The 72,089-nt window shown below is 35.8% G+C and overlaps 5 protein-coding genes and 1 non-coding gene across 6 annotated transcripts in view; 5 read left to right on the top strand and 1 right to left on the bottom strand.

The window, feature by feature from the left end:
* Positions 1-9,673: 9,673 nt before the first annotated feature.
* On the top strand, positions 9,674-10,888 carry LOC133793528 (uncharacterized). Its single transcript, XM_062230857.1, has 3 exons — positions 9,674-10,025; positions 10,113-10,190; positions 10,885-10,888. The coding sequence occupies exons 1-3, from the start codon at positions 9,697-9,699 to the stop codon at positions 10,886-10,888; spliced, it is 411 nt and encodes a 136-aa protein (XP_062086841.1). The 5' UTR covers positions 9,674-9,696.
* A 12,759-nt stretch (positions 10,889-23,647) lies between these two features.
* On the bottom strand, positions 23,648-24,016 carry LOC133795041 (uncharacterized). The gene has a single exon (XM_062232495.1). The coding sequence runs from the start codon at positions 24,014-24,016 to the stop codon at positions 23,648-23,650; it is 369 nt and encodes a 122-aa protein (XP_062088479.1).
* Positions 24,017-28,417: 4,401 nt separating this feature from the next.
* On the top strand, positions 28,418-28,524 carry LOC133799004 (small nucleolar RNA R71). Its single transcript, XR_009876214.1, has one exon. It is a non-coding gene; the product is annotated as a small nucleolar RNA R71 (small nucleolar RNA).
* Positions 28,525-35,622: 7,098 nt separating this feature from the next.
* LOC133793497 (4-hydroxyphenylpyruvate dioxygenase-like) lies at positions 35,623-36,930 on the top strand (the record flags this gene model as incomplete). Its single annotated transcript, XM_062230833.1, has 2 exons — positions 35,623-36,458; positions 36,756-36,930. Coding segments are annotated over 2 exons (1,011 nt in total), but the record flags the coding sequence as incomplete, so codon positions are not given.
* Positions 36,931-49,377: 12,447 nt separating this feature from the next.
* Positions 49,378-49,836, top strand: LOC133795040 (protein argonaute 18-like). Its single transcript, XM_062232493.1, has one exon. It carries the CDS (start codon positions 49,378-49,380, stop codon positions 49,834-49,836), a length of 459 nt encoding a protein of 152 aa, XP_062088477.1.
* A 20,290-nt stretch (positions 49,837-70,126) lies between these two features.
* Positions 70,127-72,089, top strand: part of LOC133794618 (subtilisin-like protease SBT1.5) — a 3,003-nt gene continuing 1,040 nt past the window's right edge. The window contains exon 1 of the mRNA XM_062231947.1: positions 70,127-72,089. This exon is cut by the window's right edge and continues 1,040 nt beyond it. Within this exon, the coding sequence (XP_062087931.1) occupies positions 70,481-72,089 (1,609 nt within the window). The 5' untranslated portion in view covers positions 70,127-70,480.

The raw sequence follows: 72,089 nt of genomic DNA, 5'->3' as shown, positions 1-72,089 counted from the left end.
CTGGCCGATCCGGGACATGACATCCGAAATCAGCGTAGATCCATGAGGTCCGGCAGCGTTATCCACCACATATGAGTCCATATGGGTTGAGATGGTTAGCTTCTGAGCTCGAGAATCAGAAGGTCTCTTGGCGAGCTGAGCAGAAGACGTTTGACCTGCCAGAGGAGGTTGGGATTTGACCACGACAGGGATACCAGCCTGCGAGGCCGGTGCAACCGCAGAGACGACGGCCTGCGAGGAAGGCATCGTCGAGGGGCGCTGATCTGGCCAGTCGACGTAGTAGCAGAGCTCGAAGCCGGCGGGGGAGGAGGAGGCGTTTTCTTAGATCTCTTGGAGCCTTTCCCCGGCAGGCTGGTCTTCAGCGACCCTGCCCTGGGGCGTTTGCTCCTCTTGGCGCCTGCATTGTCGATAAGGGCGTCGAGGTCGGAGTCCATCTCGCCTGCACAAGTCACAACACTGAGTCAGTAAAAGAGAAATGCACAACAAGTAATTTCGGTATCAGACACATAGAGTGATGATGGAGGAAACCTAACTAGAACTCTCCTCCGAGCTCGAGCTTGGGGACCATGAAATTCCCCCGTCTTCAGAGGAGGCGGGGGGAGTGCCTTCCCTATAAGTAGGGGATAACCTCGAGAGGTCCCTATAGTCATTGGTCCCGTACTGCACCGCTATCCCATTCCACACCTCGTCCGTGGTGTACATGGTATCATATTTCCCGAGCCCACTATCGAACCTATGGACACAGTCGTCTACCGAACTCCATATGTAGAAGTGGTATCTATCCTGTGGGCACGAGACTAACCTATTGGGCCTGTGTTCTAGTAGTGTGGGGGACCACATCCTCAAGGTAGGGAGGACTTTACCTTCATCTGAGTCCGAGCTCGAGGCTTCATCATTGGCCTCATTCCCGGACCGCGGACTCCTCAGACGAACTGGGAGTGTTGGCCTCCTCTCTCTCCTCGGAGGAAGGGCGCCTGTAGGCAGGGGCACCTCCTCCCAACGTTCATATTTTTTATTAGACCAGTCAGAGGTTGACTGGACTTCTCCCAACAACCCACAGGCTTGGAGCTTGCCCTCTTGAAGAAGATACGAAAGAGACCTCCTGCCATAAGGAAGTCGGAGCAAGGCCTCTCTGTGCTCCCTCATTGCCTTGGTGGGGGAGGGACGCTTAAAATTAGCTGAAAATCAAAACACATTTCAGCTAAGTACGGTCTTAAGGGCTAAAATTCCGAGCTCAAAAAAAATATAATAATAAAAGTAACAAGAGTAGTTACGAATCCGGCTGAACGAACGATGTCGAGATAGGGACAAACCGTCTGTCCAGAAAAAAGCCTTTTTGGAGTCAGGAGGGTGGTTTGGAAGATCTTCAAAAATCTTCGTCTCTTTGGGGTAGCTCGAAAGATAATAAAAACCATCTCCTCCCCGAGCTTGGGAGGGGTTACTTTTCAAACAAAAGAGATATAAGATCTCTTGAGGTGAAGGTCCTTCCCACCCCAGCTCGTGGAACAAGGACCACAGGGCAGACAGCACCCTGTACGAATTGGTGTTGAGTTGGAATGGAGCCAACCCAACGAAATCAGTGAAGTCTCTGAAAAAGGACTTCAAGGGCAGCAGAGCACCTGCCTTTATATGTTCCTGGCTCCAGGCCGAATATTTCACACTGACGTCGCGGCCCCCAGGGGCGAAACAGCTCCGTTCATGACTAGCCAGAGCTCGACACTTCAGGGTGTCCAACGAACTAAGGCCATGGAGGGCCAAAATGTCAGTTATTTGGTCGGTGGTGGTAACCGAGCTCTGGTAGAGCTCGGCTTCGAACATCTCTCTCCGAGGCTGCGAGGACGAAGGTTCCGCCATTAAAGAAAATTGGAGTTCCCCTGGATGATATGCAACCGTGACTTTTAGCGCAGGGTCGAGGGGAATTGACCTAGGTCCTAGGTTGGGCTCCGGATAGATGGCCTCCCGAAGAACTCTTCTCTTCTTTTCAATGACCTCGTCTATCTGACGGCGATAGTGGGCTCGAGTGTCCTCTTGCTCGCGCGCAAGCTCGTATTCTTGTATCCGACGCTGATTCCGGACGAACAGCGATTCTGGGCTCGGAGATTTAGGCTCGTAAGGGATGGCTCGCAATGACCCCCACTGTCTTTCCAGATTCTGTGACATCTAACGAGAAAGAAAAAATGGTGAGGGCCATGCATGCAAGAATCACGAGCTCGATGGTATGAGCTCGGGGATTTAGGAACAAGAAATTAAATATTGAGACCCTTACTAAAGAGTCAGAGCGTGTGTTCCACGGGAGAGAAAAGGAGCGTGGAAGATTTTTTGAAAATCCCGAGATTCAAGGGAAAGAAAGGTGGCGGTTAACCAGAAAAGGTATTCTTGGGTTTCGTGCATTTGTCAAGGACAAGGGTTTTTACCCGAAAACTTGTTAGACAAGAAACATGGCCTAAAATTTTAAAAAACCCAGAAAATTGAAACTTTGCTCAAACGTTAAAACTGGATATAAACCAGTGATGCGAAATCCAGCAGGGGAAGTCTAAGAAACTTGAAAGCCTATCGAAATGAAACCCCCTATCTTATTATGCTAAGAACGTAAACTAGCATACACAATAAGAACAGTATGGATAAAAAACTGAAAATAAAAATGGCATACTTACACAGTGATGGTGATTGCAGAGAAATCGTCGACTGAAGAAGAGGTTGCAAGAAAGAACTCACTGACTCGAACAGACCAGGATTCCTGCGTTTCTTTGGCCGAGAGAACATGCACAGAGTAGAAATTGTGGCAAGGGGTTTCTGGGGATGTTTTTCTTCTTCTCTTGCAGACGAGGAACAAAAGAAAAGGAGAAGATGAAGCGGGGTCTTGTATAATAAAATCCTCACTAGATCGAACGGATGAGGATCAATGACAAGAAGGCGCCGAAAAGTTGTCAGACGGACGATCGTGGGCGTGTTTCCAAGGTACTCAATTACCTAAAATGAGCAATACCCAGCTGACGCGTGTCCATTTTCAAAGGTGTGATGGTACAGTTCTCAGAGAAAGTAGTTCAAAAGTTTCCTTCTCTTAGGATTCGAACAAACACTTTTGAGGGGGCAAGATGTTATACCCAGATTTCGAGCCATGATAAATATGACCTCGAAAGATGGATTCGCAACAAATGGTCTCGTAAGGATTGAAGTATGCCCCAGGATTGTATGTCGAGCCTGAAAAGTACGATATATGACCTCGAATATATGAGCTCGAAACGATCTCGATCTCGAAAGGTAGCTCCGAGAACACACTCATCTTCGGGGACGACTTCGGACCGGGGGTCTCGAGCTAGATGTATGTACGATCTCGAAAGACACGTGATCTCTGGGAGATTCCATTAGCTCGAACAATGACGTGAGACCTGAGATGCTAAAGCCTTAGAGATACGCGATAATCACCTTGAATATTTACAAGTGTTATAAATATGAGATGTAATCCTCATTTATTAATGTAAATCCCCAAGAATCGTGGGATATGATTTGGTCAGTTATGCGTTTCCTGGTCTTCAGGGACGTTTCCTTTTATATCTGATTATAGACATTTAAAGCCATTTATTTTATTCACAAAAGAGTAACTACCCAAAATATGTGGGATAGTATTCTGCATCCTTCTCTATAAATAGAGAAGGCATGCACCATTGTAAATGACCAAAATTCTGATCCTTGAGAGAAAACTCTGGGGAATTCATACTAAAGAATTTTTCAGAGATAATCTTGAGATTAATAACAGAGACTCGTGGACTAGGCAGATTTAACTGCTGAACCACGTAAAAAATCGTGTGTTTGATTTGTTTGTTTCGTTTGGCCATTGTCATTCATTGTTTTTGTGCTCTTCTTTTATCTGTTGACGAAAAACGGCGTCAACAAGGCCGTTTTATCTGTTGACGAAAAACGGCGTCAACAAGGTCGTTCCTAGAAAATCCATTGACACTTTCGGACAAAGAACATCTATATACCGTGGTGTAACTAGGTCATTTTCTCATCTATATACACACACATATGTATATATATATATGCACACTTTTTTTTTCTGTTGTATTATTTCTTAGATATTTGGTTTTGAAATTTTTACAGGCATAGATGGTCAGGTAGATACGAGGCTCATCTATGGGATAATAGTTGCAGAAGAGAAGGACAAACTCGCAAGGGAAGACAAGGTGGAGTTCTATATAATAAATATATATATATATTAATTAATGTATATATAAACTCATCACATTTTTTATTAACAAAACAATTTATTTTATGTTTTATAGATAAACTATTTGTGCTTTTTTCTGTTGTGGGTCTTATTCTCCTCGATTTATATCTGCAAGATCTTCTTGGTTTGATGGGGCTTTTGTTATCATCATCACTACTCGATCTCCTTTGCAGTTTACTTGGGTAAGCAAAACTAGCTCTTTCTTTATGAAGATATATATATCAATATGTATCAATTTATATATATTATTGTTGATTTCATCATGTAATTAATATATGGTAATTGGTTAACCAGATAAATTAATCTCTCAAACTAGCTCAATCATTTGACATTGAAATTTTCATTTTGTATAAGCACGTACAGCATCATAAAGAGACCATATAAAACATATATAAGACATAATTAGTTTTGATTAATTAGTCAAAACTATAGACAAAATCATCATATTGATTGATGATGTGAATGGGAAAACAAAGTTACAAAGAGTAAAACTATCAAAATTATAGCTCAGAAAATAGATTAAAAAAATTGTGGGGCAAAATATATAAATGATAGTATTGAATAGATAAAAGAAATGAATATTTGCATAGAAAATTCTTATTGTTTTCAATTTGTTGTACTTATTTAACATTATATTTTGGTATCACAGTTAGTTCTTGATTATTGTCTTCTTAACATTATATTAAATTATAAGAGTTTGATATATTATTATTTAATTAAATAATTTAATTTAATTTGTTTATTGAATAATATTGTTTAATATAAATTACATGAATATAAAAATTGATAATTATATTTAATAAAATTTTAAAAAATTATGAATAAATAATAATTTATTTTTAATTATTTTTTATTAATTTATTGAATAACATTATCCAATATTAAATAGTTATAAATTACATGAATATAGAAATTGATAATTATATTTAGTAAAAGTATAAAAAATTATGAATAAATAGTTATATAAATAATAACTTATTTTTTGACTAATTTTTAATAATTTAATAAATTAAATAATAAAAGTTTAATATAATATTATCTAAATAAATAATTTAATTTAATTTGTCTATTGAATAATATTGTTTAATATAAATTATATGAATATAGAAATTGATAATAATATTTAATAAAAGTATAAAAAATTAAGAATAAATAATAATTTATTTTTAATTATTTTTTATTAATTTAATTAATTAAATAATAAAAGTTTGATATAATATTATCTAATTAAATTATATAATTTAATTTGTTTATTGAATAATATTATCTAATATTAAATATTTATAAATTACATGAATATAGAAATTGATAATAATATTTAATAAAAGTATAAAAAATTAAGAATAAATAATTATATAAATAATAATTTAATTTTTGATTAATTTTTAATAATTTAATGAATTAAATAATAAAAGTTTGATATAATATTATCTAAATAAATAATTTAATTTAATTTGTTTATTGAATAATATTGTTTAATATAAATTACATGAATATAGAGATTGATAATAATATTTAATAAAAGTATAAAAAATTAAGAATAAATAATAATTTATTTTTTATTAATTTAATTAATTAAATAATAAAAGTTTGATATAATATTATCTAATTAAATTATGTAATTTAATTTGTTTATTGAATAATATTATCTAATAAAACATCATAAAATAGCATAAGATATTATAATATTGCATAAGATTTCAAAAATGATAACAAATCTCCTTTGTTATCAATTTCTATTCTTGTTGAGTTTTTATTTCATATATTTGGTTTGAATTTTTTTCGTGTATCTTTTGGTATTAATTTTTTTTTATCAGGACAGCGACACACCCACGACCCCGACACACACACGACCTTGGCACACCCTCAACAGGTGTGGATATATTTTTTGTAATTAATATCTTTTGTATTTTTTGAATAATTTATTTTGTATTTGTTTAGTGTATAATATTTGAGTTTTGAGTCCTTTAGTTAGTATCCTTGGTATGTAAATCTTGACATCTATTGTTAAGATATATGTTTGTTCTTACTTTATTTTTTAATCTTGGTATGTAAATAATTATAGGACTGTTTTGGTTAAAAAAAAAATTTAAGTGATAATTTAAATTAATTTATAAAATATAATAATAGATGATTTAGTATTAAGTAAAATATAGTGTTTTTGTTAATATTGAATAAAGAGGATTTAAACTTGATCAATCAGATTATTAGCACCCATATTTTCTTTATCACCATTTTCTTAATTATATAATATTAATTAAACTAAGTGCTAGAAAAATATACAAATTCAATTAAAATTAATTTAAATTTTAAAATATTTTTTTTAATGTTTGAATCATTTTTAAATTTTAGTAATAAATTTTGAATTATTTTTTATTTTAAAAAAATTTGTAATTATTTTTTAAATTAAAATTGAAACAAACTAATTATATCACGTCTGTGTTACTCCATTGTCATTATTAGCGGCCATACCAAATTTTTTGAACTACTTATTAATTTTTGTAAAAAAAAAAAGTATTTAGTCAAATAAGTGAAAGCTTTTATACTACTAACTAACTTTCACCGCAACTTGATATTTTTAATAGGGAAACTAATTTTGTTTAGATTGTGAAATTTTTTGAAACAAATTTAAGATAGTTTATTTAATAAAAAAAGTGAGTATAGAAAAAAAAAAAAAACAACAACAATAAGTGCATATTATCATGTTATTTTGTTCTTTTATCTCCTTTTTGCTTGAACATATGTTATTATTATTATTATAATTTGTAAAAATAGAACAAAAAAATTAATTAGTAGTTAATTAATTTCTTAGTCTCTGTATGTTTGTGATTGATGGTTGTTGACTACAACCATCAATTACATGGATATCGGCACATAAATGATTAGTTTAAAATATTATTAATAAAATTTATCTAATTATTTAAAAATATAAATTAGTCTTAAAGTCAAATAATAATTCATTTATAAAATTATTATTATTATTAGAAATTAAAAAATTATGAATAAATAATAATTTATAAATTACATGAATATAGAAATTGATAATTATATTTAATAAAAGTTTAAAAAATTAAGAATAAATAATAATTTATTTTTTAATTAATTTATAATAATTTAATTAATTAAATAATAAAAGTTAGATATAATATTTAATAAAATTTTAATAAATAATAAATTAGTTTAGGAAAAAAAATTAATTTGTTTATAAATAACATGATCAAATAAAACATCATAAAATAGCATAAGATATTATAATATTGCATAAGATTTCAAAAATGATTACAAATCTCCTTTGTTATCCATTTCTATTCACATTACTAAAACTCACACTCTTATAACACTTTAGATGGCGATTGACAAGACTTGGACAACATTGAGAAATCGTGGTTGTCAAGAATATTGGAATGGTCTGCAAGCTTTTTTGAGGATGGCGTCGGAACATAAAGATTCTGATGGAAGAATTAGGTGCCCGTGTGCGAGATGCAATAATAATAGATTTGAATCTTTGGATGTAGTTCGGGCACACGTATTCGATAGGGGTTTTCATCAAGCTTATGATAAGTGGATTTTTCATGGTGAGGTGGAAGAAATTGTTGCTGATGAGGTGGTTGATGAGAATGAAGACGATGAGATGATTCAAGTTGTGGAAGACTTCCTTTTACCGACAACTGAGGAAGTAGAAAGGGATCCCGATGGGAGTCAGTATTATGACGAGTTATTTGAAGAGATTGAAGCGGAGTTGTATCCTGGCTGTGATTGGATTTCATCCCTGAACTTTTTAGCAAAGTTATTGCATCTAAAAGTTAGAGGGAAGATGCCTAACAACATATTTGATGAATTGCTGAAGTTGTTAAAGCTTGCATTTCCTAAGGAGAACAAAATCCTTGGATCGTACTTCGAGGCGAAAAAGAGATTGAAAAAATTAGGGTTGGGATACGAGTCCATTCATGTGTGTCAGTATGATTGCTGCTTATTTTACAATGAGCATGCATCTAAAGAGACATGTCTAGTATGCGGAAGTAGTAGATGGATTACTTCCGAAATGACGAAAGGAAAAAAAGTGCCACACAAGGTGATGCGTTACTTTCCGTTGACCCCTCGGTTGAAAAGATTATACAGTTCAAGGATTACAGCAAAACACATGATATGGCATCACGCCGGGAAATCAAAAGATGAAGGGGTGATGCGACACCCGGTGGACGGCTCTGCGTGGAAGGACTTTGATGCCAAGCATCCTGATTTTTCAAGGAATCCCAGAAATGTTCGTCTGGGCTTAGCTGCTGATGGATTTAATCCATTTGGCAACATGAATCTTGCATACAACATGTGGCCTGTGGTGTTGGCAAACTATAATCTGCCACCTTGGTTGTGCATGAAAGACAATTATTTCATGTTGACCCTCCTTATTCCTGGGCCAAAATCACCCGGTAAGGACATGGATGTATTTCTGAGACCATTGGTGGATGAGTTGAAGGATCTGTGGGTTAACGGAGTTGATACAAGAGATAGTACGACCAACAAGATGTTCAAGATGCGGGCAGCCCTTTTGTGGACAGTGAACGATTTTCCAGCTCGCACTAGTTTGTCTGGATGGAGTGGTCAGGGATACAAAGCTTGTCCTACGTGTAATGAGGACACAACTTCCATCCGAGTGATCGGTAAGACATCTTACGTTGGTCACAGAAGATTCTTGCCAAGTACTCATCGAATGAGAAGAGACAAAGAGTTCGATGGAGAAGTTCAGAGAAGACGTCCTCCGAGACGGTTTACTTGTGAGGATATACTAGAACAAGTTAATGCTCTTGCAGTGCAAGTTCCAGGAAAACATGTCCAGTTTGGGGGTGTGAAACGTAAAAGAGGAGTAGATGAAGGTAATTGGAGGAAAAAAAAGTATTTTTTACGAGCTTGAGTATTGGTGTACAAACAAATTAAAACACAATATAGATGTCTTGCATGTTGAGAAGAATGTGTGTGATAGTCTCCTTGGCACCATCTTAGACAGTGAGAGAATCATTGTGGATTTATGAAGATGAGAATGGGAAGCTGATGAAGCCGCACGCTCCTTATGTGTTAACTCCAGCGCAGAGACAACAGTTTTGTCAGTTTATAAAAGGAGTTAGATTTCCAGATGGCTTTTGTTCAAATTTGAAGAAGAAAGTGTCCGAGAATGATACAAATATCTTGGGTTGAAGTCACACGATTGTCATGTGATAATGCAACGATTACTTTCTCTCGGTGTTCGCAAGTTTCTTCCAAAATCTATATCGACCACTATTGCAGAATTGTGCAATTTCTTTAGGCAAATATGTTCAAGGACTTTAAATGTTAAAGATATGGAGGAAGCACAAAATGATCTTATTCAGATATTGTGCAAGATGGAGTTGATTTTTCCTCCAGCTTTTTTTGACATAATGATTCATTTGGTATTACATTTTCCAGAAGAAGCAATATTGGGTGGTCCGGTATTTATGAGGTGGATGTATCCTTTTGAAAGGTACATGAAAAAATTAAAGAATTATGTGGGAAATAAAGCTCGCCCTGAAGGGTCGATCGCCGAAGGCTATGTTGCAGACGAGGCTTTGACCTTTTGTTCAATGTATTTCAAAGGCATTGAAACAAGATTTAACCGTCTTGATCGAAATGAAGATGCAACTTATATCCCACGAAATCTTGCAGTTTTCCAATCTCAATGTCGTCCACTCACAAAGGGAACTTTGAAGACTCTCGATCATAAGACTCGTGAAATAGCTGAGTGGTTCATACTTGAGAATTCTCCTGAAATTGAGCCTTATTTAGAGTAAGTTTATTCTCTTATAAATTAGAACATGTGTGGTTATTATCAGTTTTTTGTTGTCAAGAATCGTAACACTATTCTAATTAACAGCGAACACCTACAAGAGATTAAACAAAAATACCCAGATGGTGATCATGATCGTTTGCATAGGAAAAATTTCCGTTTGTGGTTTCATAAAAAGGTAGCTTTGAACTTTGAACTTTGAACAATGATTTTATTAATGATATATTTTGTGAATCTAATATCATTCTATGTATTTAGATATATGACCTGCACAAGCTTGGGTCTTTGGATAACGGTGATGAACTGTTAGCTTTAGCATCTGGGTCAGATCATTTGTCAACCTTTTACCAAGGTTGTATAGTCAATGGTGTTCGATTTATTGCACACGATCGAGACAAAAAGCGCACCACACAGAATAGTGGAGTGTCTGCTTCCGGAACAGAAGGTTTTAATTTTTACGGCACGCTTGAAGAAGTGGTTATACTTTCTTTCACTGGTGCATATTCAGTGGCATTATTTCGGTGCAAATGGTTTAACATAAATCCAAGAATGAAGAAAACAGTCATTGAAAATAATGTCACCAGTATAAACGTCAATGGTGAATGGTACAAAGATGAGCCGTACATACTTGCTACTCAAGCTAAGCAAGTTTTCTATCTCGATGATTTACTTAGAGGTCGTGATTGGAAAGTTGTAGAACATGTGAATCATCGACAAATTTGGGACATTAAGGACAATTCTGATGAGGTTAATGATGTTATTGATGTTGTACATGAAACAAGTTCATCAAATTTTTTGTTGACTGTGGACCTCGGAGAGTTGATTATGCAATCTGATCAACCTGCTGCTTATGTTGGAGCTGATAAAGATGGTGACGACGAAGCTGATATGTCAGAACATGAGGACGTTGCAGATGCAGAAGATGAATTGGTTGTTGAACTTTGTGAAGATGAAAATGTGTCTCCGATTACTGATGGAAATGATAGTGATTACTCTGTTTAGTTTTTTTCTATTTGTGTAACAGAACTATGTATTTAAATATAATGAAGTGTTTTTTTTTGTAATTATAATATAAGATATTTGAGTTTTGTGAAGATGAAAATGTATCTCCGATTACTGATGGAAATGATAGTGATTACTCTCTTTAGTTTTTTCTATTTGTGTAACAGAACTATATATTTAAATATAATGAAGTTTTTTTTTTGTAATTATTATTATTATGAATTCAATGTGATATACTTCTATTTAATGCTAATTACTAACTAATAAATTTTAAACTGAAGTATAATGTCAGCTGATATAGCTACTTATCATGGCGGAGATGGTGGGGGTCAAGACCCGCCAGATCCTTCTAGGGTACCAACATCTTGCGAGTCAGGTTAAATATTGCATATCAAAATTATTATTTAGAAATTATATTGTTAGATAAATATAACATCAATACTAATACTGATTATTGTTAATAAATTTTAAAGCCCCGTCGACGAGAAGAAAAGGTCGTGGCCCTGCTAGTAATAATGTTCTTGAAGAACGAAGGAAAAAAGCTGGGAAACCATTGGATCTAGAGCTTGATCCTGTGACCAACAAAGTGGTTGGGCAGGAGGATCAAGCTTTATTCGCATGTTGGGAACTCTAGTTTCCATGTTGTGTCCGGGGCATTATTTGGATTTTGCTGATGTACCTCAACAGTTTAAGGATCAAGTGCTTGATTGTATGAGGGTAAAAAAATTACAAATCTTGTACTTTTCATTATTTAATTCCATTATTTACAAGTTATCTAATATTTTTTTTCCTAATGCAGTATTACTATAATATAGATGGTCATCCACAACGTGAGTCAGTTCTGGCAACTCTCAACAAGGAGATGGGGGAAAGATATCGCGAGAGAAAGAACTATAGACATAGATACTTCAAAAATCATTATGCTGGACCAGAAGATTTGGAGAATGTCCTCTCTAAGCCACCTAACCATTGCACTAAGGAGGCTTGGCAACTTATTTGTGAAATGTTTTTGAGCGAAATATTTTTGGCTCGTTCCGCTAAAAATCAAGCAAACAGAAGACAAATGAAGTATGTAACAACACAAGGCACAAAGTCGTTGGCAGCTAAGTGTCACAAATATGTAAGTGAAGATGTTAATTTAATTTTATAAAATAACACATTCTGAAACATTTTGTTTACATTTGTATAGGAGAACCCGGATGCGCATGTTGTTGATACTTGGAGGGATGCTCATATGAGAAAATCGACAAAATCTTTTGTCAATGAGGTAGCTCAACAAGATTATGTAAGTGAATAGTATTGTTTTCTTGTTTCTAATGTTTATAATGTTTCTAATTTTTGTTTATAATGTTATCTTTATACAGGAAAAAATGGCGGCTGAGGTTGAGAGGTCACAGAATGAGAGGCAAAGTCAACAGCAGAGTGAGGCATCTCTAAATGTATCTGGTGTTGATTCGTCCCCGGTCGATCAATACGAGATACTAAGTAAAGTACTCGGGGAGAGATTTGACTACCAAAGAGGAGTGGGTTATAGGGCGAAAGGGAAGGCAAAAAAGACATCCTCTAGCTCTACAGATCAAAGTCAGTCCCAAGCAAATACTGCTGCTTCGCCTAATGAAGATATGAGAGTTATGGCTTTGCTGGTGAAGGCAATTCGTGAGACGTTTGAGACTTCGACAACTGTGCATCCCAGTAAACTGTATAACCCAATGTTTGACAGTTTTCTGCAGAGGCATTTGCCACCACAATCCGAAGGTGGTTCGTCTTCTCAGTCTCCGTCACAGCAGTATCAGCCTCCTTCACATTAGCAGTATCAACCTCCTTCACAGCAGCAGTTCCAGCCTCCTTCACAGTATCCGCCGCAGCAGCTGTACCAGCCTCATCCAATGTATCCGCCACATATGTCGTCGCAACAACCTCCTCAGTATCAAAACCAATACATTTTTTGACCCCATTCTCAGTCTCCTCCACAATATTTTAGTTTTACCGATTTTTCCAGGAGGATCGATGCAACCTCCGCCACAGCCATAGCCTCGAGATCTGTTTGGGGACCTCACGCTCGGACGATCATCACAACCACCATATATTCCTTCACCGCCACCGCCACGGCCGCCACAGCCACCGCCACCGCCACCGCCATCGTCACAGCCATCGTCCTCACAGCCAGACCAAAATGTTGAAGACGAGGACGATTTCAATATTAATCTTAATGACTTTCTTTAGTTACTAGTTTATATATTTGGACTGAATTAATACTTTATTTATTTTTAATGACTATAGTGATATTTACTAGGTTGATAAATATTAAAACTATTTATATTAATTTTAATGTTAGTTATGTTTAAATTAATTAAATGTTTATTTTTATTAAATTATTTTTAAAAATAATTAAATTTAATAAATATTAATTTATTTAAAATTTAATTTAAAAAAAATTATAAATACAATAATAGCGGTGGACCCCGCGGCTAATATTAATGCATCGGACATAGTTTATAGCGGCGGAACCCGCCGCTAATGTCCGCTGCTAATAATTGCTTATTAGCGGCGGGTGTGTCAGTCCGCCGCTAATAATCATTATTAGCGGCACTTTTTTAGGTGCGGGGTATTAGCGGCGGAGGCCCGCCGCTAAATCCTATTAGCAGCGGACGTGGCATTTATTAGCGGCGGAGTCCCCTGCCGCTAATAATTAAATTTGTTGTAGTGATCATTAAGTAGAGTGAAGATACGAGCACACATAAATTAGAGACAGCTAGAAGGACAAACATAAATTAGAAGGATACATAAATTAGAAGGACAAACAACAAATATCTAAAATATTCCTCACTATAAAATTGAAAATACCGCCAATAGTCACTACTGTACTGATGATGCCTACAAAAATAAGATAGGTATTAGGGCAATCCCAACGTGACATTAATATCTAAAATTTATTGAGATTTGATACTAAATTATATTCCAACCCAATACTATAATCTGCCGCTGCCATTTATAGTAGCCCCTCAAATTTGAGGTGGCACCGTAGATAACGACAAAAATTTGTTTAATATATTTGTTTACTTTTGAATATAATAATAATAATAAAACTTATTAAATATATATACATAATATAATTATGTTTTAAAAAATAATATAGTAATAAATATATTATATTTTATTAGAGAATATATACTTTTAGTGTAAATTTTGGTGTTAGATAGGAATGAAAAAAAATATAACTTTAAAATTTTAAGATTTTTGTGTTAGTTCAACATCAAATATAACATTTATGGTTGGAGTTGGCCATATATATACGCCATTCCTTGGGACCTTTATAATTTTATATATCCCCACTACTCTCACACGGTCACACTATAAATATATGAATGAAAGTGAGGAAAATGAGTGAGTGAATAAGTACGTAGGCAGAAATTATAAATGGCGAAGAAAAATTATTGGAAGAGAAGCAAAAGAGTAGTGTGTGGAATATATATGCTTCGACAGGAAAAAAGAAGAGAAGGGATGTTTAGAAGCATGGATGGGCATTATTAACTATTGTGATTAGTCCATCTTTTTGTAAAGTTTGTATTGGAAAATATGTATATGAAAAGATAAGCCAAAATATGTTGAATCATATATAGTAGTGCCCGGAAACAGGATGCTAAACCCGGAGAATTGTCGGTCAGGCAGCCTCTCCGAAAGGATTCTCTACTTCAAACCATCATATATATATATATATATAAATCCGTTCATATTGGTTACTGTTGGATATTTTTTAATGAAAAAAACCAATTGGGATTTGTCCCACATTGGTAATAAGAGGTTAAACCTCTCCTTTGTTGCCTATATATAGAGTCTTGGGTCTCTTAGTTTTATTTACACCAAAAACTTATACTTATATATATTTTGTCTTTATTTGAGGATTAAAGATATATATATTTTCGATATTGTTCTTCCTTTCTACTCTTTAGACTTTTTAGATTTGTTCTACTTTTTAGATTTGTTCTAGTGTGAGTGTGATAGAGTTTGGGCATACTCTTTAGACTTTTTAGATTTGTTCTACTTTTTAGATTTGTTCTAGTGTGAGTGTGATAGAGTTTGGGCATATTTGATTTGGCGGCGAAGTAATTGCGTTACTTGTCGTTCACCGTTGTCGAAACCTCGTAGAGGCGCTTTTATTTTGTTATTTATAATTATTTATATTATGTTATTTATAATTATAATATTGTCATTTATATTATAGTTATTTATAATTATAATATTGTTATATATATTATAAGTTATTTATATTGTATTATTTATAATTATAATATTTATGTATCTTTAATTTAGTAGATATAAATATTGTATTTATCATATTGCGTTTATTCAAGTATTATATAAGTTATGTTTTTCTTGCAATCTTAAAACAGATTATTGTTTAAATATAATATTTGAATATATCTAAATATAATATTTGAATATATCTATTAGTGATATTTCTATATCTATATATTGAAAGATATTATTATTGCGAAAAGTTCGTTTGAACTTAATTCTCACTAGAGAAGTTCTGGGAACTGAATATTTTCTAAGAAACTAGACTGCTGAGGCAGGGGCTAGACCCTTCTTCTAGTGTTCTTTGGAAATTATCTAGTAGAGATATTTGAGACTGGATAAATACTCAAAGAAATATTCTACGAGAGGCTAGACCACGAATGGTTGGGGTTTTAACCCTTCCAGGCTAACCTAAGAATTTTATTTAAGTTTGATTTAATAAATCTATCAGTCATGGTGTCTGAGATAAACCTAGTCAATTCCAACCCAATGGAGTGGTGGATTGATACTGGTGCCACTCGGCATGTATGCTCAGACGAGAGTCTGTTCAAATCTTTTGAACAGGTAGATAATGGCGAGAAGATTTTCATGGGAAATTCTGCCACATCTAAAATTGCGGGTCAAGGAAGTGTGATCCTAAAAATGACTTCTGGAAAGGAGTTGACTCTGAACAACGTACTGTACGTACCAGAGATCCGGAAAAACCTAGTGTCTGGTTCACTGTTGAACAAACACGGATTCCGAATTGTATTTGAGTCAGACAAAGTTGTTCTGTCCAAAAGTGGAATGTATGTTGGAAGTGGTTATGTAACTGATGGTAAACTCAGTGTAATGGTTGTTAAACCAATTATCAATAAAGTTAATAACTCTTCTACTTACTTGCTTGAGTCTTCCAATGTTTGGCATGGTAGACTAGGGCATGTTAATTATGATACTCTGCGGAGATTAATTAACTTGAATCACATACCAAAATTCCACATTGATTCAAATTATAAGTGTGAAACCTGTGTTGAGACAAAACTAACAAGGTCTTCCTTCAAAACGATTGAAAGGAATAATGAACCCCTAAATTTAATCCATAGCGATGTATGTGATTTAAAATTTGTTCAAACAAGGGGAGGCAATAAGTATTTTATTACTTTTTTCGATGATAGCACGAAATATTGCTATGTGTATTTGCTAAAAAGCAAAGACGAGGCTATAGAGAAATTTGTTCTCTATAAGACCGAAGTTGAGAATCAACTTAACAAAAAGATTAAGGTGTTGAGAAGTGATTGAGGTGGTGAGTATGAATCACCATTTCGTGAATTTTGTGCAAAAAATGGAATCATCCATGAAACCACTGCACCTTATTCACCTCAGCAAAATGGTGTTGCTGAACGGAAAAATCGTACATTGAAAGAGATGATGAATGCGATGTTGATTAGTTCTGGATTGCCGCAGAACATGCGGGGAGAAGCTATCTTATCAGCTAATTATCTTTTAAATAAGATACCCAAAAAGAAAGAAGATAAGACCCCTTATGAGTTATGGAAAGGAACGAAACCTTCCTTCAAATACTTAAGAGTGTGGGGGTGTCTTGCCAAAGTGGTTGTACCTTTACCAAAAATGGTAAAAATAGGTCCAAAAACTATTGATTGCATTTTCATTGGTTATGCACATAATAGTAGTGCGTATCGGTTTTTGGTGTATGAGTCTAAAGTATCTGACATACACAAAAACATGATAATGGAATCCAGAAATGCGTCGTTCTTTGAACACGTATTTCCTCTTAGATCAAAAGAGGATTCAAGTTCGTTGAAACGAATACATGAGACTATTGCTGAAAATAGTCATGATCAAAGTCAAGAATGTGAGGATGAACCTAGACGTAGCAAAAGAATTAGAACAGAAAAATCTTTTGGTCCAGATTTTTTGACCTATTTGCTAGAAGGTGAACCTCAAAGCTTTGATGAAGCTGTGAACTCCACTGAAGGCTCTTTATGGAAAGATGCTATTAATAGTGAGATTGAATCCATACTTCAAAATCACACCTGGGAGTTATTAGATCTTCCTCCAGGATGTAAGCCTTTAGGGGCTAAATGGATTTTCAAAAGGAAAATGAAATCTGATGGTTCAATTGATAAGTATAAGGCACGACTTGTAATTAAAGGTTATAAGCAGCGTGAAGGCCTTGATTACTTTGTGATAACCAACACACTAATTAGTTAGTTAGTTGGTAATTAGTTAGGCATTAGTTGTTCACTTGCTGTAAGTTGTAACAGAATTGTAATATCAACTATTGTCTATATATAGTGAAATCAAATAAAGAAAACAGATGATTCCTTTCAAGCATTATTTCTCAAGAACGTTCTTTCTCTCTTTCTCTCCTTTGTTCAAATTCTACATGGTATCAGAGTACATTTGACTAACGTCCATGGATTTTTCCGGCGACCACTCGTCTCAAGCTGGAGCTACCGATCCAACTCCTGTGCCGGCTCCGCTCTTCTCGACGGCTCCGACATGGAATTCTTTTTTGAATTCTCTTACTGCTTCTCTGACTTTGAAACTTGATCGTACTAATTTTGTTTCTTGGAAGTCTCAGGTCATACCTACTGTTATAGGTCATGATCTTGATGAATTCTTGTTCAGTGACACTACCCCACCCTTGAAGCTCGATAATGGCACTGATAACCCGATGTTTCTTCAGTGGCGGCGCAAGGATTAACTTCTCCTCTCTTGGCTTCGCTCTTCGATGACTGAAGGCATTCTTGCCACCGTAGCTTCTTATTTGACATCGCACTCGGTTTGGAAGGCCTTGGAACAGAAATTTGCTTGTCAATCTAAAGCTCGGCTTCTGCAACTTAAAGGTCAGCTCACCAGTCTTCAAAAAGGTACCCTGTCCATCTCTGATTATGTTGATAAAATCAAGTCTTTATGCGATTCTTTGGCCATTACTGGGCATCCTGTGAATGATCTTGATATGGTTATGCATTTGCTTCATGGCCTCGGTCCCGAGTTCGATCCTGTTGTGTCTGGAATTATGTCCAGGAGTGATGTTCTCTCTCTTGAAGAAGTTCAGGCTCTCTTGATGTCCCATGAATCTCGTCTTGAGCGACATGCCACTATGATGGATCTCCCTACAAAAATGGCTGCCAACCTTGCTGATGCGTGTCGTATGGCGTACCAAATTTAATAAAGATTTTGATTACACTATCACCAATTAATTTAGTACAATGGCAAATAGAGGTCGAACCCAATGGTACTATATTCAATTTATTATTCACAAAGTTTAACAAAGTTAATAGGAAAAGGGGATTTTGAAATTTAAAACTAATAAGACGATTAACAAATAAGGATTTATAACGATTTTTAAAGAACAGTTAAGAATTATTCTCCACCTCAAACAATCATGCATGAATATCAATATTGAATATTATTCCGATTCCCAATTAAACTATTAACCCCGCAGATAAAGCTTAAGCAGTCAATTATCCCAATCTCCCTATTACAATCAATCACGGCGAAGCGCTCAATAATTAACTCTTTTTTACCAAATAACAAACCTATGAAGCATATGATTCATTTAATTTAGTAAAAGCATTAAGAACAATGGAGATAAGTTAATCTAGGCAATAAATCAATTTAGCATATAATTCATTTAACCTAGGTTATATCCTTCATCACAATCAACAACATATTTGACCATATCATCAATTGCAATTTATCACCAATACTTAGATACCTAAACTATTAGGTGAATAGAAATTCTAAGATGATAATGAAATAATGTAAACCCTAATTAGTTGTACACCCTAACAAGGAATCACAAAATTCATAAGATAAGCATAGAAGAATAGAATCAATTTAATATGAAGGAAATCCAGAAATAATACTCATAACTGAAGTCAAACAATCATGTCTGGGTTTTGAATAACCCTTAACCTAAAAGAAACTAGCCAATAATCTTCATCATGATTAAAAACATAAACATAGATAAAGAATAATAGAGTAGGGGAAGAAGAAAACTATTGAGATGTTGATTGCGATCTTCCTTCTCCTCCCAAGCTCTCTCTAAAAACGTAAAATCAAAACCCTCTCTCGATTCTAACCCTAATCCCCTTTTTTTTTATCTCCCCTCAAATAATCAGAAAGATTGAATTTAAGTTCAAATTTAAACGCGTGCCGCGGCAGGTACTTTCCCTTGCCGCGGCAAGGAACTTCGAAAAAGCTTTGCTGGACTGTCGTGCCGCGGCATGGATTTTCCTTTTCCGCGGCAAGGAACTCTCTGACTTGCCTCGTAGCGGCAGGGACTTTTCCTTGTAGCGGCGAGCTCTCTGCTTGATCACACTTTCATTCTTTTTCGATTTTTTTCTTCTTCTTTGACTTCACTCCACTGGTTAGAATCCTACAACATTATCATTTAACCAAAAACTCATCAAAAATATAGACATTATCCTCAAAAATGACGATTTAGTTTAAATGAAACAAATTAGCAAAACAATTCTAACCATCCCCAAACACACTACTTATGAACATAAAACTTTGATGAATACGAAGTAAACTTTATACAAAAATGGACTTATCAAATTCCCCCACACTTGAACTTTGCTAGTCCCTTAGCAAACAACTAAACTCTAAAAAAAATTAAAAACTAACACAACAGGCGGTCTCATTGAATACGATGATTGTCTCAGAGAATTACACTAAAACATTATGCTATAATGACTTTGAATTTCATAACCATCAGATTTTCAACTCCTAAATTGATGAACTACTTGAAATTTATCTTAAACCACGAGTTATAACAATCATACTTACCAGCTCACTTGAATCAAGATTAATCCATACATGTCGTTTTATTAATGTTCTTTTTTCATAAAAGCAAACTAGCCCCTCATCAAAAAAAATGTATATATAAGTATCAACCACTCCATAGACATTAACTAATTACTCTCCACTAATATAAACACACAGAATCAAGAATCAAAAGGTCTTTATAAGCTTATAATGTATGGCTAAGGTGCAGGGTAGATGAGAAGGATACATTTAGGCTCATATTGCACCATAGCATACCCAATATATACTTTTTCTCTATTTCTACTTTGGATCTTCCTCAACAATTCCCTCATACTTTTTATACATTATTGATCTCTCTATTTTCCCCCACACTTATTTTCATGCAAGAAATTTTTTTTTCTTTCTTTTTCTCTTTTTTTTTTCACATATTTCTTAGGAATAAATAGGAGATCTTTACACTTATAACCACATCATATACAGAAACTCTTACTATACTTCTCTTTTTTCTTTCTTTCTTCTCTTTTTTTTTCACATATAACCTCTCATCCCATAGTAGAAATTTAACTAGCTAGGCCATGGTGCAATGGGTTATCAACACAGATAAAGAAAAATAAAGAAGTTTAGGATTAAGTAATGAGTTCTCAAAAAAAAAAAAAAATATGGTCAATAAGGCTCAAAAACAAGGAACTAAGGATACATTATTAATATGGTAGGCTTGAACGGCTCAAACGATCCAAAGAAAATTGCCTTTATCATTTCCCTAATTCTGTGCACTTATGATTTCGGCTCAAGCAATCAACCAATGTGTTCTAGAGTGGCGGGGACTAAGTTTGTATATATCTATTTTTATTTTTTTTCGACATGCATAAATCATTCCTAAAACAAGTAAGTAGCCAATCTAACTGTAATAAATCGCTATTTAAATCACAAATTCAAGTAATCATCAAAACAAGAGTCAAGCACACGAATCATAATCTATCCATCATCTTCTAGCATTCAAGTTTAGTGTCACTCATAAACTCATCATCGACCATTGCATTCAATAAGACCAGCACAAGACACAAGACCAAACACAAGACCAAACACACAATTATAAACAAACACAGACCAAACAAACAATTTGTTACCCATCGCCCACACTTGAATTAAACATTGTCCTCAATGGTGATAAGTACAAATTGACACAAGAAAATAAAATAAAAATAATAAAAAGAAAGAAAAAGAAAATAAAAAAAACAAATGACAAGAAAAATAGGAAAATAAGAAAACTCCCTCATTAATTGCGACTAAAGGTGTCATCCGCATCATATTGGAACTTTTCTGTGTTACCCGCTCCATCATCATTATCATAGTCATTGGTATGGCTAGGCGGCACCGGAACAGATGGAGGGTTAGGTGGCAACCACATTGGGGCCGGTGGATATCCAGACATATCCGCCCCTAAATTGGTTTGCTGCATCCTGAAGCACAAGTCTTGATAGCTAGCAAACTCCATCATTCTTTGATTTTGGGCCACCATCTCTTCATGATATGTTCGAATGTCAAGACGAGCATGATAGAGTTCATTCTCCATAGTGGCAACCCGATCAGTAAGTGTCCTGTTACGGCCAGTGTGAGGCTGAACAGGTGCATGTGAAGAAGATGCAGGTTGCGCAGAAGATGTGGCTGTGGGTTTGTCAAACTGCTGAATAGTATTCCTGTCAATGATATGCATTGGGCTTATTACTTCCTCATTATCATTCCATCGTACACCGGCCTTCTTGCCGAGGTCTGTGATTAATGAAGGATGGTAGAACCCATTCTGTGTACTGGACATACTCTTCAGGATTGATGCATGAATGATCTTGCCAACGTCTATAGACTTGTTTGTTACAATGGCGTACAACAAGTTCCCACAAGCCAAGTCCACTGTTCCAAAATGTTTTGTGGGGAACATTTTTGCCCCAACAAAACGGTGCCACGCCTTGAGTTCATAGTCCATATATTTGGACTCCAGTTTATGAGCAGTGTCATTCTCAGTCGTCCTCCACCGCGCCCCTCTAATGCCAATGGCTTGAATAATGGCATTAGGATCCAGATTTGATTCAGAAGCATTGAACTCGTCATTTGGAATATCTGGCAGTCCGTAGTAACGGTTAATGGCAGAGGCAGAATAGGTAACGGGAACACCCCTAACCATTACCTGTAAATTCTTGCGGTCGATTGCATTAGCATAGAACTCACGAACAATCGATACAACCGCGGGTTGTGGTTGGGCACACAGTCTTTGCCAACCCCTCTGCTCGATGATACTCATCAACCTTGGATACGGATGATGCATGTCTAGATCAAAGCCCTGTTCTGCCACCCATGCCTTCTTCTTATCAATGGCATCCTTGTAGCTTTCAAACGCTTCTTTTGAAGTGAATTTCTTTGCATTATACTTGACTTTGGCTGTGGTAGACGGGCCTGCATGGTCAGTGCATGATCTCTTGCTCGACATTATATCACAGGCAATAATTGAGGATTAACGCCTTCAAAGTGGTAATGATTAATAATTAATGGCACAGCACAGAGCAGAAGATTTAACACGCTCAAATCTGACTATTCAACTCACTGTGGCATTTCATCGAACATGTAGAGTGCACAGTTTAAAATTCAGAGATCACAAGGTTATGGCTTGATCAACTACCCCCAAGATGTAGATACACTCAATATACAAGCATTTTCACCACAGAAATCAAAATCAAAGAAAGAGATCCAACAAAACCCGTCCACTCTCAGAGGAATTAGAAGTTGATAAACCTCAATCAAAGCTTGCAAATAGAGAAAAATACCTTGAATCCAACCCAAAGATGATGCAAATGTGCTTGATGATGCTTGATCCCGAGCAAAGCCTACCCAATGAGCATTAGTCGATAATGAAAGTAATGGGTGGCTAATGATGGTGATTTTGAGGAATGGGTATAATGGAGGATGGGTAGATGGGTATGATTGATAGTGAGCAAGAAGAGTGGGTATGGAATAGGCAAGATGATTGAGGATGCTGAGGGAGAATGGGAGAATGATGAGGGGCAAGTTTGATAATGGTGTTTAGGGCTTAAGAGAAGAAGAAGAAGAATGGAGAATGAGAGATTCGGTTTGTATTTAGGAGAAGGGTGAATGAATGGTGAAAAGGGAAAGAAAAAGGAAAAGAAAAAGTGCATTTAGGCAGTTTCTGGAAGTCGTGCCGCGGCAGGGCTTTTTAGTTGCCGCGGCACATGAGTCTTGGCTTGGGGGATTTCTTCACGTGCCGCGGCAGGAACTTTTCCTTGCCGCGGCGAGAGGCTCTCGGATCGAATTCTAGGGGCGTAGGCCGCGGCAGGAACTTTTCTTTGCCGCGGCAAGATGCATTTTCCTGCATTATTTTTTTTTTTTTAATTTTTTTTCACGGTTCAAAGAGAGAATCAGAATACAAAAAAAATTGAAATAACTAAATGTTCAACTTAAAAAAAAATAAAGAAAATAACTAAAACTGAAAACAATAAAGATGGCTACGTTTAACGTCGCTAACTCGACTTAGAACTTCAATCTTCATCGACATAAACTGGGTCTTCAAGGTACATCACATGAACTTGCTCATCCTCCGCCATTGACTCATAGTAGGGCTTCAGTCTCTGGCCATTCACCTTGAATGACTTTCCGGTACTTGGACTCACAACTTCGACCGCTCCATGAGGAAAAACCTTGGTAACAATGAACAGACCTAACCAGCGAGACTTCAACTTCCCAGGAAAGAGTTTAAGGCGAGAGTGATACATGAGAACTTTCTGACCTTCCACAAAGCTCTTCCGAAGAATATGTTTGTCATGAAAAGCTTTGGTTTTCTCCTTGTAGATTTTCGAACTCTCATATGCTTCATTGCGTATTTCTTCTAACTCATGCAATTGAAGCATTCTTTATTTTCCTACAGCAACCATGTCCATGTTACACTTCTTTACAGCCCACTACGCCTTATGCTCTAGCTCAACCGGTAGATGGCAAGGTTTCCCATACACCAACCGATAAGGTGACATACCGATAGGTATTTTATATGTCGTTCGATACGCCCACAAGGCATCATCAAGCCTTGTACTCCAATCTTTCCGGTTTGGATTTACAGTTTTCTCAAGGATCAATTTGATTTCACGATTAGAAACCTCCGCTTGCCCATTGGCTTGAGGATGGTACGCAACTGTCACCTTGTGAGTTACACTATAGCGTCGAAACAGTGCTTCTATACTCTTGTTACAAAAATGAGTGCCTCGATCACTAAGTATTGCCTTAGGTGTACCAAAACGCACAAAAATGTTGGAGCGAATGAAATCCACTACTGTTTTTTAATTGTCCGTTCTAGTTGCAATCGCTTCCACCCATTTAGACACGTAGTCTACCGCCAATAAAATATATTCATAGCCGAAAGAGGATGGGAATGGTCCCATGAAATCCATACCCCAAACATCAAAGATCTCAAGAATTAAAATAGGGGTTTGGGGCATTTGATCCTTGGCCGTTATGTTACCAACTCGTTGACAACGATCACATGCCTTACAATAAGCATAAGCATCTTTGAAAATTGTGGGCCAATAGAAACCGCTGTCAAATATCTTACGAGCTGTCCTCTTAGGTCCAAAGTGTCCACCACAAGCATAAGCATGACAAAAAGCAAGGATGGAACAAAATTTAGATTCAGGTACACACCTTCGAATGATTTGATCAGTACAATGCTTCCAAAGAAAAGGTTCATCCCATATGTAGTGGCAATCATCATGCTTGATCTTGTTCCGTTGTGCTTGTGTGAGATCACTTGGTAACTCCTTTGAAGCAAGGTAGTTTACAATGTCGGCATACCAAGGAATAACTTCTTGCATGGTGAGGAGTTGCTCATCCAGAAATTTTTCTTCTATGGGCAAATTATCTTCATCCCGAATAAAATGACTCAAGTGATCTGCCACCCTATTCTCAGTTATCTTTTATCTCCAAATCAAACTCTTGAAGAAGTAGAATCCACCGGATCAGCCGAGGCTTGGCTTCTTTCTTTGCCAATAAATAGCGAAGGGAAGCATGGTCGGTATACACAATCACTTTAGTTCCAATCAAGTATGACCGAAACTTTTCCAATGCAAAAATGACTGCCAATAGCTCTTTTTCAGTGGTGGAATAATTAAGTTGAGCATCATTAAGAGTGCAAGAAGCATAATATATAACATGAGGAAGCTTGTCAACTCGCTGCCCAAGAACAGCGCCCACGGCATAGTCACTTGCATCACACATGAGTTCAAATGGTAACTCCCAATTCGGTGGCTGAATTATAGGAGCTGTAGTTAGAGACTCTTTTAATAGGTTGAAAGCCACGAAACACTTGTCATTAAATTCGAACTTTACATCTTTTTGGAGAAGGTTGCATAGAGGTGTGGAAATTCTAGAGAAATCCTTTATAAATCTCCGATAAAACCCTGCATGCCCAAGGAATGATCTTACTTCTTTCACACTAGTCGGAGATGGTAGAGAACGAATTAAATCAATCTTTGCCTTATCAACCTCTATTCCCTTGACTGAAATCACATGACCCAAAACTATACCTTGGCTTACCATAAAATGGCATTTTTCCCAGTTGAGCACAAGGTTAGTTTCAATACACCGCTGGAGTACCAAAGTGAGATTATGAAGGCAGCGATCAAATGAGTCACCATAAACACTAAAATCATCCATAAAAACCTCGATGATGTTTTCAATATATTCTGAAAAAAATGCTCATCATACATCGCTGAAATGTGGCCGGAGCATTACATAACCCAAACGACATTCGTCGGAAAGCGAATGTACCAAAAGGGCATGTAAAGGTTGTCTTCTCTTGATCTTCAGGAGCTATAACAATCTGATTATATCCCGAATAACCGTCAAGAAAACAATAATAAGGATGACCCGCTAACCTCTCAAGCATCTGATCAATGAACGGTAATGGAAAGTGATCCTTACGGGTTGCCGCATTCAACTTTCGGTAATCTATACAAACTTGCCACCCGGTTTGCATTCTTTTTTGTACCAGCTCGTTTTCATCATTCTTTACCACTGTGATTCCAGACTTCTTTGGTACTACCTGAACAGGACTCACCCATTGACTGTCTGAAATTGGGTAAATAGTACCCACACTAAGGAGCTTCAGTATCTCCTTTTTCACAACCTCCATCATAGGTGGATTCAATCTCCGTTGCGCCTCACATGTTGGTTTAGACCCTTCTTCAAGTAACATTCGGTGCATGCACATGGAAGGGCTAATCCCCTTAATATCCGCAATAGACCAACCAATGGCTGTTTTATACTCTCGGAGTACTCTCATTAATTTTTCTTCTTGACCTTGGTTAAGATTTCTTGCAATTATAACAGGAAGTGTCTGGTTTTTCCCCAAGTAAACATATTTGAGATGCTCCGGAAGAGGCTTCAATTAAAGTGTAGGAGCTTGAATAATTGATGGCTGCAATTTCTCATTAGAAATCGGCAAATTAAGGAATGCAACCTTCTTAAAAGTCTTGTCAAAACCACTATTGAGTGTGGTTATGACATCCATGATCTCATGAGACAAATCTTCATCAGTCAATACAAGATGCTCTCTCAACGCAACCTCCAAATCATCTTCACTATGCAAATCTAAAACTCGTTGAGAAAGAATATCCAACACATCAAGAGAGTAAACAACATGTACATCACTTGGATACCTCATAGCCTCAAAAATATTAATTCGAATTGTCTCCCCATCAAATTCCATGGTCAACGTACCGTCATGCACATCAATCTTAGTTCTCGCAATCTTCATGAATGGTCTCCCCAACAAAATTGGAGTAGAGCATGGAATAGATTCATCTTCCATATCGAGAACATAAAAATCAGTCGGAAACACCAATTCATTTACTTGAACTAAAACATCTTCTATTACACCCCTGGGATAAGCATTCGACCGATCAGCAAGTTGAATAATCACTCCTGTCTCTTCAAGTGGACCGAGATTCAATGAAGCATAAATGGAGAATGGCATGACATTAATAGAGGCTCCCAAATCCAACATACACCGCTCAATTCTTTTATTACCAATAGTGCAAGGGATAGTAAAAGTACCACGATCCTTACACTTTGGTGGAAGCTTTTTTTGTAGAACTGCGGAAACATTCTCCCCCACACTAACTTTTTCATTACCCCTCAACTTACGCTTATTAGTGCACAACTCTTTCAGAAACTTGGCATAGCGTGACACTTGTTTAATAGCGTCAAGAAGAGGGATATTCACTTCTACCTTTCGGAATGTATCAAGAATTTCCTTGTCAACCTCTTCCTTTTTAGTCTTTTTCAGTCTGCTTGGGAATGGAGGTGGAATGACAATAGTAGGCTTAGGGCTGAGTTGTGTAGGGGTGGTTGGCTTTGGAGAAACATCTTCATTAACTGAGCAATCAACTTGTGGCTTGGATGACAATTTACTGGGAATTGGAGGACTCGGTGGATCATATTGCGTCCCACTGCGCAAAGTTACTGCACTAGCATTCTCCTTGGGATTCATCTCAGGTTGTGAAGGCAATTTATTTGACAGATGAGCTTCCAACCGGTTATATGATGCCGCTAATTGTCCCACCTGATTCTCCAAACTTTTGATAGAAGCTTGGGTGGTTTGCTGAAATTGAAGAGTATTTGTAGCAAGTGCATTGATTAAATCCTCAGTAGAAGTTTTGGCACTTGGTTGTGGAGCAGCCTGCGGTGGTTGTGATGGTCTAGGTACATAATTATTTTGAGACCTCTGTTGTGTAGTGAAACCAGGTGGTCTTGCTGTTGTTGGTTGTTGAGCTATTTGTTGATGATTCCCATATCGAAGGTTTGGATGATCACGCTAGCCAGGATTATAAGTTTGTGAAAATGGTTCATAATACATCTGACGTAATTTACCAGGAAAATTTCCCACAGCATTAACACCCTCATTTTTTCCCTCTACTAGAGTGGAGCACGTATCAGTAGGGTGCCCCACTACTTGACAGATTCCACATGGCCGCACCTGTTGGCCCAAAGCTAGTTGTTGTACCACTGCAGTTAATTGAGCCAATTGTTGACCCAGCTGATTAGCATTAGAGGTGCTCACTTCATTAGCTGATTTGGGCGGTGGAACAGGATCTTGACGAATGCCAAACTGTTGTGAGTTAGCAGCCATATTAGAAATCAAGCTCCTGGCTGCAGCAGGAGTCTTATCAACTAGTGCACCCCCACTGGCTGCATCGATCATACTCCTATCGAGTGATTGTAATCCTTCATAAAAGTACTGAATGAGGAGCTATTCACTTATCTGATGATGAGGGCAGCTAGCACACAACCTCTTAAATCTCTCCCAATACTCATACAAAGACTCTCCTGTATACTGCCTTATACCACAGATCTCCTTCCTGATGCTTCCAACTTTAGATGCCGGAAAGTATCGTTCTAGGAACATAGTCTTCATACCATTCCAAGTTTCAACAGTACCAGGTGGAAGATAGTACAACCATTCTTTAGCTGCATCCTTTAGAGAGAAAGGAAAAGCTCGCAGCTTAATCTGTTCCTCAGTCACTACAGCGGGTTTCATACTAGAACAGACAATATGAAACTCCTTCAAATGTTTATTCGGATCCTCACCAGGCAGCCCATGGAAAGAAGGCAATAAGTGGATGAGGCCCGACTTCAGCTCAAAGTTTACATCCAACGGTGGATATTGGATGCATAGTGGTTGTTGGTCAAGATTTGGCGCTGCCAACTCTTTCAATGTCCTTTGCTGAGCCATTGTTCTATAAGATCGAACTGAATCGTCAAAATCTGATTCGTTGTCAGACGGTAATGGCACTTTAACAGGATTTTCTTGCGGAGCAAGACGTTGAAAGAGCAGATTATTAGTAATAATTCTTGAAGACCGAGAAGCTGACGATGACTCAAGATATTGCTTGATTGCTTCCAACCTGTTCTGAGTGTCTTCGCCAGACATATAACTCTGAGATACCAAGAGAAATCAAGTTTGTAAAAGTAAACCAATATGAATAATAAAAAGAATTAAATAGTTCCCCGGCAACGGCGCCAAAAATTTGATGCGTGTCGTATGGCGTACCAAATTTAATAAAGATTTTGATTACATTATCACCAATTAATTTAGTACAATGGCAAATAGAGGTCGAACCCAAGGGAACTATATTCAATTTATTATTCACAAAGTTTAACAAAGTTAAAAGGAAAAGGGGATTTTGAAATTTAAAACTAATAAGACGATTAACAAATAAGGATTTATAACGATTTTTAAAGAACAGTTAAGAATTATTCTCCACCTCAAACAATCATGCATGAATATCAATATTGAATATTATTCCGATTCCCAATTAAACTATTAACCCCGCAGATAAAGCTTAAGCAGTCAATTATCCCAATCTCCCTATTACAATCAATCACGGCGAAGCGCTCAATAATTAACTCTTTTTTACCAAATAACAAACCTATGAAGCATATGATTCATTTAATTTAGTAAAAGCATTAAGAACAATGGAGATAAGTTAATCTAGGCAATAAATCAATTTAGCATATAATTCATTTAACCTAGGTTCTATCCTTCATCACAATCAACAACATATTTGACCATATCATCAATTGCAATTTATCACCAATACTTAGAACCCTAAACTATTAGGTGAATAGAAATTCTAAGATGATAATGAAATAATGTAAACCCTAATTAGTTGTACACCCTAACAAGGAATCACAAAATTCATAAGATAAGCATAGAAGAATAGAATCAATTTAATATGAAGGAAATCCAGAAATAATACTCATAACTGAAGTCAAACAATCATGTCTGGGTTTTGAATAACCCTTAACCTAAAAGAAACTAGCCAATAATCTTCATCATGATTAAAAACATAAACATAGATAAAGAATAATAGAGTAGGGGAAGAAGAAAACTATTGAGATGTTGATTGCGATCTTCCTTCTCCTCCCAAGCTCTCTCTAAAAACGTAAAATCAAAACCCTCTCTCGATTCTAACCCTAATCCCCTTTTTTTTTATCTCCCCTCAAATAATCAGAAAGATTGAATTTAAGTTCAAATTTAAACTCGTGCCGCGGCAGGTACTTTCCCTTGCCGCGGCAAGGAACTTCGAAAAAGCTTTGCTGGACTGTCGTGCCGCGGCATGGATTTTCCTTTTCCGTGGCAAGGAACTCTCTGACTTGCCTCGTAGCGGCAGGGACTTTTCCTTGTAGCGGCGAGCTCTCTGCTTGATCACACTTTCATTCTTTTTCGATTTTTTTCTTCTTCTTTGACTTCACTCCACTGGTTAGAATCCTACAACATTATCATTTAACCAAAAACTCATCAAAAATATAGACATTATCCTCAAAAATGACGATTTAGTTTAAATGAAACAAATTAGCAACAAGTAGTTGCTCGGTCTTCCACTGAATCTGAGTTTCGTGCTTTGGCTAACACAGCTGCTGAGCTTAAATGATTGCAATCCTTGTTCACTGAGCTTCAGATTACTCCAGCTACTGTTCCAATAATCTAGGTTGATAATCAAGGTGCTGCGGCTTTGGCGGCCAATCCTGTTTTCCACGCACGCTGCAAACACATCGAGATTGATCAACACTTTGTTCGAGATCAAATTCTCAACAACGAACTCTCTGTTCGTTATGTCCCTTCTGTTGATCAAATAGCCGACGTGCTCACTAAGTCTTTATCTAAGGATAGATTTCACTATTTGAAGACCAAACTCACAGTGGCATCTACCCCTTTTCGTTTGAGGGGGGATGATAACCAACACACTAATTAGTTAGTTAGTTGGTAATTAGTTAGGCATTAGTTGTTCACTTGCTGTAAGTTGTAACAGAATTGTAATATCAACTATTGTCTATATATAGTGAAATCAAATAAAGAAAACAGATGATTCCTTTCAAGCATTATTTCTCAAGAGCATTCTTTCTCTCTTTCTCTCCTCTGCTCATATTCTACACTTTGACACTTATTCTCGTGTGACGAGAATAAATTCCATTAGGATGATACTTGCTATTGCTGCGTTACGCAATCTTGAAGTACATCAAATGGATGTGAAAACTGCTTTTCTAAATGGGGATTTAAATGAAGAAATTTATATGGAACAACCCGATGGGTTTTCCTCCCCAAGTCAAGAAAGAAAAGTATGTAAATTGGTGAAATCTTTATATGGTTTAAAGCAAGCACCAAAACAATGGCATGAGAAATTTGACCAAACTATGTTGGCAAATGGCTTCAAAATCAATGAATGCGATAAATGTATTTATTTTAAAGAAACAGATAATGACTATGTCATTTTGTGTCTTTACATAGATGACATGCTCATTGTTGGAAGCAGTGATAAGATGATCAAATATATCAAGAGTATGTTGAACTCGAAATTTGACATGAAAGATATGGGTCTTGCAGATGTCATTTTGGGGATTCAAATCTCAAGGACATCTGATAAGATCATTCTAAGTCAGTCACATTATGTGGACAAAATTCTTGAGAAATTCAACAAAGAAGATTCAGGTTTATCCAGAACCCCTATAGACTCGAGTCTACATTTATTCAAGAACAAAGGGGAAAGTGTCTCTCAGGTAGAGTACTCTAGAATTATTGTAAGTCTAATGTACTTAATGAGTTGTACAAGACCTGATATAGCTTACGCAGTTAGTAAACTGAGTAGATACACGAGTAATCCAGGGTCTGACCACTGGAAAGGAATAACAAGAGTACTTAGGTACTTACGATTTACTCGTAGCTATGGGCTGCACTATACTAAATATCCAGCAGTACTTGAAGGGTATTGTGATGCTAATTGGATATCTGATATGAAAGACTCAAAGTCTACGAGTGGATATGTGTTTACACTCGGTGGTGCAGCTGTATCATGGAAATCTTCTAAACAAACGGTAATAGCTAGATCCACGATGGAATCTGAGTTTATTGCCTTAGACAAGTGTGGCGAAGAAGCTGAATGGCTTCGTCAATTTTTAGAAGATATTCCAAAATGGCCTAAACCAGTGCCAGCTATTGGTTTACATTGCGATAGTCAATCTACAATTGGTAGGGCGCATAATAATATGTATAATGGTAAGTCTAGACATATACGTCGTAGACACAATACAATTAGACAACTACTCTCAACTGGAGTTATCTCTATTGACTATGAGAAGTCAAAGGATAATATTGTGGATCTGCTAACCAAAGGGTTAAATAGAGAGTTGGTTGAAAAATCATCGAGGGGAATGGGTCTAAAGCCCATGAATGAATAAAGTCAATACAGTAGACACCCCACCTAGTTGACTGAAGATCCCAAGATCTAGGTTCAAAGGGACAACTAAAACTGTAAAGACTATGTTGGATCACTGTGGGGGTTATCCTCACTGTCCATTCCTATGATGAAACAGTGATAACCGTAAGGAAAAGGTTAAGCTATGCTTTTAATGATTTCTTATGCGTCAAAACGTCAAGCAGAGTAATACGGGTTACTCTTAATTAAGAAAATCACTTATATGAGAGAGAAGATGGGTCGCTTCTATAGGGATTGAATAAGGGCTCAATTCCTAGAATATCTCTTGCAGAACCAGGGAAATGTTCAGGGCCAAAACGAACATAATCTTGAGAACCAATATATGTCAGGAAGATTCCTGTGTGTGGTATATCATCATTTACACGAACGACAGAACAGTTCAAAGACATCGCGTCTAGTGATCAGCCAGTAAAGTAAATATACTTACACAAGGGAAGGTTCAAAGGGTAACACCTACCTATCCTATGCGGGTTTCTAACGTTGAACTCTATCACCTAGGTCTAAACCATCTGTTGGTTTTTCTTGAGTCCGTTTTTTTTTTCATTCATGTGGGGGATTGTTGGATATTTTTGAATGAAAAAAACCAATTGGAATTTGTCCCACATTGGTAATAAGAGGTTAAACCTCTCCTTTGTTGCCTATATATAGTCTTGGGTCTCTTAGTTTTATTTACACCAAAAACTTATACTTATATATATTTTGTCTTCCTTTGAGGATTAAAGATATATATATTTTCAATATTGTTTTTCCTTTCTACTCTTTAGAGTTTTTAGATCTGTTCTAGTGTGAGTGTGATATAGTTTGGGCATATTTGGTTCGGCGGTGAAGTAATTGAGTTACTTGTCGTTCACCGTTGTATCCTGGGAGATAGACGTCGAAATCTCGTAGAGGCGGCAAATCTGTTTTAAGGAAACTGTGTGTTACAGAGGCCTCGACTTTTATTTTGTTATTTATAATTATTTATATTATGTTATTTATAATTATAATATTGTTATTTATATTATAGTTATTGTAACGCCCTGGCTACCCCAGAACAGTTACGATGAACGGTGGACCGGAAATTTGACTCGCTACCCGAGTCCTTTGGTCAAAAACGTGCTCTAGGTGTAATTAACAGGTTAAGGCATAAAACCAATAAAAAGGAAATGGAGATTTTCATTACAAACTGCTCTGCAGAGCTAAACAAAACATTTACAAGTGGTTCTCAGTTCAAAATGGTCATTACAGTTTTAGATTTACAACCCCGCCGACCTAAGCGGCAAAAATTAGGGTAAACCCCCTAGTTCCTTTGAGAACTCCTTGGCCGTGGTAGTCAAGCGGCCGCATATGTACACATCAGCACATCAGCTCTCCACTCAAGGCTAGGTGAGCTTTTCTTTCCCTTTACCTGCACCACATAGCACCCATGAGCCAAAATCCAGCAAGAAAACATAATACTTTTCATAACATTATCAAATGATTATCATTATAATCACACTGAACATAAAGCTTTCCAACAAGCAAATGAGCATCACATGATTCAAGGGGGAGAGTGGCTGCTAGGTAAGCCACTAGCCTCCAAGTGCTTATTTCATTCATCGACCCTCGAGGTCGGTCAGCCATTAATGCTCTTTGAGCCATTCAATGCTACAAGTCATTCAATACTGATGGTCGATTAGATCTAATCTCTGTTGGCTTATGTGATCCACGCTAAGGCTGTTTTGACTAATAAATCAGCGCTATGTGACCAGTGTCCAGTATCACTGCCAAACTTGACTAATAAGTCACAGCTTCACAGCTGACACTAACACCTTTGCCAATTCTGAGTGACCAGTGTCCAGTATCACTGCCGAACTTGACTAATCAGTCACAGCTTCACAGCTGATACCAACACCTTTGCCAATTCTGACCAACGAGTCAGTGCAACGTGACTAGTGCCCAGTACCACTGCCGAACCTGACTAATAAGTCACGGCTTCACAGTTGATACTAGCACCTTTGCCAAACCTGACTAATAAGTCAATGCCATGCACAAGTGAGCAACATATGCCCAACATTCTATATTCAATCCATGTCCATATTACACAACCAACATGCCTCACAAACATCCATGCATGTCATACTTGGGGTGCAGTTTTCTTACCTCGGGTCCGAGCTAGAACGAATAAAAGAGTGACCCTGAGAACGATCGACCTTTTGGTCCTTTAGCGGTTACCTGGTCATAACCAAATATGGGATTCCATTAATAAAATGAATAATAAAAGGTTCCCAAACCAAAACCTAACCTCCGGGACATCAAACACTACTCAACCGGGTAGTAAGTTCAACCCCGAGGCCTTAGGTTTGAATCCCCATGCTTAAAACACTATTCTGGCCAAATTTACCCTGATGAGCCGCGGCTCACCAGAGCCATGCCGCGGCTCACCCTCCTGACAGAGGCGTTTCCACCTCTGAAGCCCTCTTAGGCCGCGGCACACCCTAGACAGCACTACAAGAAATCTGATCTTTACCTACCAATATTTTACCTACCAATATATATTGGTAGGGAAAGTAATGTTTTGCCTACCAATATTTATTGGTAGATAATATTAGTAGGTAAATGCTAGTCCATTATATTATATTTCGGAACATAGTTTTACCTACCAATAATATCAGTAGGTAATGATCTTTACCTACGTATATTATGGAGGGAAATTTTTTAACCATTCCCGCTCAATTTTCCCCCCATTTTTTATTTTCATTATATTATTTTATTATTATAAATGCTTATTTGGAAGCTTATGTGGAGTAAATAATATGATGTGTACGACATTTGCCTACCAATTCCTTACCTACTTATATTTATTTGTAGGTAAATGTGACTTTTACCTACCAATATTTAATGGTACGAACTATGCGTAGGTAAATATTACAAAATATATAAACTATTTCAAATATATTTTTCGCTACCAATAAAATTGGTAGGTAAATATTTTTACCTACGTATGTATTGGAGGGAAAAAATTAAGCTTTTGGAGCTCATTTTTCCTTCTAATTTTATTTTAATTTTTAAAATTTTATTAAAATTAATGATGATGTGTCTACAACATTATCCTAGTGTCTAACCATACTTATTTTATAATTTACACATCATTTTATCAATACATAAAATATAATAAAAACATAAATAAATTTATTATTAAATATAAATATATACTTATAAACCTAAACCCTAACGCCACCGACTCAACCTCTTCCACTTCCATACCCACCTTCGACCGCTCCACCTTCCTTTCCTTCTCCGTTGCCCATGGTCTCGCAGTCCGTGCTATTGCGGTCAAGGTCGACAACGCCGAGTTCGCCTTCGCCACTAGCGTCGCCCACGGAGCCACACCTTCCTCTCCTCCCGTATCTCTCGGAGACGGCACCGTCATTGCTGAGGTAGGCCTCTACAGCGACGTCGTTTTGCGCTACGTCAGTTACAAATCCCAGGACCCGAATCCTCCGAGTTTTTGTTTCCTGCCTGGGTTCGAGCCCGTGGCTCCTGAGGCCGAATCCTTGGACTTTGGGATTCGAAGTCTAGACCACGCAGTGGCGAACGTTCCTGAACTGCTACCCGCAGTGTCGTACGTGAAGGGATTCACGGGTTTCCACGAGTTTTCCGAGTTCACGGCGGTGGATGTCGGGACGAGTGAGAGCAGGCTTAACTCAGTGATGCTGGCGAACATCGAAGAGAGGGTCATTATCCCGATGAACGAGCCAGTGTACGGAACGAAGAGGAGTCAAATTCAGACATTTCTGGAGCACAACGAAGGGGCTGGGGTTCAACACCTGGCTCTAGTTAGCGATGACATATTCAGTACGCTGAGAGAGATGAGGCGGCGAAGTGCGTTGGGTGGGTTCGAGTTCATGCCTTCTCCACCACCCATGTACTATAAGAACCTCAAGGATCGAGCTGGGGATGTGTTGACGGAGACTCAGATAAAAGAGTGCGAAGAGTTCGGGGTTTTGGTGGACAGGGATCATGAGGGTACACTGCTCCAGATTTTCACCAAACCACTAGGAGATAGGTAATATTATTTTCACTGTAACATTCCATTTAGTAAAAGTGGTTTAGTGAAGCAAATCTTTAGAGTGTTCACGTGTGTACAATTGTAGTTCGCGGCACACCTTAGGCAATTAGCAATTGTCAAATCTTTATGTAGTTGTGCGAGTAGTCTAACTGGTAGAAGTCTTCGCACTACAGAGACTACTGGACCACTTTATATGTATTGGCTTCTTATTTCATGCATATATAAAGTTGTACGTACGTGCTAACATTTTTTTTAGTATGCGCTGAATCATAATTTGTTTGAAATGTTGCGCAGACCGACCATATTCATCGAGATAATACAGAGAGTCGGGTGCATGATAAAGGATGATAAAGGCAAGATGTATCAGAAGGGTGGCTGTGGAGGTTTCGGAAACGGTAATATCTCAGAGCTGTTTAAATGCGTGGAGGAGTATGAGAAGACACTGCTTGAAGCCAAAGTCGTGTCCTAATCACTATCGTTCATTCGATATCATCTGTGTACTAGAAAGTAAGTTTGTGTAACCACTTTGGTGCAGTCTTGCTTGGAATATATAATATTATATCTATACAATACATGCAAATTTGAATCAGTTGTTCCTTTTTCTTTATTTTGTCGTTTTTATTATAAGTATATATTTATATTTAATAATAAATTTATTATTAGTGGAAAATCAAAATCTTTGATTATGTGTATTGATTTGGATTGTTTTTATTATTTAAGGTCGTCTTGATTCAAACATTGCTGTGAATATGTGATTTTTTGTCTTTCTAATTATATGATTTTGTGTATTCAAAGTTATGAACATAGTACCTTTCTTCGGCTCTTAAACAAGTGTATTTTTAATTGATTTTATGGTTATGGTTTACTTATTTCATTTTTGAGACATTGTGTAGACGTGCACTTTTTTCTTGTCAATGAAGAGCCATAATAAGTATGACTAGCTAATGTGTTAGTGATTATGACATTTGATATGCCGTATTTTTAGTTATATTGGCATTCTATGTATGTCATAAATGCCCATATTTGGTCATAATTAGTTTTGAAATACTGATGATGATTTGGGAACATCACCTATAGTGTTTGGTCTTTGTTATTCCCTGTTTTGGAGTAGCTTTTGGTTCTGTAGCAGAGACAGACAGAACAACAAGGTATATGCTATAATCAATAAATTAATACTATGTTGCTATATTCAGATTTGGAGATTTTTTTGTACTTTGTTATTGATATTGATATTCAGATTTAGAATGTAGATTAATTTAATAAGCTTACTGCATTAATGAATCTGATTCTTTGTTCCTGTACTAAGATTTACTAATTTTTTTTATGTTCTGATATTTGTTTTTCATATTTAGATATTTGATTTTTCATATTTCTTTGTTTTTCTATTTCTAAAGTTTTGCATTAATCTCAAGTGTTTCTCTATTTTTAGCATGCTCTGCTTTCTGGTTTGTAGGGTGAACTTTGATATTGATATTGATATTGTAGGGTGAACTTTGTTTTTGGAGAGATAACTAGTTTTTGAGTTTACGAGTTTTGTGTGTTTGAATCTGATTTTTATTCTGTATACAAATATGTTTTGAATCTGATTTTTTTAAAGTGTGAAAATTTTGTGTTTGGTATTTGATTTATGTATTATGTTCATTGATTATATATATGAATCTGTTATTCTTTTTAAAAAGGAGAAGAGACATCTACTTTTTATTTTAAGTTTTTTTATGTTAAACTTTGAATCTAGTTTGTATTATCTTCATCATTGTTTACATGTTCATATATATTGCATATGAACTTCTTTGTTTTATCACATGAATTATAGTTTTCGATGCATATTGCCTATTAAATGTAGTTTTGAATGTTGACTTATATTTTCTTTTTTTGATTTGGATTATTATGCTACTTTGATTTTTTTTTTTTTTTGCATGTGATGTTAATAAATTATTTTATTTTATGTTGGTGATTATGGGACTTGATGTGCTCATATTTTTGTTTTTTAATATATGCTGGTATATCAAGTGTCATAAATGCCCATAATAATAAGTCATATTTTCTGAAATCCTGATGATGATTAAATTGGGGATAATTATTATGTTGAGATTAATTATATTTTCCCATTGTTGCCAACCCGAACCCCACCTCCAACCATCGTCGATGACCACCTCACAAAGCCATCATCGACATTCACAAGTTCGAGAAAAATGATGCTCTTTAGTAATAATCTCAAAGTCAAGAATAGACTTGTAATATACTTGTTGATATTTTTTATGAAATGTAATTAGTTTAACACTCATCTTTAATAAGCAATGAATATTTTATAATATATGTTTGTTTATTTTATTATTAATGTTAAATAATTTATTTGAGTTCGGTTCGTGAGTCACAAGATGATTCTTAGTTTATTTACAGTAATTTACTAAGGAATGAACTTTATGAAGTTTTTTTATTTTTGTAGGGGTAACCTTAAAATGATAAATTTATGACTTATTATAGTATTGAACATTATAAAGAATTTTAGCATTAAACATTTTATTATTGTATGGTTTTTTTTTAGTTTATTTCTAATATAAAACATTTATAATAATTGTTATTATCTTTTACCTACACATAACCATTACATTTGACCAAAATATAAATTCTATAATAAACCAATAAAAGCATGCTATGTGGGCTAATAGAAGGACCCCACATGGTCCAATAATATCGTGCCACGTAGACTAATAAAATGATGTCGCGTGGTCTATATCAAATGATGACATATGTACTAATTATCAAACGACACGTGGACAAATTATTGCTTGACACGTGGAGCAACCACAAGATGCCAAGTGGCGATATTGATGTATGCCACGTAGGATGCCACATCATCAAACACATAAAACTATGGAAACCATGTCAGCAGACACGTAGGATGCCACGTCATCAGACACATAAAACTATAGAAACCATGTCAGCAGACACGTAGGATGCCACGTCGTCAAACACGTCATCTCCTGACTCATCAATTGATTTATAACTTCGTGCGGTCCACTGATTCTTTTACCTACCAATATTAATAAGTGTAGGTAAATACTCTTTCCCCACTAACCTTTACCTACCAATCTCTACCAATTCCATATTGGTAGGTAAACCACATTACCCACCATTAGGCTAGTTTTACCTACACTTACAATTGGTAGGTAAAGACCCCATTTTCTTGTAGTGCAGGCCGCGGCTTCAGCCCAGAAATCAGCACGCACCAGCAAACTCCCCTGTGTTTTCCCTCTCAAACCAGTCCTTCAAACCAACTCAAAACCTCTTCCTAACACTCATTTAAACCTCCAAACATCACCCATAACTCTCCCCCATCATAACCCAAGTAAAACACCACAAGAACTCCCCTTGATTCCAACTTTCCACACCAAAATCAAGAGCTGAAATCCTAAAACGAAAACAAAGCATACATGGAAAATAATGGCTAAAAGCTTACCTCAAGTTCAGGTTATGGTGCTCTTCCACAGTGGAACACTCTCCCAAAGTACCAAGGCCTAGCTCCCAAGCTAAAATCCTCAACAAGATCACAAAAACTCACAAGGAAAATGAAGGAAGGAGAAGGTATGGGAAGGAGAAGAAGGAAACTCTGTTTTTGGTTCTGTTTTTACAGCCATCTAAACATCATATATATCCAAGCCAAAAGACTAAAATACCCCTAGGTCTTTTAAAGCTTCTTAAACCACTTCAAGGGTAATTTTGGCACTTTCCACCTACACCGTTAATGATAATTAACGCTTCCCAATTCCCGCTAATCTCAATATCCTCAAACACCAATATTTCACATCCCGTTACCCTTTAATGCCCGGTAACACTCTAATCATTAAAACACCCCGAGACTCACCCCGAGCCCCAAGCTTAAGCCTGTTATGACCAAACCGATAATTAACATTCCTTGATCGTCTCATGCCAAATGACTCAAACAAACCCACATCATAATGTGGTCTCAAGATATATCACCAACATGCGTTCAAATAATCAATTTACCCTCAACGGGCCAAATTACCATCACACCCCTGTAATAAGAAATATGGACTCACATGCATGCATTTCACATCATATCATAATATAATCAGCATATACATGCATTTCATCAATTAATAATATAATTAAGCAAGTATGACCCTCCCGGCCTACTGTTCACGCCGTTAAACACAACGGAGAATTCGGGGCATTACAGTTATTTATATATTGTTATTTATAATTATAATATTGTTATATATATATTATAAGTTATTTATATTGTATTATTTATAATTATAATATTGTTATATATATATTATAAATTATTTATATTGTATTATTTATAATTATAATATTTATGTATCTTTAATTTAGTAGATATAAATATTGTATTTATCATATTGCGTTTATTCAAGTATTATATGAGTTATGTTTTTCTTTTACCAAGTTCAAGGGCCCTTATATTAAGAAAGAGAAACAGAAATGGATCGATGATTGTGTGTGTCCCTCCAGCAATTTGGACGCGATCATCACATAGCTCGCACGTTTTTTTTTTTTTGATGAAATATCAACTTCATTGAAATAAATTAGCATTCTGAATACAAAAGATGTTGGAATTCAGCAGTAATGGAAAACTTATAAATGCCCTTACATAGCTCGCACGTTAGTACTATATAATTCATGTTTTTATTCCTTATATATCTCATCTAATACCAACTTAGTTCTTGATAAAAAAATTATGAGAATTCCAAAATACCCTTTAATTTTAGCTGTATTTTGAAAATCTAGGTTATTCTTCACACAAGTATATATAATTGATTGAGATCATTAATTCTTTTACAGGTGCGGCTAGTTTCCATTTCTGCTATATAACTGTGGGAAACAACGTGAAGGGTTACACAAGTCCAATACCATATTCTTGAGAAGAATAATATGAACAACAAACTTTTTACTTTGAAGAAGGAAATTTTGGACTATATATATATATTTTTAGAATCTTAAGTAGTTAGCAATTAGAAGTAGGGATTACTTTTCCATCTAAATTAAAATTTAGATTTAGGCACATAATACACTGCGTGGCTAGCTAGCTACCATTTTAGATGAGCGATCATTAGTGTTTTTATTAGTGGAATTTATAGCCATTATAGTTATTGTATATCGAATTTGGTCGTAATTGCTACAACGTTCATATCACACGGCTTCATGAATGGAATTTGATATCTAATCGTAATTTTTAAGCTGCAGGAAAAAGCCGTTTACATCTAATTTCGACTTTGGTGAATTTCGACTTTGTTCTCTCTTCTCGAACTCAATGATACCCACTCAATGAATTATACTTTTGATTGCTTTATTAGATGATTCTGGAAATTATTTTTATTTAATTATAATTCTCATAGAAAATATATTTGATTTTGAATCTCTAATTCAAAATTTAAATCTTTCCTAGAAAATATCCGTATTAGTCATGATGACTATTGTGGAGGGGAGTTAACCATTAATAGAAATGAAGCTTCATTTTTATTCAAAATTAATTGTTATTGTATAATAACTTAATATAAAATTATTAATTATTTATTGACCTTGTTCAGCACGTGCCTTTTAAAAAAAGGATAAATTTTCAAAAGTGTATTACAAACTATTATTCGACGTAAATCTCTGTCTCTAAAAATTATTATTAGAGAAATAAAATCTCTATTTGTTTCTTTAAGACTCATTTTAAAAAATATTTGGTTTTTCAATTTTAATGAAATTTATATTTTCTATTTTATTCATATTCTAATAATATATTTTCTATTTTATCTTTATTGCAATTAATAAGATAAATAAATATATTAAAAATATTTTTTATCATTTGAAAACTGTTTTCAATTACCATATTAATTTTAAATATTTTAGTATGTTTCATCAATAATTTTTCATAATTAATTATCCTATTCTAAAAATATTTGTTTACTTAATTAATTTTAGTGGATCACCTTGCTCAAACCCCCCACTTGCCCTCATCATCTTCTACCGGCTATTTTTGGCGCTAGTTCACTTGAACTCATAACTATGATGATATAAACAAGTTAACACTTTAATAAACTGATACAATTTATAAATTATATGTTTGACATTCCATACTTTCATAATTTGAAAAACATACTTGACATAAACTGAAACTGACATATATACAATTAAAATAAATCAAAAAACAAATAATAGATCATTTTACCAGCCATACATGAGATTTTAAGGCAAGTAAAGAAAGAATCGTTTTATCTCAAAAAAAAAAAAAAATCACAAAAGTTCTTGATTTTTAATAGTCCGAAAAAAATTATTAAAAAAACAATCCAAACTACCTTAATTATATTATGGATCTTCTTCTTAATTAAAATTTCAAACATTAGTAGCCGTTAAATATTTATCTGTGGCTGTGTGTGGGGTACGATAATTAATGAAATATATATAGAGACAACGTGTGGGTCAGCCATGCGTGATATTTCAGTGATAACCTTTGACCACATATATTATGATCGATCAATGGAGTATTATTATCTATGAAGAAGATCATGACATTTTTAATTCGCTAGTCCATTGATATATCTCTATATATAATAATCATACATAAACGCATAGATGTATGCTTCTTCAAGTACTTACCAATTATATATTTAATTGATATTAATATATATAATGGATCATTACATGGTAATAAACAAATTTATTTCGAAAATGTTTGTTTGTTCGTTTTCCCTTGTCTACAAGTTAACCAATAGTATTTATTAATTAAATATAATTAGAGGTCAAGGTCATTCAGTTACGAGTGCCGACAGTTTTGTTGTCGTCAAGATTCGTCAACTCACAGTGGGAGTTGGTGACTTAGTACGTAGAATTTATTATTATGTGTTTGAACCTTGTCATAGTAAAGTGATTCATATATATAGTAGCTAGGCTGATCTTCAAGTAACAATATTTTTTTATCAATTATTAACAACCTAATTAAGTTTTTTTGTTTTGATCGAGCTGGTTTCTTTAGTGAGATTAAGAAAAGTTATTGCATAGGGTAGATAACCATTTAGTATTTTGTGTTTTTACAAAGTATCATTTTGGTATTATGTGTTCTTACAAATAATTATTTTGGTACTCTATGTTTTCAATATTGCTTATATGGTACTCTGTATTTTAAAATCGTACATATTTGGTACTATAAACTCAAATTTAATTAATAAAATTTTACCAATTTAATCAAATTGCTGTCAATTATGTAAGTTCCAAATTTAAATTTAATTATTTAATTACATATAATTGATGATAATTTGATCATATTGAAAAAAATTTATCTATCAAATCTGAGTCTAAGATATCAAATATATATAATTTTAAAATACAAAATACTATATAAATATTATTGAAAATAAATAGAACTTAAATAATACTTTGTAAAAACTTAAGCTATAAATTTCATTATAATAAATTCGATCATCGTGAGGTAGGTTAACTCATAAAAACAACCAGAGTATAGTAGTTATTGAGAGCCGTACGCACATGACATATATGGACATGGCATGGTAGTGTGATAATTTTGACCAGAATCAGAATATGGAATGGAATGCATGATTATGAGAGTGATGACAATATTGAATGATCTTCCGATTTGGGTCACACTCACACGGCAGATGCCTTGGGATCGCACCTAGCTAGGTCGAGTATGTGCCTTCTCGATCGAACTCACACAAGTTAGTAGGCCAGCAAAAAAAGTGAGGCCTAATTAATTAACCGATTATATTCTATTCTGGACACATAATGCACGGCTTTTAATTACCTTGCGACTTTTTTTAGATAGATATGAGGGAGGTCCAGACTCTATAACAACTACTATCGTATGTATGATTATATATATTTTTCTTAAAAAAAACGGTAGCTGTCTAAATGTGTTACTATTTCACATTGTGCAGTGCTTGAATATATATGGACAAATGGGTCTATATATATACAAAATTCAATTTCAACTCTCATTAAGGGAATGAAAAAAAAAGTTCTAATGGAAGAATTTTGAAGGGAAGAGCAAAATTTAACTCAATGCATGACCGATCAATTAGAATCAATTTCTTCAGTACGTATGATCACTTCTATATTTACGGCCAAGATTTTAAATTATTTAAGTGCAATATTTTGAAATCTATGTTTTCACGCACTACCCATTAATTTGTAGGACTGCAGTTGATATGAGCGTTGGGAGTTTTGAAGATGTTTTAATAAAGGTCTTCTTATATTTAATAATAATAATTAAATGTATGCATTATATCTCATTAATCCATATAATTAAGGGTTACTTTTAGGTGAAAAAGAATTAATTTTTTTTAAAGAAAAAGGTGAAAAAGAATTAAATAGTACATAATTAAAAGAGAAGTTCTCTAATTAATTAATCTCCTTAAGCATTATATATAGTTATATTTATGCACGTATACGTATAAAAAATAAGAATATTGTGTTATTAATTAACTACAAGGTATGGTTAAAAATGAAATCTAACAAATACGATTTAAACACACAAATTTTCTATTAAATACGTAACTACATTCATATGAAATATATTAGATATATTGTATACACATATTTTGTAGTTGCACAATATTCTATATCATATATATTACTATAATATATATACTGATTTTATTACCGCGTGGCAACATCAGATCAAATGATCCACCTAAAAAAATTAATATCATGTCACCGGACCAAGAAATTAAGTAAACGACCAAGTCCAACAACCCCATGTGTTGTAGAACGATCTCCTTTTCCCTCCTTGGCAAAGCCAGTTTTGCAATCTCACTTTCAATTAAAAATCTAGGATTTAGAAAAAGTAAGTAATTAAAGATGATTATCAGATCATGACAATATATAATAATTTTCAAAGGGAAAGGATAACCATAGACTCCTAATAAGGTGATGAAAGAAACTAATTCTTTAAATTTCAACCCTTACTTTTACTCTTTTTCTCTTTTCAAACAAACGTACGTGTTTAATTAAGCAGCATTAATCCATTTCTTTCTTCTTCTTCAAACGATAAATATTTATATATATATATATATATGTATTACATCATAACATGAAATGGCGGAAAAGCAAAAGGTTTCCAATACAACTAATAATGAAAGAGTTAGCTTTGCTTTAAAACCTAACCTATAGCTAAGAGACCCATGCATTGTCTTCCCTAGTCTCTCCTTTTTACAATTACCACTACTATTAAGTAATATATTCAAAGCTTTTAATAATTGCATGTGAACTGTATTGACCCCACATTTAATTTACAAGTCTTCTTCAGCTTACGATCTGTTTCCCATTCTTCAAGACTTTTGTTGCTCTATATATTAGTGGACCCTCTTGAACCTTGGCCCACACGTTACTTTATTTTTATTTTTATTTTTATTAATTTTGCTCTTTTCTTTTTCTCACCTGCCTCAACCATCTGCATTTTCATTCATCCACATCCTGCAACAAATTTTGGCTTTAATAACCAGGTACAGTCACACTCATATATATATATATATATATATATAAAAGACCAAATCTAATTATGCATTTTACTATTCTTTCAACCATGCATGTTCGCCTTTGTATCTTCCTAATGGCAAACAAGGTTGAAAATGGTCCACTTTGTAATTTAAATTAGGCCAAAAAGGACACTCAGTTAAATGTCCTCATATTAAATTTGGGTCCCCCCTTCCAACTTTCCATTGTCTTTGGTTGAGATTCGAAAGTGTTGTGTGAAACTATATCTAATAGGACCAACTCTCTTTACATGGAGGAGGTAGATCGTAGCCAGGAAAAATCAAATGAAAATCATGATGATGCGTTACATATATATATATATATATATATCAGTAGTGTTTTGTTCTAGGGAATAATATGGCCCACTCCCAACATTTATTTTTTTTCCTTCCAATAATAATGATGATAAAAATGAAATAATACAACTGTCATAGCCATGCGCAGAGAGTAGTACATTTGATTGGGCTCTGTCTTGAACATAGACTTCTTAATTAGGCTAAATCCCAAACTTTTGTACAAATAGCTAGTGTAATAGTACCGACTTAAACAAAAGTTGGGATCTATCATCTATGTGCCACCGGTGTGTGTTACAATATTTTCTCATGCGATTTCTCTATGATTGTTTGGTACATGAATTTAAGAGTTTCTTTTGCTTGAATTCTACTTGATTAGCATATTATGACATTAAGACAAGAATCGTGACATTACTTAGCCATATTAATATTATTATTCGGAACAAATTAAAGTACTTTTGTATATATATGATCAACATCATCATCTTCTGACATCATGCATGTAATTACTCCATCGAATATATAATGCGAAAAATCCAAAGCTTAATTAAGTAATAAGATAACATTAGTATATAAATGGGTGCAGCAATTGGTGCCCACTCTCATCATCACTATCTCCCCCTCACCAACAAAACAAAAGCATAATAAGTTTCCCACTTAGCACGTACTAGAGAAAGCAAGTAATAATATGTGTTTGTTTGTTTTTATATAAATATATAAAAACAAATTAAATTACCCATTCAATTTTCCCACTACTACTCATTTTTTCAGTCAATTACCCATTCAATTTATCAAATTAAAATCAGATTTGAATAAAGTGCAATAACAATAAAAATGACACAATCATTTTTACATGGTTCAGCCATGATTTCTCACAACTGACTCCATGGAACCTAGTCTAGAGGTAAACCAAATCCACTAAAAATACTCCTAGTTGATATAAGTTACAAAACAGTAAAACAATTTAAAACTCCATTTTCATTTGTTTTACAAACAACCAATAACTCCCTATTTTTGTGAATAACTTCAAGCAACCAGCCTCCCACTAGTTTTGAACGTTGTTGGACTCCCTCCAGCTACTGCACAAACTCCTCTTGAGACTTAGCTTGAACTCCCTTCAGGCTTTGCACCAGAATTTTCAAGATGAATGGTGAGGAATCACCAAAAACGCCATGGGAAATGAACAATGAAGCATCAATTGCTTCAGACCTTTTTCAGAGAATGTTTCTTGGAGAAGACACTTTTTAGCTGCTAAAAAAGGTAAGGGAAACACGGACCAAACGAACATATATGCTAGGGCTAAAAATAGAAAATCAGCTAAGCAAGTCATGTGCTAAAATAGAAATCATGTGCTGCTGGGCTTTCAATGTTATAACATGAAAACAATGTTTAAACATGCAAAATAATGCATGGAAAAAATAACACTTACAAACTCCCCATTTGGCATGCATATAAACAGTGAACTTTATTTATACTTTTAGCACACAAAGCTTACAAGTAATTACAACACACAAATTTGATAACAGCGGCTAACTAAATTAAATAAATTGGCATATCAGTGATACCAATAACAAATCCACCTGCTCAAAATACAATCAGATACCAACAGAGAATATTCAAAAGCAGCAGATAATAAAATTAGTTCAAAGACAACTAAAAGGACGACAGACAATGATAAATAACAAAAGAAAATCTAAAGAAACTCTCTCTCAATGTTCAGAGGGCATGCCAAAGCTGAACCACAACTACTTGGATGAAGAAGGTTGCTTCTTCTTCTTGCGATGCTTGAAGGTGCCCGAAGGCACAACAAACTTCCCCTGAGGTGCAGCGACAGGAGGCACGGTCTGAGTGTCAGCAGGACTAGGGACTTGCTCCCCCTGAGATGGTGGTGCTTCATCAAATGAGTCATCAGCAGCGGAGGACGGGACTGAGAGAGGAGGCAAACCAAGGTGGCTAAGAACTGCAGACTGAAATACTTGATTCTGAGCTTGGGCCAATCTGAACTCAGATTTGAAGGACTGGAACTCAATGCTAAGAGAATGAATCCACTCAAACAATCGATACTTCCATGAGGATTGTTTGACACCCAAGGAAGAGGCAGCCATATGATCCTTAACTGAGGGACCATTCTTCTTAGCTTTGGACCTAGTGGAGGCCAAGTTTATGGCCTTGAGAGAGATGCAGGTGTCCAAGCTTTTGGAAGGGACAACAGAGAAATAGTGAGCTACGCGTTGAATCAGACAAGGAAGGGGCAAAATCCTAGAGACCCCAGGCCACATGGCAGCCTCCAATATAACCTGAAATACACAGGGAGGTAAACTGGTAGATCCCCGGGTACCCACAGCAAAGAGAAAGCGAGCCAGATCAGCCCATACCGTGGACTTGTGAGTGGTGGGATGCCAATTGAAGGTAGCAACAACGTGCAAAATGTGGTAGAGAAGGGTGAGTTCAGCAGCAAGAACCGCATTGGAAGCGGGCCAAGTCAAAGAAGGGTTTCTAGTGAGAGTGCGAGCAACCTCATCCATGTCCGGATTAAACTTACCAGAGAATGCAAGCTCATCAAGCAGGGGCAGGTGTAAACATTTTATAATAATTGATGGAGTAAGCGGAATTTAAGTTCCACGCAAAAACACTTTCCAAAATTTTTAATGGACTGGATCAATAACATCACCAGAGAGGTTAGAATAAAATTCATGGACCAAAGACGGACAGGGCACAAGCATAGCAGACATAGACTCTTTCCACCCATGAAAGTCAATAATGTCATACAAGCCCAAAGAAGTAAACTCCGAGTAATCCAACAATCACTTATGCAGTAATTTTCTCAAAGAAATAGTCTCTGTGAACCGATTTTTACAGGTGTTGTTCAGAAAGACATTACTTCTAGATGATGAGGAGCCAGAAGCCTTGCCTTTGGAGAATCGAGAGGAAGACGGTGCCTTTGGTGAAGGTGGGGCACAAATTTGGGCTCTTGGTAGGACGAGATGAAGGCAGAGAAACTGGGGTTGGATCGAGCACAACAACGATAGAGAGCTTACGTTTGCGAGCCATTGTATTGACCCGACCAGGAACTTAGCCAGAGCAGAGGGAATGGCAGGGATTTGATGGTGGGTTCGGGTGCGAAAGGCGATGCCAGTGGGTATGGGTGGTGGTGGAGGGGAGGGGGCATGAGGTGGTGGAGAGGGTGGACAGGGTGGAGGGGAGGGTTCACGGGGTGGAGAAGGTACGACCGAAGGTGGGGAGGAAGTGGGGTTAGTGGGGGCGGGGAGCATGGTTTCGGGGAGGGTGGGTTCGAGATTCATGGGTGTAGGGAGTTGGGTTTCGGTGAAGGCGGGTTCTGGGTTCAAGGGTGTAGGGAGTGCGAGGGTGGGGTCGGGGAGTATGGCAGAGAGGTTGGGGTCAGGGAGGGTGGGTTTGGGGTTCAGAGGTGGAGGGATTTGGGTGTCGGGGAGGGTGAGTTCTGGGTTGGTGAGTGCGAGGTGGTCGTGAGAGGTAGGGGCGGAGGACTCAAAGTTTTCAGGGGATGGGGTGGGGAGGCGATTGCGACGGCGAAGGGCATATAGGTGGTTGGCATTTGGAATTTGCATCGGAGAAGAAGGGGAAGGGCATGGGTTGGAGAAAGAGGGAGTTTAGGGGAAAGAAAAAAATTAGGAGAAAAAAAAAACTGAAACCCAATAGAATTTAATAAAAAAATTTTGAATTTTTTTGATGTTGATATTTTTTTTATTATAATTATATATATGTATATAAATGCTTTTTTTTTAAAAAAAGACAGAGAAGGGACAGAAACGACAAAACCAAAGACTCACAATATATATTTTTTTTGAAAAGTAAGACCAACTGTTTGGACACATGAGAACACACAGAATTTGAAATATTTAAGCTAGAACAAATAGCATGAAGCTAAACACAATATAGACAAAGATAAACATCAACTTAAAATACACAAAACAAAATGAAAGACTTTCTACACATTGTTGAAACAGACATATAGCATGTTGTAACATAGACCTGAGATATGCAAAAGTGAGTCTTAACAAGACACAGGATCAGCCTCAACAAGATAGATGCAGAGAAAGTCAATCTCCATTTGTGTGTGAAGTGTCCTCGTGAGCTGTATGCTATAGAAGTACCAGGCAAACTCTCCCTCAATTTTTTTTTAATAATTTTTGTCCCCTTTTTTTTGTTTGTTTTTATTATTTTATTGTAGAAATCCCCTCAACAATTACCAATTAGAGAGCCAAGAACATAGATAGCCATTTCCACGGGCACACAATCCTAAGTGAAGGAGCAAACTACCCAGAGCAAAGTGACCCAATGGTAGCTTTCACACTAAAACATAAGGCATCTCTAATAGGGGAGACAATTCAATGCAATAACCAAGACTGAGAAGTCAAGCATCAATAAGACTACAACTGAGCATAAGCAAGCCTATATCACTTCAAGGCATATGACTGTGAAAAGCAAGTTGAAGAAAGACTCACACATGCAGATAGTCAAGTTAGAAGATGAAATCTCAACCTATATTGCTTATTTTCAAATGCCACATGTTATCACTCAAACATACAAACTCCTATTGACTTTCTCAAGTGAACAAAAGTTTGGGAACTCAAAGCCTCTGTAAACAAATCAGCAAGTTGACTTTCAGATGCAACATGAGATAAGACAATAAGTTTAGACTCAACTAACTCACGAAGAAAGTGGTGGCGGATATCGATGTGCTTGGTACGAGAATGTTGGATAGGGTTTTTGGGGAGATTGGTGGCACTGGTATTGTCATAATAGATGGTCAAGATGTCAAGACAGAGGCCATAATCGCGCAACATTTTTTTCATCCAAAGAAGTTGACTGCAACAACTTCCTGACACAATGTACTCTACTTCAGAGTGGAAAGCAAGATGGAGTTTTGCTTTTTGTTGTGCCAAGAGACTAGGTTGTTCCCCACATAAAAATAGCCACCTGAAGTGATTTTCCGATCATCAAGGTTACCTGCCCAATCAGAGTCACTATAACCAACCAAAGAAAGATTAGAGTAACGCCCTGGTTACCCCAAGACCGTTACGGTGAACTTTGAACCATGAATTTAACTCGCTACCCGAGTTCTTTAGTTAAAAACGTGATTCTAGGTGTTATTAATAGGTTAAGGTAGAAAACCAATCCAAAGGAAATGATATATTTTATTTAAAACATAAAATTGTTCATGGGCCCATAAAAAAATGTTTGCATGTTATTTACAATGCAAAATGGTCACTACATTATAAAATTTACAACCCGCCGATCTAAGTGACAAAAATAGGGTAAACCCCCTAGTTCCCCTGAGAACTCCTTAGCCGTGGTGGTCAAGCGGCTGCATATGTACACATCACCACCTAAGCTCTCCACTCAAGGTTGGGTGAGCTTTTCTTTCCCTTTACCTGCACCACATAGCACCCATGAGCCAAAGCCCAACAAGAAAACTCAATACTGCAAGAATATAATATTAACAATGATCATAATAATCATTCAGGACTTTAAGTCCAAAATAGAGGAGTGACAGTTGTAAAAGTCACTAAGGTGGGTTTCGTTCCCATTAGCCATGTGACGATAGGGTCACTTGGGCTTCACAAATAGGTGATCCTTTCACTAGCTTATTAAGAGAGGTATTTGATGAAATAGCCTCCATAATAACCTACCGAGTGACCATAAAGTCGCAACCATGGGATTCCGCTCCCTAGCCATGTGACAAAACAGTCACCTAGGCCTTTGGCCCTGGGACTAGTCTTAGACTAGTCAAGCGCTTATAATTTTCATCGACCTTAGGGTCGGTCCAGCATTAATGCTCCTAGAGTCATTCAACACTAATATCAATTAGATCTAATCTTTTATCGGCTCTGCGTTCATGACGCTTATGCCGTTTCTGACTCTTAGGTCAGTAACACACGACCAGTGTCGATTCTGAATACTCAGTGCCATACACAAGTAAGCAAGATTTGCTAAGCATTTAATATGCAATCAATGTCCACATTTAACAACCAACATGCCTCTATAACAACCACGCATGTCATATACACAGGGTGCAGTTTTATTACCTTTGGTTCGAGTGAGAATTAGTATAAGAACGACCATTGAGAACAATCAACCTTTTAGTTCTTTGACGGTTACCTGGTTATAACCAACTATGGGATTCCATCAATAAAATGAATAACAAAGGTTCCCGAACCAAAACCTAGCCTCCGGGACGTCGAATCCTACTAAACCGGGTAGTAGGATCGATCTTGAGGCCTAAGGCTTGAATCCCCAAGCCAAAACCAACTTTTGACCAAAATGCCACTAAGGGTCGCGGCCCTCCCCTCAACCAGAGGTGGCCTCCCTTAAGCTCCCAGCACGGACCGCGGCCCTTCGGCCCTTCAACCTCTTCCTCCCATTTACTCAAGCTTGGGCCACAGCGCTCTAGAACAGAGCCGCGGTCCCACCTAAAACTCAGCCAAAATCCATGTTTTTCTCCCTTTGAACTTATTCTAAAACCTCATTAAAACTCCCCCAACATTACCAAACAAAACCACCAATTGTTACTATAACCTACCCAACATACAAGCTTCAAAACCCAAGTGAATTTCCTCCAAAAACTTCCATTAATTCCCAACTAACCACATCAAAATCTCTTGACTAAAAACCATAAGAAAAATAGAGTATAGCTTAAATTCATGGATGAATTCTTATCTCAAGCTGGGCTTGTGTCCTCTTCAATGGATGAGTTAAGTTTATAAACTCCAATCCTTGATTTCCTAGCTTGTTTCTTCAAATTGAGGTCAAGAATTCCAAAGGAAAATGAAGGAGAAAGGATGTACGGGAGAAGGGGAGAACTTGCTCTGTTTTGGTAAGCTTCTACAGTCTACAAAGCTGATATATATCTTAGGGGTGAAATGACTATTTTGCCCCTAGGTCATTTAAAGGTTTCTAAAGACTCCCAAGGGTAAAACCGTCATTTCCCACCTATTTCGTTAATAATAATTAACACCCTCCAATTCCCGCTATTCTTGATATTCTCAAATACCAATAATTCACAACAAGTTACCTTTTAATTCTCGATAACGCTCTAATCACCAAAACACCCCGAGACTCACCCCGAGCTTAAGCATGTTATGACCAAACTGATAGTTTATATTCAAATATCGTCTTATGCCGAATAGCTCAAACAAATCCACATTATAATGTGGCCTCAACAATTAATCACAAGCATGCACCAAAATATACAAATATGCCCTCAACGGGCCAAATTATCAAAATTCCCTTACAGTCATATGTGGACCCACATGCACGCATTTAACATTATATTATAATATAATTCACATAGACATGCATATAATCCGACCATTATGGCCCGCCCGACCTACTAATCTGACCATTAAACCACATTAGGGATTTTGGGGCATTACAATTAGTATCGCAAGAGTACCAAAGACCAAAGTCAGTGGCACCAGTCAGGTATTTTAGAATTCTTTTTACAGCAGTAAGATGCAGTTCAGTGGAGGCAGATTAATATCTAGCACAAACCCCAACACTGAAAAAAATATCAGGATGACTGGTAGTAATGTAAAGTAAGTTGCCTATCATACTTCTATACAATGTTGCATCAACATTTTTACCTGTTTCGTCTCTGATCAATTTGGCAGTGGTGCCCATAGGAGTGCGAGCATGTTTTGCATTTTCTAAACCAAACTTTTTGAGCATGCTTTTGGCATATTTTGATTGAGACAAGAAAATTTCATTATCTATTTATTTAATTTGTAAACGAAAAAAGTAACTTAGTTCACAAACCAGGCTCGTTTCAAATTCCTTTGTCATTAGTTGAACAAAGGAGTGATTGTGTGCCTCACAAGTGCATCCAAAAACTATGTCATCTACATAGATTTGGGCACAAACAATACCGGGATTCAGAGGTTTAATAAACAAAGTTTGATCAGCATTACCTTTAGTATACCCATTTTCAAGCAAGTAAGATGTAAGACGATCATACCATGCCTGAAGGGCTTGCTTAAGCCCATACAATGCCTTGTTTAGTTTGTAGACATCATCTCCATGATGAGGATCCTCAAATATAGGAGGTTGCAACACATAAGCCTCTTCCACAAGGATTCCATTCAAGAAAGCACTCTTGAAATCCATTTGATACAACTTGAACTTCATGTAACACGCCATTGCCAACAAAAGTCTAATGGATTCCAATCTAGCAACCGGAGAAAGTGTTTCCTCAAAGTCTACTCCATCAATCTGAGTATACCTCTGAGCAACTAATTTGGCCTTGTTGCACACCATATTTCCCACTTCATCAGTCTTATTTCTAAAGATCCACTCAATACCAATGATGTTGGCACCCAAAGGACGAGGAACAAGGGTCCATACTTCATTTCTCTCAAATTGTTGAAGCTCACCTTGCATGGCAGATATCCAGTTCTCGTCTTTAAGGGTGTCCTTGACTAATTTAGGCTCCACTGAAGAAAGATAACAAGCATTAGCAATTTCATTTGCTAGTTTCTTCCTAGTCACCATCACCTCATTTGGATTGCCTACAATGGAGACAGAGGATGAACTTTGGGTATCCATGTGGGTGGTTCCTTTTTCTAATGAATTCCTAAGTCAGAAGAAACAATATTTTCTGGAATGGAAGACACATCGAAAGCCTCAGAAGATTCAGTGGTAGCATCAGTCTCCTCAATTTTAGATCCACTTGGTTCATCAGCAGTTCGAGATGCAACAGGCAGAATGGATGTGTCAACAAGAGTGTGGATTTCTTCTTCTTCTAAGTAACTAGCAAAGTCTTCTAAGTCACTAAACACAACATTGATGGATTCCATGACAACTTGGGTTCTCATGTTGTATATTCTGTAGGCACTGCTGTTTGTAGAGTACCCCAATAACACTCATTCATCACTCTTGGCGTCAAACTTACCAAGCTTTTCTCTATCATTGAGAATGAAGAACTTGCAAACAAACACATGAAGATAAGCCAAATTTGGTGTTCTGCCTTTCCACAGCTCATGAGAGGTTTGTTTAGTACCAGGACGAAGATGCACTCTTTTGCTAATGTAGCAAGTTGTATTCATCGCTTCAGCCCAAAGCCTCTTGGATAATTTCTTGGCATTTAACATAACTCGAGCCATCTCTTGAAGAGTTCGATTTTTCCTTTCCACAACCCCATTTTGCTGATGAGTTTTCGGCGCTAAGAACTTATGAGCTATCCCTTCTTGGTTGCAAAAATCAGCAAAGATGTTGTTCTCAAATTCCTTGCCATGGTCACTTCTAAGACGAATCACTTTCTTAACTTTTTCACCCTTTTCAGCTTGCAAAGAGAGGCACAGTCCCTTGAAATTCTCAAAAGAGTCAGATTTTTCAATAAGAAATCTAACCCAAGAGAATCTAGTGTAATCATCCATGCACACCATAACATATCTTTTGCCACTCAGACTTTCTGTTTGCATAGGACCCATCAAATCAACATGAAGCAGCTCTAAAGTTTGGGAAGTAACCAGAAACTTCAAAGGAGGATGACTACTTTTGACTTGTTCACCGAGTTGACAAGGACCACACACTTTGTCTTTCAATGGAGCCAAGTTTGGAACACCTCTAACCACTTTTAATTTCACAAGTCTAATGAGATCTCTATAGTTCAGATGACCTAACTTGTAGTTCCACAGTTCAGTTTCATCCGTCTTCGCAGCATTGCACACTAAGTTAGTGCTCAAGAGATAACAATTATCATTAGATCTCATCCCTGTTAAGTCATGGATTCTAGATGTTGAAACAACAATGCAATCAGTCTTGGAGAAAAGAACCGCGCACCCTTCGTCACAAATTTGACTAACACTTATCAAGTTAGCCTTTAAACCTTCAACATAGAGAACATTTTCCAGTGGAGGTATACCATGTAAACGCAACTGTCCTCTTCCCATGATCCGACCTTTGGTCCCATCACCAAAGGTGACATATCCCTCAACATACGACAAAATATTAGTGAGAAGATGCTTATTTCCGGTCATGTGGCGAGAACACCCACTGTCAAAGTACCACTAGTCAGTAGATAAGTATGAACCACAATAGCCTTAGAATGAGAATTCTTTGATCTCCATTATTTTCTTCCAACAAGAGAGACTTGAGGCTTATTTTTAGAGATGTTTATGAGACAAGACAAGTAGAAATTCAACTTGTAACATCTTTGACAAATATGGCCTTTTCTTCCACATAAATGGCATATAGGAATAAATTTTGCTGAGGCTGGAGATTTTGTAGGAGTAGCAAGATGTGAAGGGCGAATGGGAGACACTTTTTGAGATGAACTTGGAAGATCTTTCTTTTTGATAGCCAATGGTTGATTGAAACCAACTCCATGTTTCTATCTAGCAAACTGACCAATTTCGATCATGTTGTCAAATAAATCTTGACCAACAATGTATGTCTCAATGGTTTTATTAGCACAGTCCAGCTTCTCCTGCATTTCTTCTAGAGCAACCCTCTTCTCTTCAATGTCCAAAGTGAGAAAATCAACTTTTCCTAACAAGTTTCTCCTTTCTTCTTTGAGTTCTCCCACTTTAACCTCCAGCCTTTTTGCCTTCTCTATCACGCTAACTCACTGATTATACCTTTGTTCATAGGTAGTTTGCTGCTCCAAGGCATCCTCATCACTACACACTCCATCAGAGTCAGTGTCTAAACATGGTGTTTTTGATATCTTAATAGGGAAAGCAACAAAGTTTTCTTCCAAATCTGAATTATCCTCTTCACTTCACCCCAGGTTGCTGCCAGAGCTCTCCCATTTTTCTTCAAAGTGTTTGCACACTCAGCATGTATATGCCCGAAGCCTTCACACTCACAATGTAACGCCCTGGATACCCCAGAACAGTTACGGTGAACCAGAAATTTGACTCACTACCCGAGTCCTTTGGTTAAAAATGTGCTTCTAAGTGTTATTAACAGGCTAAGGTGGAAAACCAATAAAAAGGAAAGGATATATTTTATTAAGTATATAAACTGTTCGTGAGCTCATCAAAACATTTACAAGTTATTTATAACACAAAATGGTCACTACTATTTCAAATTTACAACCCCGCAGACCTAAGCGGCAAAAATAGGGTAAACCCCCTAGTTCCTCTGAGAACTCCTTGGCCGTGGTGGTCAAGCGGCCGCATATGTACACATCACCACCTAAGCTCTCCACTCAAGGCTGGGTAAGCTTTTCTTTCCCTTTACCTGCACCACATAGCACCCATGAGCCAAGGCTCAGCACGAAAACACAATATAGCATGATATAATATCAACAATGATCATAATAATCATTCAGGACCTTCAGTCCAAAACAGATAAGTGACAATCACAAAAGTCACTAAATTGGGTATAGCTCCATTTAGCCTTGTGACGTTAGGGTCACTGGGGCTTCATAGATAAGTGAACCTTTCACTAGCTTAAACAGGATAGGTGCATGATGACTAGTCACCAAACATAACCTTCCTCATGACCCTAGAGTCATAACTATGGAACATCGTTCCCTAGCCATGTGACAAACGGTCACCTAGGCCTTTGGCCCTGACTCTCAGTAACTAGTCTTAGACTAGCCAAGCGCTTATAAGTTCATCGAGCTTAGGGTCCATCCAGCGTTAATGCCTTAGAGTCATTCAATGCTGATATCGATTAGTTCTAATCTTCATTCGGCCCTGCGTTCAGGACGCTTATGCCGTATCTGACTCTTAGGTCAGTATCCCTGACTAGTCAGTGTCATATGCAAGTAAACAATATTCACTAGCATTTAATATGCAATCCATGTCCACATTTATCAACCAACATGCCTCAATAACAATCATGCATGTCACATACACAGGGTGCAGTTTTCTTACCTCTGATTCGAGCGAGAATGAATAAAAGAACGACCCTTGAGAACGATTTGATTTTTAGTCCTTTAGTGGTCACCTAGTCATAACTAAATATGGTACACCATCAATAAAATGAACATCAAAGGTTTCCAAACCAAGATCTAGTCTCCGGAACATCAATCCCCACTAATCCGGGTAGTAGGAACGATCTCGAGGCCTAAAACCATGTTCCCGGGGCCAAAACACTCAAACGGGCTCAACCTTGCTCAAGGGCTGCGGCCCTAACACCTTGGGCCGCGACCCCCAACCACTCCAGGAGCAAGGGCCGCAGCGCCCAGCAAAGGCAAATTCTCCCACCTGCTTCTTCAAGCTAGTGCCGCGGCGCCCAAGAACAGGGTCGCGGCTCCCAACCCAGAGCCATTCCCAAACACAATTTTCATCATCCCAAACCCTCCAAAAACATGCCTAAACACTTCCAAATCATCAAATCAAAGTTCCCAAGCTTCCCAATAATCCAAAACCATCAAATCCCGAGGTTCAATCGAACCAAAAACTCAACGATTCACAAAATCCAATTCTAAGCTTAGAAACTCTAAAAACTCAAAACTCAAAACTTAAAACTTAGATTATCTTTGATTGGGTTGTTTCTCATCAAATCCTTCGGTCAAGAAGTTTCTAATATTTCCTAGGATCGCTATGCCTCGAACCTCGCTTGATTCCGACTCCTAGAACTCGAGGTATCTTCGAATACACTTCGAACAGTAAAAATGAACTAACGGGAAAGAACGAGAGGTTTTCTAACGTACGTTCTATCTGACAAGCTACTTCAAGCTTAAGTAACCTCAAATAAAACCTAGTGCTCGGGGTACCGAAAACACTCTTGGGGGTATTATAGTCAAAACTTCCAGAATTTCCTCCTGATCTCAATAACTCACAATTTATCATCAAATAACCTTCTCATTACTCAATATCCCAATAAAAGACCTCCGTTATGACAAAATCGCTAACTCATAATATAAGACCGTCTCATGCCGAATAGCTTGAATATATCTCCATAATAATGGGATCTCATTCACAAATCACAATATGCACCCAAATATACAAATATACCCTTAACGGGCCAAATTATCAAAACACCATGATATTCAAATGTGGACCCACATGCATGCATATAACATCATATTATAATATAATTCACATAAACATGCATTTATTCATTTAATGGCAAAATTAAACAGTTACGACCCTCCCGGGCTACTAATCCAGCCATTAAACCACATTAGGGATTTCGGGGCATTACACACAACATTGAATACCCTTTGGATTTTTCTTTTCTCCCATATAAGTAATTTTTTGAGGAAAATTGGGTGGTTTTCTTGAGTTTTCTCCTGTGAAATCATTGTTTCCTTTTTTCAAATTGTTCATCAGAAACTTAGCATAATTTTTTGTCAGCAATGCAACCTTCTCCTCATCTAAATTCTCAAGAGAATCTCCCACAAAAAGATTTTTGGCAACTTTGTGAGATAAGGCAACTCCACTAGAAATTTTTTTTTCTTTCTTTTCTTTCAACAACATTTTCATAGTGAATTCATAGTTCTACAATGATCCAATTAGCACATCCAAATCAAGGGTATCAACATCATGGCATTCCTCAATGGAAGTAACTTTTGACTTGAACTTCTTAGGGAGAGCTCTGAGCACCTTCCTCACAAGCTTGGAATTTGAATAAGTTTCACTTAGTGCAAAAGATTCATTAGTAATGTCACATAATTTAGCATGAAATTCAGTAATAGATTCATTATCTCTCATAGTTAAATTTTCAAACTCAGTAGTAAGATAACTCAATCTAGACTTTTTGACATTTTTTTCCTTCATTTTTCGTTTGGAACTTATCCCAAGCATCCTTGGTTATTTCACAATTTTCTATAGCCATCATTTGACTCACAAAAATAGCATTAAACTAGCATGAACTCCTTTGGAGTTCCAATTTTCCTTTTCAATCTCAGCCGTAGTCCATTCCGACACAGGCTTTTGTTTAGTGTCCTCACCATCCTTAATGGTAGGAGGAGTCCAACCGTCAACCACGGCACTCCAAACACGCTTATCCATAGCTTTGAGAAAAGCTCTCATCAGAGCTTTCCAACAAGTATAGTTAGTTCCATCAAGCATGGGGGGTCTAGTAGTATACCCGCCTTCTTTGAAGCAATCTGTAATGCCCCAAATTTCCTAATAAGGTTTAGGACCTTGATTAGGAGGTTGGGGGGCCATAATTGATTTATTATGCAATTAAATGATTATATGCATGTTTAGGTGTGTTAAATATGCATGTGAATCCATTTCTGATTAATTGGGTGATTTTCATATTTTGGCCATTTTCTGCATATTTGGCATATATGTGGCATGTGTGTGGTGCTTCATTATTATTTGGTTATGCTAGGGTTACTCAGCACGAGACGATCCTTGGAGGTAAGCTAGTGGGAAAGTCACAATGAGATTTATTCTTGACTTGGAGTAATTCAAGGGGATATTTAGCACATTACTGGGTTACTGGGTAATGGGAATAAGTATTTGATGATAAATTTGGAGTTAATAAGATCAGGGGGAATTTCTGGGAGTTTTGACTATTTTACCCCTGGGGGCGTTTTTGGGACCCTGAGCATTAGGATTTGTTTGAGGCTACTTAAGCTTGAAGTAACCTGTTAAGAAATAAAAAGAACGTTCAGAATGTTCTCTCTCCCTCAAAGTTCCATTTTTGACACCCGATCACATTTTCGAAGGAAACTTGAGTTCTAAGACTCGGATTCAAGCAAGGATCGAGGCATAGCGATTCTAAGGAAGATTAGAAGCTTATTAGCCAAAGGATTTAGTTGGGAAACAACTCAATTGAAGGTAATTCAAGTTTTAAGTTCTAAGTTTTTAAAGATTTCAAGCTTAAATTGGATTTTGTGTTTTAATGAGTTTTTGAATGAATTGAAGTTTGAGTTTTGTTGGTTTTGGATCATGGGGATGTTTGGGAACTTTGATTTTGGAAATTGGAGGTGTTTGGATAGGTTTTTGGTAGGTTTTTAAATGGAGAAAACGAGGAAAAATGGCTGGTTCATGGTTGGGCTGCGACCTTGTTCTTGGGCGCCGCGGCCCAGGCTCAATGAAGAAGGTGAAGGTTGCTGATGGGCTGTTAGGGCCGCGGCATAAGGTGGAGCGCCGTGGTGCTAGGCTCGACAGAGAAGGGTTCTGCCTCTGTTTGGAGGAGGGTCGTGGCGCTTAGAGGGTAGGGCCGCGACGCATGAGACCATTTGTGGCCAAAATGGTGTTTTGATTATGGGAACTCAAACCTTAGGCCTCAGGATCGTTCCTACTACCCGATTTAGTGGGATTCAAAATCCCGGAGGCTAGGTCTTGGTCCGGGAACCTTTTATTACTCATTTTGATGATGTTTTATATTATGGTTGTGCCTAGGTTATCACTAGAGGCTTGGAATCAGGATCGTGCTTGTGGCTCGTTTATTGGTAACCTGTGCTTGGACCAAAGGTAAGAAAACTACACCCAGTATGTGATGCATGTGATGCACGAGAAACATGTGGTTAGGGCATGCCATGAATGTTGAATATGAGATTGATCAGAGCATAAGTCTCTGTATTTGTGCATGATCCTAATTATGCTAGGAATTGTTAAGTAAGCATGATGAATGCCCTACATTCGGATATTTGACATATGATATATGCCTGGTAGCATTGCTTACTTGTGTGTGGCACTGACTTACTAGTCAGAATCGGCAATGGTGTCAGATTGACTATGAAGCTGTGACTTACTAGTCAAGTTCAACAGTAGTACTGAGCATTGGTCGGGTGTTATTGACCTAAGAGTCAGGAGCGGCATAAGCGTCATGAACGCAAAGCTGATAAAAGATTAGATCTAATCAACATCTGCATTGAATGACTCATCATGAGCATTAATGCCGGACCGACCTCAAGTTCGATGAAAACTAAAAGCGCTTGTCTAGTCTAAAGGCTAGTTACTTAGAGCCAGAGTCGGAAAGACTAAGGTGACCTACAGGTCACATGGCTAGGAGGTTATGGGACCTCCAAGATTGACTTACTAGTCATCTGATCGAGATTGACATACTAGTCATCTACCTCAAAGTGAGAGACTTACTAGTCATTTACTCAGAGTGCAGGACTCCACAAACATTTATTTGCACCTGTTTGCATGCGTGATTAAGGCTATTATTGCTAGGCATGCACATTATGATTTGATGACATGTTATTACTATTCATGAGCATATTGAGTTTTCTTGCTAGGCTTCGGCTCACGGGTGCTATGTGGTGCAGGTAAAGGCAAAAAAAAGATGGACCATCCTTGAGTTGGAGAGCTTAGGTGACGATGTGTACATATGCGACTGCTCGACCGCCACGGCTGAGGGTTGAAAGAGGAACTAGGGCTAAACCCTATTTCACTGCTTAGGTCGGCTGGTTGTAAATATTTTGTTGTAATAAACCTTTAAATTATATTTTTGGGGTCCCAATGTATACAGTAAACATTTTAGTGAAACGTTATATCTTAACCAAAAAATTTAACCCTAAACTGCTAATCATACTTAGTTACACAATTATGGTCAAATGACTCGATTACCAAGTTTAGCACTGTTTAAAATGCACACCGTAACAGTCCCTGGAGTTTAGGGCGTTACACAATCCATCAATACAAACACAACAGCAAAAACAACGAGAAAATGCAAAAACAACACACACACACAGCCCCTAAGGAACCAACTCACACGTTAACTAAAGTAGAAGTAAATAAACTAACTAAAGACAAGTAAGGATCAATACACAAGTTCTGGTACCAAATGAAAGTTTTTTAACTACTGCTACTCATTTATTCAGTCAATTACCCATTCAATTTATCAAATTAAAATCATATTTGAATCAAGAATAAGTGCAAGAAAATCATATTTGGTCCAGCCATGATTTCTCACAACCTACTCCATGGGACCTAGTCCAAAGGTGAAGAAAATCCAATAAAAATACTCAGAGTTGATACAAGTTACAAAACACTAAAACAATTTAAAACTCCTTTTTAATTTGTTTTACAAACAACCAATAACTCATTATTTTTGTGAAGATCTTCAAACAACCAGCCTCCCACTGGTTTTGAACGTTGCTGGACTCCCTCCAGCTACTGCTCCAGCTCCCTTTGAGACTTAGCTTGAACTCCCTTCAAGCTTTGCACCAGAATTTTCAAGATGAATGGTGAGGAATCACCAAAAATGCTGTTGGACCCAAAATGGGTATGTTTTAAATATTTATATCGCAAGCGTACGAATCGTTCATATAGAATAGTGATCGTGTAAGCGAGGATGTCGAACCCAAATGAGTTGTCTAAAATAAAAAAAAACTATTTTAAACCAAAATTTATAAATTCTAACCTAGCTCCAAAGATTGATGAGATATAATGTCATGAACATAAAATAAAAGATTTAAAATAAAGATATTTAAGAGAATAAAAATATACCAAATATGATTTGAAAATAAGTTGTGAAAGAAAGATTATTAAGATACTATAATCCACAAAATGTAAGTTTAATAATACTTATTAGTATATTGATTCCCAAGTTTTAGTGATAGTTAAAATAAGTCAAAATATCATTTTCCAAATAGATTTATAATTTTAAGTACAAATTATTTATAAAAATGTAGGATTTTTCTTCACTTTTCAAAAAAAGTATAATTTCAAAGTATTTAATGTGAATCAACTTAATGAAACAACAAAAAATCAAATAATATTATTTATAAGGCAAAACATAATATTTTTGTTCTAAGCATTGGATGTGTACAATTTAATGACACACCTTACACAAAGAATATTATGTTTTGCAAAATGAAGAACAAAGTGCAATATTATCTAACAATCCAAAATATGAGATATTAAAGATGAAAGACATATATGAAGAAGAAAAATCCATAAACTTTGTTGCATTACAAGGAAAATCAACATACAATATAAATATTATCTAGTTACAAGTTGCTTCATTATGATCTTAATAATCTTATGAAAAAAAATTAGAGGCACATAACTATAATAGAAATTACAAAATAAATAAAATACATACTTGAAAATGCTTCTTGAAAAACACTAAAATGGAGGAGAGAATGGTAGAGAGAAATGGTAGAAAAGAATATGGTAACAAAAAATTAAGCACACCCAAAAATGGTCTTGAAATTACATATTTATAGCCAAAATGATATTATTAAAATAATAAATTTAAATTAATTAAATTGATTATATTAATTAAATTAATAATAATATGATAAGTAAGGGTAAATTCTAGGGTGTCATGATGAATTTTGAAATGAAATGTGTAGAAAAATTGGGTAAAAATGACATTTTTAGACCTAAGGGGACAAAGGGACATTGATGCATTTGTTGGGCTCAATAAGACCAAAGAGGTGGCTTGGTGGCTGGTGCAGGCGGATTGGCCCTAGGCTGCTAGCAGAGGCAAGGGCCCGTGTGGCTGGGAGGCAGGCCCAGGCGTGTGGCTGGCAAGCGGCTCCAGACGTCAGCTCCAGGCCATGGGACAAGAGGTGGGCTGGGCCGAAAGGTGGGCAGGCTTTGGGCCTTCGGAGAAAGCAAAATTTCTTTGCTTTTCTCTCAAAATTACCACTTTCCTTTACTTTTCTTTTCTTTTCTTGATTTTTCTGTTTCAAGCACCACAAATGCAATAATTTTCCACAAAGTAAATTAAATCATAGTCAAATATTTTTAATTATAAAATGAGTCATATTAATTCATTGAAAATATTAATTCAAAATTAATTTAATTTAACATTAAAGATCAACAAAAGTGCATTTTTTTTACTTCTAACTAATCACAATAATTCAAATAATTAAACTACAATAAAATAACTAAAAAACACATAAAAATATATAAAATCAAAATAAACCCAATAAATTCAAAATTACTTAAAAACTTAATAAGGCAATTAAAAACTCAAGAACTAAGCAACAATTAGAATATAACATATGCTAAAATAATTATATTTTGTAAAGTTATCAAACGCCATGGACAATGAACAATGATGCATCAATAACTTTAGACCTTTTTCAGAGAACGTTTCTTGGATAATACACTTTTTAGCTGCTAAAAAAGGTAAGGGCAACACGGACCAAACAAATATATATGCTAGAGCTAAAAATAGAAAACAAGATAAGTAAGTCATGTGCTGAAATAGAAATCACGTACTGCTGGGCTTTCAGTGTTATAACATGAAAACAATGTTTAAACATGAAAAACAATACATGACAAAAATAACACTTACATATATATATATTGGGATAGGTTATATGGACATCAATTTTGACTCTAAATTTTACATTAATTTTAGGCCATTGGATAAAATGAAATCCAAGGTTAATATTAAAACATAAATTAGGAAAAGAAAAAATTTTAAACAACTCAATTAATCCTTATACCTTACCTTCCTTTTTCCTTTTGACTTTTGTCCATTCGCCACTACTGCCCTCACCCCTTCATTTGCCGCCATACCTCAATGCCATTGTCGCCACCACTTTAGTCTTTGCCATCTCCCAAAAACTCTATCCTCATTTTCAATCTAATTCTCAATTCCCAACTCTTTCTCTCTATATATCTCTTCTATATAATAAGTGTGTATATAACGAAAATTTTTTGTTTTAACGATTTTTTATTTTTTTCGTTAACTTTAACAAAATATTCTTATATATAATAGAATATTCTTGTATTTAACAATAGATTGTAAACATGATTTAAACTTAAATCAAATTAAATAAATAAATAATTAAACAAATTAAAATAAGATATTTTTGAGATATTTTACAATGACAATTATTAATACATATTTGAATAAGCATATTTATAACTTTAAAACTAAGCAAACGTGCATTGCACGTTATTTTTACCTAGTATATATATATATACTAGATACAAGTAACGTGCAATGTACGTTTTCTTAGTTTTATTTATAGAATTTATTAATTATTTTTATTAAATTTATATTAATGTCATATAAATTTCAAATAAATACCATGTTTTAATTAAATAATTTATTTACTTTTGTTTAAGTTTAAGTTTATATTTGTTCTGGCTTTTTAATTTGGGAGTGATAACAATAGATTGTATATTATATGTTTAATGTAACATTAAATATTATACATGAATTTTTAATTTAAGTTTCTTGCTAATTTTTTTAAAAAAATAATTTGTTGCTAATTAACAGTAGATTATATTATATGTTTAATATGATATTATTCTAATAAGTGAGTTTAAGTTTAAGTTTAATTAAATTTAATTTAAGTTATAAAACTTATGATTTTATTAGTTTTAAATAATTATTATTGTAAAATATCTAAAAATATGCTATTGTAATTTGTTTAATTATTTATTATTTTAAAATAATTATCATGGTAAAATATCTCAAAAATATTATATTTTTAATTTGTTTAATTATTTATTATTTTTAAATAATTATCATTGTAAAATATCTCAAAAATATCATATTTTAATTTTTTTAATTATTTATTTTATTTTATTTGAGTTTAAGTGATGTTTACAAACCACCGTTAAATATAAGAATACTATGTTAAATATAAGAATATTCTGTTAAAGTTAACAATAAAAAAATAAAAAACCGTTAAAACCAAGAATTTCCGTTATCTGCACACTTTTTATATAGAAGAGATATATATATATCTTCTATGTAAAAGATGTGTAGATAACGAAAATTCTTGATTTTAAGGCTTTTTTATTTTTTAGTTAACTATAATGGAATATTCTTATATTTAACGGTAGATTGTAAACATAACTTAAACTTAAATAAAATTAAATAAATGAAAATATGATATTTTGAGATATTTTACAATGATAATTATTTAAAAATAATAAAATCATATATTTAATAACTTAAATAAAATTTAATTAAACTTAAACTTAAACTTAATATTATTTTAAACATATAATATATAATATTTTGTTTCACTGCAAAATTCAAAAACTAGAACAAACATAAACTTAAATAAAAATAAATACATAAATAAATTTAAATAGAATATTTTTAAGATATTTTATGATAATTTAAATAATTAAATCATATTTATTTAAAAATAATAAAAGCATATATATCATTTTTTTTATCTTATAAATTTGTGTTACAGTTTATTTTTTATCAAGTGGTTGAAGCTCTTTTTCTTCATCAAATTCACCAAAGGACATTGTGAGATACATTGGAAGCAAAAAATAGTTGATGCATGTATACTACTGTCTACACTGTGACTTTTTCTATTATTAGTTTATTTATATTATTAATTTCTTTTTAAATATTATTGTATTTTATATATATGTCATGTAACCATGTAAATATATATCTACGTCAATATTGTATTTATATATCATATATGTAAAAATTATTGATATAAATATTTATACATACTATAGAACTATAATCTATTCTATTATATATATTTTTTATTTTAAAAAAATAATTAACCATTTTTTATTGAAATTATAGACAATATTTTATCATATTTTTTTTAATCTATTTATGTCATACATTATATTAAATATTTTTTATTTATTTTTATGATATTGTTTATTTATTTAAAATTTATATAATAATTAAAAAATATATAATAAAAATACATACATATTTGAATAAGCATGTTTACAGCTTTAAAATTAAGCAAAAGAGCAAAGTGCCACATTACTTCTACCTAGCAATAATTAATTGTGGGATGCAATTTTAAATAAAGTAATCATATGTGTACCCAAAATATGCACCTAAATAATACACACAGTTACATGTTACTGTTTTTTAAAACAGTGGGTTCCAGTTTTAATAAATGTGATTGGCTATGGCAAAGTGCCACATCAATGTATATAATATTTTTGTGTATATTTTGAGTGCACATATCGTTACTCTTTTAATTTAGGCCTAGCCAATCACATTTATTAAAACTGGGACCCACTATTTTAAAAAATAGTGACATATCATTGTGTGTATTATTTATGTACATATTTTGGGTGCACATATCATTACTCAACTGTTCATACCATGTCAACACAAATATTATTTCGTACAATATAAAGACTTATTATGCCATTGATCTATATAATAAGTGACCTAGGATAACAAATTAATGAGAATTTAATAGAGCTGCATAGAAGTTTATACAAAATATAGGGAAAATTTTAAAATTTTTAAAACAAAGAATATCATAGTACTGTGAAACATGCATTAATTTGAAATTAAAAAATATGTAATTTCTTGATATAATTACATGATTAATATTTTCACAGTTAACTCAATAACCGTCGAATTTCAAATAAATCAAGAATGACTCGATAATGTAATTGTTTTATTCACCTTTCAAACAATACCCGCTCAAATATATTATAATTATAGGAATACTTTTAGTAAGATCTTTTTATTGGCCATTTTTATTTTATCTTTTTACTTCTCCCGCTGCACAAGAAGAAACCATATGTTATTTTTCACTCTTTTTGATACCGTCTCTTAACAACAAATATCATATAAAAGCTGTAAACATGTATTTATAATAATGTAGAGATGAGTCAGCTATATATAAAGCCTCTGAATACATTGGCAAAGTAAGCAAAAAAATCAGCCTAAGTAATGACAACTCCCCGACACAAACCCAAAAGGCATCGAAATATGATCTTTATATTTTAATTAATAAGAAATTTCAATAGTATTCAAAAAAATATTAATGTCCCAAACTCCAACAGAAAAAAATAAACTTTATTTTTATTCGACCGTCCATTATGGTGTCACGGACCAAATACTTAAATAGAAGTAATAAAAAAAGAGAGTGGTAAATGGTAATTACAAGAACTATAATCAATAGTAAATTAAATTAATAGAAGTATATATTATGAAATTGAAAAGTGAATTGAGGTAAGGTAGAGAGGTCTAAAGGTTTGATGCCAAAACAAGTCTACTTTTGGCAGATATTTTGATTTCAATCGAATATTTGGTATATTAAATCATATTATTTTACTTTAAATATCGATTGGAAGTATGTAGTGCTTATATATTATATATTACTTTTCTTAGAATTACCTTAGTGATTTCCATGTTGCATTTGGGCAAGGGTATTACCTGCAAAGAAGGGAAGTTGCTTGACCTGCCATCTTTACTTTTCTTTTTTCTTTTTTCATTTTTGTCTTGAAAAAGTCTTCACTACTACTGTGTATATTTTGTTTTAATAATAAAAAACAAAAGAAAAAGAAAGCAAAACCAAATTATTATCTATTTCTCTTATATGTAATACAGTAATAAGTTGTTTCATATTGCAAGACTTATAATTGTTGTTCAATGACTATTATTTAAACAGCTTTACTTAAATTGATTCAAGGTTCTGACTCTCACATCAAGAAGAATAATAATATTAATTATAACAAAGAGATAACACTAACTAGCAATAATTAGAAGGGCTGTCACTAAACAACATTACTGGTTCGTCTACTTGACATTTGGTATTGAAAGCTTTTATTGATTAATTATAATTAAGAATTTTAATTGCATACCCAATTGTTCTTCTCACCCTCTTTTGGCCAACCAAAAATAATGTACCTTTATTAATTTTATTGTACTACACATTGGCCTTCAGCCCCTGCAAATAGGACAGGGCATTCCATTAGTAGGATATATATTTAGTAACATATTAATGCAAAACAGCTTGGAAATCAAGGGCTTATTATTATTATTACTATTATACTAATAATAATGTTATATTAATTTAAAAAGAAAAGAAAATGGATTCAACCTGTGAGAAAATTGAATTAAAGTGAAAGCACAGACATTCCATCCTACTACTAATAATAATAACAAACACAATAAGAATTGAGAAATAGAGATAGGACAAAATATCATTAATATAAAGTTTTATATAAGAATGACATTACAAACAAAACCCAGACCCAGAGTCACAACTCTACCCGTTTCAAAGATTTTGAAAATTTTGGCAAAAGTGCAAACGAAGAATGATTCTGTTCCTTTTTCCTTTTTATTTGTTTTTCAAAAAAATCTAATCCTCTGGTCATATAAAAACCCACTTCTGATTATAACCATCCCCATTATACCACCGATAATAAATCACTTCTCTCCTTTCCCACGTTACAGTCTCCGAAATGTAATAGATACATTAAACTTCTTTCCTTTCTCTTCTTCTTCTCTACAGCTGTCTACTTCTACTACACCTCCATTACTGATTTGATAACTTTTCTCTTTCTTTCTTTCTTTCTCACTTCTTTTTAAAGAGTGTTCTTGGCTCAGTCATCAGTGGCAGAGGAAATCTAGCTCTCTCACTCCTCATCAATGGCTTCCTCTCTTTCTTTCCTTTTCTCTCTCTGCCTCATTAGCTCACTAGTATTAGCTTCTTCTTCTTCTTCTTCTTCTACCACTGATAGGAAGACTTTCATAGTTCAAGTCCAAAGACAGGCAAAGCCTTCTATTTTCCCCACCCACAAGAACTGGTACGAGTCTTCTCTAGCCACTCTTTCCTCTTCTGATAGCCAGAAGACCTCGACGTTTGACAATGCTGTCATACACACTTACGAGAACGTCTTCCATGGTTTCTCCGCAAAGCTCTCTCCTTCGGAAGCATCTAAGCTTGAATCACTTCCCCACGTCCTTGCCGTCATTCCCGAACAGGTACGGTACGTTCAAACCACGCGCTCCCCGGAGTTTCTCGGCCTGAAGACGACTGGCAGTGCGGGACTTCTGAAAGAGTCCGACTTTGGGTCGGACCTTGTAATTGGGGTCATCGACACAGGAATCTGGCCTGAGAGGAAGAGCTTCAACGACCGTGACCTGGGTCCAGTTCCTTCCAAGTGGAAAGGCCAGTGCATCGCAGGGAAGGATTTTCCGGCAACCTCTTGTAACCGAAAGCTCATCGGAGCGAGGTATTTCTGCGACGGTTACGAGTCCACCAACGGTAAGATGAACGAGACCACAGAGCTTCGCTCACCTAGAGACTCCGATGGCCATGGGACCCACACCGCCTCAATCGCCGCTGGAAGGTATGTCTTTCCGGCCTCCACCCTCGGCTACGCTCGCGGAATCGCCGCCGGCATGGCTCCCAAAGCCCGCCTAGCCACCTACAAGGTCTGCTGGAACGCCGGCTGCTACGATTCTGACATTCTGGCTGCTTTCGATGCCGCCGTCGCAGATGGTGTCGATGTCATCTCCCTCAGTGTCGGTGGCGTCGTCGTCCCTTACTACCTCGACTCCATTGCCATGGGAGCTTTCGGAGCCGCCGATGCTGGCGTCTTCGTTTCGGCTTCTGCCGGTAATGGTGGTCCTGGAGGACTCACTGTCACGAATGTCGCCCCCTGGGTTACCACTGTCGGTGCTGGTACCATGGACAGAGATTTCCCGGCAGACGTTAAGCTCGGTAATGGTAGAACGATTCCGGGTGTGAGCGTCTATGGAGGGCCGGGTCTTACACCGGGTCAAATGTACCCTTTATTGTATGCCGGCAACGTAGGTGGTGATGGGTACTCATCTTCTTTATGCTTGGAAGGTTCTTTGGACCCCAAACTGGTGAACGGAAAGATAGTACTCTGCGATAGGGGAATCAACTCTAGAGCTGCTAAAGGGGAAGTAGTCCAAAAATCAGGCGGAGTAGGAATGATTCTCGCTAATGTGGTATCCGACGGAGAAGGGTTAGTTGCAGATTGCCACGTGTTGCCTGCCACTTCAGTCGGTGCCTCAGCCGGTGACGAGATTCGCACGTACATTACGTCATCATCGAAGTCCCATTCTCCACCCACTGCCACAATTATATTTAAAGGAACTAAGCTAGGAGTGAGGCCTGCACCGGTGGTGGCGTCGTTTTCTGCTCGTGGACCGAACCCAGAGTCGCCGGAGATTCTCAAACCAGATGTGATAGCACCCGGGGTTAACATTCTCGCGGCTTGGCCCG

Source organism: Humulus lupulus, chromosome 8 (genome assembly GCF_963169125.1).
Source record: "Humulus lupulus chromosome 8, drHumLupu1.1, whole genome shotgun sequence".
Taxonomy (NCBI): domain Eukaryota; kingdom Viridiplantae; phylum Streptophyta; class Magnoliopsida; order Rosales; family Cannabaceae; genus Humulus; species Humulus lupulus.
This window is presented reverse-complemented; position numbering and strand designations above follow the sequence as displayed.

What these genes read in the sequence shown, in the direction of transcription:
- LOC133793528 (XM_062230857.1), top strand. Translation starts at nt 9,697, where the DNA reads ATGAGGTGGATGTATCCTTTTGAAAGGTACATGAAAAAATTAAAGAAT. An exon ending in GAAATTGAGCCTTATTTAGA is followed by an intron (nt 10,026 to 10,112) that starts GTAAGTTTATTC and finishes TCTAATTAACAG; the next exon opens with CGAACACCTACAAGAGATTA.
- LOC133795041 (XM_062232495.1), bottom strand. Translation starts at nt 24,016, where the DNA reads ATGCTTCAATTGCATGAGTTAGAAGAAATACGCAATGAAGCATATGAG.
- LOC133795040 (XM_062232493.1), top strand. Translation starts at nt 49,378, where the DNA reads ATGGTGGGTTCGGGTGCGAAAGGCGATGCCAGTGGGTATGGGTGGTGG.